The sequence below is a fragment of the Rhinopithecus bieti genome, unplaced genomic scaffold, assembly GCF_001698545.2.
Source record: "Rhinopithecus bieti isolate Rb0 unplaced genomic scaffold, ASM169854v2 scaffold_3068, whole genome shotgun sequence".
In the NCBI taxonomy this organism is placed as follows: domain Eukaryota; kingdom Metazoa; phylum Chordata; class Mammalia; order Primates; family Cercopithecidae; genus Rhinopithecus; species Rhinopithecus bieti.
The window spans coordinates 628,610-683,952 of record NW_016804113.1 but is presented as its reverse complement, the minus strand read 5'-3'; the positions used below and the strand labels follow the sequence as shown (position 1 = coordinate 683,952).

Below are 55,343 nucleotides of genomic sequence, written 5' to 3'. Positions count from 1 at the left end.
CAATCTAAATTAATTAATAGAAAAAAAGTAGAAACAATTAAGTCAGTCTTAAAATTCTATTGTGTTTATGTTTTTTTTTTGTTTTTTGTTTTTTGTTTTATTTATTTACTTATTTTGAGATGGAGTCTTGCTCTGTTGCCCAGGCTGGAGTGCAGTGGCGCGGTCTTGGCTCACTGCAACCTCTGCCTCCCAGGTTCAAGCAATTCTCCTGCCTCAGCCTCCTGAGTAGGTAGGATTACAGGTGCACACCACCACACCCAGCTAATTTTTGTATTTTTAGTAGAGATGGGGTTTCACCATGTTGGCCAGGCTGGTCTTGAACTCTTGACCTCAAGTGACCTACAGGCCTCGGCCTCCCAAAGTGCTGGGATTACAGGTGTGAGCCACCACACCCAGCCATTGTGTTTGCTTTTTAAAAATTGTAAAGTAATTGATAGACTTTTGTAAAATAATGCCAATAATTAAAAAAAAAAAAACTTTTCCAAAACGTGTATAATTAAAAAGTAACTGTTGTCCAGATAATAGTTACTTATGAAACGATTCACTTCTTCAAAATATGCTGCTCCTGCCCTTAAAGCTCATTTGGAATAAGAAAACAAGAATGAATTAAATACATATATCTACCATTTAAATGTTTTAATTAAAATTATATTAGGGCCGGGCACAGTGGCTCACACCTGTAATCCCAGCACTTTGGGAGAACAAGGCAGGCAGATTGTTTGAAGTCAGGAGTTCAAGACCAGCCTGCCCAATATATGACATCCCACATCAACGAAAAATACACAAATTAGCCAGGTGTGGTGGCATATGCTTGTAATCCCAGTTACTGGGAGGCTGAGGCAGGAGGATTGCTTGAACTCAGGAGGTGGAGGATGCAGTGAGCCGAGATCGTGCCACTGCACTCCAGGCTGGGTAACAAAGAGAGATTCTATCTAAAAAAAAATTATATTCAGAATCTGTGACATATTCTTGTTAAATATAGATTTGAAAATTATAACCATTTCTCATTCTGAATTTTTTAAATAATATAGAATTTCTACATACTAAGTTTGATTGATATTTTGATCTAGTGAAATAAATTATGCATAAAGAGGATCTAAATCAACCCATTGGCTTCTTATGACTTTAAAGCACATAACTTTTTGAATATCAGACATCTTTAATTTTCTCCTTGGCTTTTGACATACATTTTGCATATGCCCAGACACCTATGTCTTTGCCTTGATAACTATTTTCTGTAGAAATGCTTTGCTTTACTTCTTTCAGAATAAAGAATGAGTGTTTGTTACTCAAAATGTGGAACACCGTGTTCTGTAAAAATGTTCTACATGTTCATGGTGTTTGAGAACTAGTCATATAGATCTAAATTCAGATTTCTTTATTCTCATAGTTTATTTTCTTAAGAATTCAGATCTGAAATTTCTGATATTTTCATCAGTACTAGAGTTAACTTGATGACTGTTTTGTACATCATAATGACCATCTTTTCTATAATTTTAATCCTTTTGTGCTGATAAAACTTTTATTCCTGAATTATCTTTAACCATGTTTTTAACAAGTCAGTTGTCTCACTTGAAGTTCTTATTACAGTTGTACAAAATGCAATATTATTCCTTCATATGGAAAATAGCATACCTTTCTCATCAACGCTATTAACATAAGAATAAATTGTTAAACTTAAAATTTGGTGTTGTAATGCAAAGTACATATTTGTACCATCACCCAGTAGTATCTCCCCAAATACTACATATTCTAAAAATTCCTCATATTTACTTTTTATTAGTGTAATAAATGTGCTGACTCTGTGCTAGTCTAAGATATGAAGCGTTCACAAGTAGATTTTACTTGGGCTAAACACAACCAGTTTAATGTATGATTTTTTTTATCAACTTGTGAATATGTCCTCCTATATTACCTATGACAAAGAAGTAGAGACTGAATGCTTATGGTATTTTTGGATTGACTAGAATTACTGCGTTCAAAGACACTTAAAGAATCATTTGTTTCCAGTCTGGAGAGAGGTTTTCACTACAATGCTTGTATTTACATCTATCTTGTTCAATACTTCAGATCAACAATTTAGATGAATGATTTGTCATATCTATTAGATTACAGATTTAGCAAGAGAACATCAAATGGGCGAGGTTCAAAGTTTAAAAAAAAATAACCTGCTTATGCAGAATGAGACAGTTTGATTTTATCAGCAGAGTGTATAAAAAGCCTTAGAACTCTTATTTGGCTGAAATCTAAATGTTAGTCATTAGTGGGATATGATTGCTTGAAAATACAGATTTAGGTTATATTCTGAGAGTAAGAGAGGTCACAGTCTTATAATACTTTCCCCTAGTCAGAATAACCCTTGGTGTTAGGGTAACACCATAAAGATAATAAAATAAAATAATAAAAGAGTGTCAATGGATTTGGAGGCACTTGAAAATGTATATAAACTGTCTTCCTTCAGATTGGGAAATTTTACCTTTGAAAAATAAAGAGCGGTAAAACTAACTTTTGTTTCCAAATGTTTAAGAATGCCTGTTGGTGACTTGTTCCGCTTGGCCGCAAATTGTTGCAACACTATCATGGAGAGGAAGTGCCAGAGAGGCAGTTTTGTTTTCTATTATAAGAAAGAACTTTCTAATAATGGTAGATATTCAGATAAGGAAAGAGCTACCTTAAAAGTAATGATCTTGATGCAGCTATGAAAATATATTAATAGTTCACGATTTTCAGACTCAGAGGAGGTTCTGGCTAAGGAGGTAAATTGGTAGGACAAGAGACCTCTACTTCAACTTAAGAAAACAACTCCACATTTTGTATTTTATGTATCCAGATTTCATAAGATGAAAAGATAACAAATCTATGTTTTAAAATTTTACAATCACAGAATTGCATTGGCAATATTGCTGTAAAGAGCATTTAAGCATTTGAAAGAGTGTTTGAATTAGAGAGCCTTTAAAGTCTTATCAAACATCATTTTAATAACTATCATGAAATTAAAGCATTGTCAACAAATAAAGTGCTAGAGAGCTTTAAAACTCTCCTTAATCCTCACCATAGCCCTGAAAACATTATTATACTCATTTTAAATATGAGAGGAATGAGGATCAGAAAGGTTCAGCACTTTGGATGAGGGCCTATGGCATGTGGAAAGAGCTGGGCTTATAACCTTACTTATACTCGACTTGTACCATGACACAGTATTATAAAATTGTAGAGTTGGGAGTACTCTTAGGGATCATATTCTAAAATATTCTGGTTCTGTTATTTTAAGGCATATAAAACATCACCATCTAGTGATAGGCTAATCTGTTTTTCAATATCTTCAAACTCACTCCTCTGTTCTTGGGTTATCTAATTACTTTTGGAGTAGTTCAAGGTTAAATTCAGAAGTATCTTCCTGTGTGAGCTGAAATCTGCTTTTTCATGTAACCCAATTAAAAATATAGTGTTTTTTTGTGTTCCGTTGCTCTGGTCTCTTCTTTGAAGGTATTTATATTTAAATTGCAGAAATACAACATGGAGATAAAGCATACAAATCTATTAAGAACTTCCCAGTAGGATTATACCCTTAAAAACTATTTGTCCAAAATAAATTATAATTTAAATCAAAAGAGTTAACATAATCACCCATTGTCATTAGGTCTGTTCTGGCAAACATATTTGTAAGATAAGAGACTATCATAACAAACATAGTAGTAGCTCAACAAACAAACTGCAAACATCCATTCTAAAGGATGGTTCAATCTGCAACTGAATATTAGAGAATCATAAGATCTAAGTGGAATCTCAGCTGCTAGGTTGGTCAAATCAATCAGGAGGCAACAAGGATGTCCTTGACATGGGTGGAGAAAAGTATTTCTGTTGTCAGGGCCTGACAACAGAAAAACATGGGTTAAACCAAGAGAGATTTTACAGCAGGTACCCATTCATAAATATAGGGCACCAAGTCAGTATTTAATTTCCAGGACAAAGCAGTATCTACTTCTCAGCATACCAGTCAAAAACAGATATGGACAAATGGTAAGTCTGATCACTGGATTGCAATTCATCTCAATATGTGGATCAATAACTTAAACCCAGGTAGACAGTTAATTGTAGAGTGACCAAGTTTAAAAGCTGATTAGAAACACACACACACATACATACATATCATACTTGTAAGTACAAAATCACACTTATTTACCTTAATAAGGAACTTTTTCAATTTTTTCCCATTACTTTATGTTAGAACATTATTATCACTCAGGAGACCAATTTTGCTTTTAAAGATAGAAATATACACCTGGTCTAAAATGATAATTAAGCTAATTATATATCAAAATGTTTGTAACATTGATAAGTTATATTATCTTCTGTACAAAAAGGTATACTTACCATCTGAAATACAATCACTGAGCTGGACCTCATGTCCCAATGTGCCCATTATTTTCGGTATTCCCATTTGGACATTAATGGCCCCCAAAAAATGCTTCCCAAATTTGGCGTAGAATATCACTGAAGACAATAAGAGTTCAATAAAAGTAACATAACATTTTGGACAAACTTAATGTATTTACTTACTTGAGAGAATCCAATGAATTTTAGCAAATGCAACCATGTTTGCTAAAGCTGAGATAGAGCACACATATAGGATTTCATGAGATCAAAATAAGAGCCGCTGTTTCATCATTACGTGACGGTGCTATGAGCAAGACATAGAAGCTAAATGTAATTCTGTTCATTTCTTTCTCATTTTTTTCTAGTCTCTAATTTTATGAGCTCCTAGCAAACTATAAAGTCTTCTGGGAAAATGCTAGTTCATTTTAATGGAAATATGCAAATAAAAAGAAAGCACTGTTAGAAACTATATATATACACACACACACACATACAGTTATTATATATAATTATATATTTTATATACTATATTTATATATATATATATATCTGTATAATACACACACACACTCTGAGAAGTATCACAAAATTTGCCATTATCCAGCAATCAATTTTTGACTGCTGTGTTTGTCCTGTGTAAGATTTCAGGCTTGAATCCTAAAAGGAAATGTTTCTCAATTTTATCTATATTATTTTCTTTAAAATAATTATAACCTTATCTTTGTACTTTTACATCTTTAAAAAATAAAGAATTGTATACAGTCAAACCATTTTCATTATAGAGAAATATCCTGAATAACAATAAATGGAAAAAACTGGGAGTGTTAGAGAGCTCATATAAAGTTTATAATGGGAGTTACAAAAAGGATTGAAAAGTTGTCCTCATTTGCTAACACATTCTGCAATGACTGCTTAAAATCAAGTTAGTTTTTTTTTTTTGAAATCACATTTCTGTGTCACTCCTGATATATCATTTTAGCTACCCTCTTTGATTCTGCTTATTTTATTATGATGGAATCATATTTGCTTTCATTTTACAGAAGTATGACAGCCCTGGGAAAAATACTGAGAATTCTAACAAAGTACCAATAATGCAATAGGAAAAAGAAGGAAATGAGTATTTCAACTCCATTTTGTTCTGACTCTCATGTTTTGGACATAGTTTTCTGCAACTTGGCAGCAATGATGCTGTAGGGCAGAATCAACAACTCACTTTCTACCACATATTTAATTATTAGCCTTCCCTCTTAGTTTGCAGGGATAAAGCATAATGTTGGCATTGGCTTTCTTGTTTTGAACTTAAATCTTCCGGGGAAGAAAAAAAACATAATCTCTTTTCCCTCCTTCTGTGATTAATTTCTGGAATGTTATATGTGAGGGAAGCTGAGTGATGCTGTGCCCAGCAAGCTGTGGTGGACATCTGCTTCAAAGAAGTTAGTGACTTTGCAACCAGCTCTCTGTGGGTGTCACTTGTGTGCAGTGGTGCAGAGGGAAAATATGGAGAGGACGAAAAGAAAACCATTAATGCAGTTTGTGTTTCAGATTCATGCCAATTTAATATTGTGTATTAATGATGCATTTTGGCAATAAAACCATTTAATAATCATTAAACAGAAATTGCCATTCCCCATTAAGTGCAGACTGTGTTATAACACATTTGCTAATTTCTCATTAAATTCAACATAAATTAAATAACAGATTTTATGTGTATAACTAAAGAGAAAACCCCTTTAATTTATTTTCCAAAGAAAATAAACATCTTTTGGGAAAATTGTCCAAACCTTTGGGATATAATTAGAGAACAAAATGGAAAGCTTCTTTTTTTTAGTGTTTAAAATTAACATCCAAAGAAAATGAAGATTGTTCAAATATGGTGTCTTTTGAAAGAATGGTTGTTAAATGCAGGATTCAAATTTGCAACCTACAAATGTATTTAACTCTCAGTCATTAAAAACACTTCAAGAGAATGAAAGGTGGAGATTCTCAGTAGTGAAGCGAAAAGGGGAGATGGAGATAGTGGTTCTAGTTCCTCCTTACTGCCATTTCCCAGGCACAGTTTTGAGATGCTATCTGAATAGGTGGAATTCGGTAGTATTGGTCCTGCCAGGTAAAGTTTGGAGGTTCACCTCTTCTTATTTGTCTCTATGTATCTGGGAATGTCAAAAAGACTTCTAAACTGGGAATGTTACACGCATTTTCACCCCAGAAGAGGTTAAAACATATTAAGTGGTATTTGATATTTATTATTGTAACATGTGCTTGATTACAGGAAAACTTAACAGAGACCCCTAAGAAGGAATAGAAGTACAAAGGAAGACATCTGCATTTGCATGTATAGAAGTGTGGTTCTAGACAGAGTTCATGTGTACAGAAAAACTTAAAAATCTTTGCTTCTGTCTTGTGAGATTTTGAGTGGTTTTAACACTATTTCTTATATTTCTAGTTGGCTCTTGAACAATATTGATTTGAACTATGTGGATGCAGTTACATAAGATTTTTTTCAATAACAGTCACACCCAGTGTGCCTGCTTACCTGCCTCCCTCTCTTCCACCTCTGAGACAACAAGAGCAACCCTTCTTCCTCCTCCATCTCAGCCTACTCTAGGTGAAGATGAAGAGGATGAAGACCTTTACCATAATCCACTTACACTTAATGAATAATAAATATATTTTCTGTTCCGTATGATTTTCTTAATGACGTTTTATTTTCTCTTGCTTACTTTTTTGTAAGAATGTAGAATGACATAAATATAACATACAAAATATGTGTTAATTGACTTTATGTTATGCATAAGGCTTCCAGTCAATGGTAGGCTCTTAGTACTTAAGTTTTGGGGGAGTAAAAAGTTATACACAGACTTTCAACTACATTGGGATGTCAGAGCCCCTAACTTCCATGTTGTTCAAGAGCCACATGTACATATTTAACATTCTTCTTTATATTTGTCATTATTGTTGATTTTTCTATGTGAATGTTTTTCAATTGGAAAATATGTTCAAAATTATTATAGTTGAAATGATTATATGAAATACAGAGATAAAGACAAATGAAAAACAATGATTTAATTTAATAGTATGAATCATACTGAATATTTGTTAAATAAAAAATTTAGTTAGAATTGTGACCGGGCGCGGTGGCTCATGCCTGTAATCTCAGCACTTTGGGAGGCCCAGGTGGGCTGATCATTTGGGTTCAGGAGTTCTAGACCAGCCTGACCACATGGTGAAACCCCATCTCTACTAAAATACAAAACTTATCCAGGTATGGTGACAGGTGCCTGTAATTCCAGCTACTCAGGAGGCTGAGGCAGGAGAATTGCTTGAACCGAGGAGGCAAATGTTGCAATGAGCCAAGATCGCGACAGTGCACTCCAACCTGGGTGACAGAGTGAGACTCTATCTCAAGAAAAAAAAGTATCTGAAACAGGTCTCACTCAGCTTAGAAGTTTATTTTGCCAAGGTTAAGGGCATGACCGGAAGAAATAAACCTAATATCACAGAAACAGTCTGTGGTCTATGTCTTCCTCCAGAGATGACCTTGAGTGCTTCAAGATGTAAAAGGGAAAAAATGGGCTGAAGGAAAAATAAGGAGGGTCTGATAATTCACATGTTGTCAGGGAAAAGGAGCAGGTAGGGGAATATTCAATATTATATTCATCTTGCACTCAGTAAATTGGCACTTTTCATAAGATAAGGTGAGCGTAGAGTAGCTACCCATGGAGACATTTAACCTTTTATCTGTAGCTAACTGCTTAGGAACAAAAGGAAAGGCAGCTTCTTTCATGACTCAACTTTCAACTTTATTTATTTATTTATTGGCGTAGTAGTGAATTGGAAGCCTTGAGTTTTTGTTTTGCTTTCACAGAATGGATCGATAATATAGAGCCTTCCTTAAATTTAGTGGGAAATGATTGTAGTGGTTATCTAATAATTAAGCAGATGAAGAGTATTTTTTATGAATTGATCAACTGAAAGTTTGCTTAAATAAAAAATAATGTTTTATTTCTAAAGCGTGTCTACGCAAAGTTGAAACATAATATCAGGTAGAAACTATAACTCTCTAATAAATGCCATATACATAATTTTAAATATTCGTTGCTCAAAATATTCTTGTGATGCCAACCATGAAGTAAGGAAATGTTACAATACTTCGTAAATCATTCATGGCGTTGACCATATCTGCAGTTTTATGAACAGCGTAGTTTAGCACCAGGCCATTAAGAACTTCTGAGAACCACTTAATCCAAACCTTCACCTTTACCAAGAAAGGACAATACCAGAAGTCTTATGTAATCCTATCAACTTTTTCAAAATACTACAATGTGCTTTCAAATTTTCTTCAAAAATCCATTTATTCAAGTCCTACTATATTTACCTGCCTCTGCTTTCCCCAGAGATTTCTCACTGCTTACTTCAACATAGGTTTTTCTAAATTCCTGTTCAATTATTAAAATTAATGCCTGCCAAGGCATTAATAGTGACAATACTATTAGCCTTTCTTCTCCCATCCTCCTTGCAAACTTATTAAGGTACGTTGTTAAGTGAGATTTTCCATTCTCTAGTGGTTCAATTCCCACCAACTAGAGCTTCTTCTTTGTCCTTGACTTTTCTTACCTGGCAATCAGGCTCTGGAGCTGCTTCTCACGACCACTCCTTTCACATACCTCAGCACTACCTTCCAAAATGTTTGTTGGCTTCTAGGAATTTTTCTGTCCTTCTCCTTTATATCAGTACTTGCCTTGTTCCCAATACTTGGCTTTGCTTTGAGACATACGCAAAAGCTCTGACTAATGTCATAATATAAAAAGCTCAAATCCTATCCAAAAAGTAATCAGTAAACTAAACTCTCTCTTCCTATATTTGATCGGCTACCTTCATGGAAGTGAATTGTGGCTCCAGACAAACTTAGAGACTCTTGCCTTTCATTCTGTGAACCAGATGAGTAACCAGTCAAATTCTGACTCCTAAGAATTAAACCTTAGAATGAACTCTTTCTGGATCATTCTCTTTAGCCCACTTCTGAGAAAATCCAGAAACCTGGATAGGCTAGAAAGAGGAGATAACAGCACTAATAAGCTACTTCATAGCAAACCTTAGATGCTTCACCTCCTGACCAGACACAGTGGCCATGCTGCACAGATGCAGGTCTGAAAACTTTTAATTCTGAAATGTAATGTTTATGCTGTGCTCACATGTAAAACACTTTGTTCATATTAAATTGATTGGATATTAACCAAACTAAACCATAGCCAAGCTGATCAGAGAAAGAGAGAGAGAGAGAGGATACAAACTAACAGCAGAGGAATTAGAGAAGTGACATCACTATGAATTATATAGATATTAAGGAAATATTAAAACCAATAACAGTATATCAATAAATTCAACAATGTCAATAACAAAGGCGCATTATTTAACAACCTCAAACTACTAAAGGTCATGGAACAAGGATAACTGAAATAGCCTTATATTGACTAAATAAATTGAATTTACAGTTTAAATCTTCCCATAAAGAAAACTCTGACCCTATATGCCTTCACTAGTGAATTCTATTAAACATTAAGGAATAAATAATACTAATTCTACACAAACTCTTTCATATAATTGAAGAAAGGAAATAGTTCTCAACTCGTTCTATAGGTCAGCTTTCTCCTAATACCAACGGGACAAAGACATTACAAGAAATATAAACCCACACAAAAAACACAGACCTATATTCTTATAAACCTAGGCACAAACATAGGTGCAAAACGTAGGTGCAAAAACTTTATAAACATGGGTGCAAAATTGTTAATCAGCAAGTTAGATGAAATGACATTTTAAAAGTATAATATGTTATGAGCAAGTGAATTTATGGAGACTTGCATGGTTCTTATTTTTGAGACAGCATCTCGCTGTGTTGTCCAAGCTGGAGTGCAGTGGTGTGATCTCGACTCACAGAGACCTCATCCTCCCAGGTTCAAGTGATTCTCCTGCTTCAGCCTCCTGAGTAGTTGGGACTACAGGTGCATGACACCACATCTGGCCAATTTTTTATATTTTTAAGTAGAGATGGGGTTTCACCATGTTAGCCAGGATGGTCTCAATCTCCTGACATCATTATCCACCTGCCTTGGCCTCCCAAAGTGCTGGGATTATAGGTGTGAGCCACTGTGCCCAACCTGGTTCTTTTGAACATTTCAAAATCAGCTATGGAAAACCATCACATTTGCAAACTGAAAAAGAAAAAGTGTATGATTATCTCAATGGATATAAAAAAAGCATTTGGCAAAATCTAGTATTTGTTCCTGATAAAACTATCAGAAAATAGAAACTGAAAACGATTTCCTCAACTTTATAAATAGCATCTATGAAAACTTACAGCTAATGTTATATTTCATTGTAAAATACTGACTGATTTTTCCCATACAATCAAGAAAAAGACAAGAATGACTACCCTCACCACTTTTCCTTAATATTATACTGAAGGTTGTAGCCAGTGTAATATGACAAGAAAATAAAATCAAAGGCATACAAATGGGAAAAGAAGTTAAACTGTGTTTATTAGCAAATAACCTAGTCATCCATGTGAACAATCTGATGAAATCTAAAACAAATCTACTAAAACTAGTAATGGAGTTTAGAAAATATTCAGTGTAAAATATTGCTTTGAAACATATCAGTTGTATTACTATCTGCTGGCAGTAAAAATAGAAAAATTAAAATTAAAAAATGTAATTTACAATGGCATCACAAACTGTTAAATACTTAAATAAATCTTACCTAAAATATGCAACACTTGAACACTGAATAAAAACACAACATTGCCAAGAGAAATTTAAAAAACATAAGTAAATGGAGGGACATATTTTGATCATGGGTAAGAGTATTTAATATTGTTAAGGTAACATTTATCCCAAAATTGATCTGTAGAATCCACATAATTCCAATAAAAAATCCTATCAGTTTTCTTTTTGTAGAAGTTGCAAGCTTATTGTAAAAATGCATGTGAAAATGCAAAGAAACCAAGAATGGTCAAAATAACTTTGAAGGGAAACAAAGTAGGAACACTAACATTACTTGATTCCAAAATATAAAGCTAAAGTATTTAATATAATTGAGTGTGATATTTGCATAAAGATCGACAAACAGTTTAGTGGGTCAGAACATGAGTTCAGAAATGGACAACAAATTTTTTGGCAAAAGTAAAAAGTATTTGTGTGGAGGTAGGATCAGCATCTGGTGATTAAATAATTAAAATTCAATATCCTCCCTATTTCCTTATAAAATGAACTTATGTCTACCCAAATACAAAAATTTTAACACAAATCAGATCTTATGGTTAAGTGTAAAATATAGAACTATAAGATATCTAAAAGAGGCCAGGTCCAGTGGCTCATGCCTGTAATACCAGCACTTTGGGAGACCAAGGCCTGGGAAACACCTAAGATTGAGTTCAAGACTAGCCTGGCCAACATGGTGAAACCCTGTCTCTACTAAAATTACAAAAATTATCTGGGCGTGGTGGCAGGCACCTGTAATCCAAGCTACTCAAGTGGCTGAGGCAGGAGAATCACTTGAACCCCGGAGGTGGACGTTGCAGTGAGCTGAGATTGTGCCGCTGCACTCCAGCCTGGGCAACAGAGCAAGACTCCATCTCAAAAAAACATAATACTAATACATAAAATAATAAAATAAAATATCTAAAAGAAAACAAAAAGTCTTTGTGACTGTATTAGTCCATTCTCACACTGCTATAAGGAACTACTTGAGACTTAGTAATTTATGAAGAAAAGAGGTTTAATTAACTCACAGTCCTGCAGGCTTAACAAGAAACATGACTGGGAGGCCGACTCTGGAATCTTACAACCATGGTGGAAGGTGAAGAGGAAGCAAGCATCTTCTTCACATGGCAGCAGGAGAGAGAGGGCGAGGGAACAGGGGGAAATGCTACACACTTTCAACTAATGAGATCTTGTGGAAATTCTATCAGAAGTACAGCAAGGGGGCCGGGTGCGGTGGCTCAAGTCTGTAATCCCAGCACTTTGGGAAGCCGAGACGGGCGGATCACGAGGTCAGGAGATCGAGACCATCCTGGCTATATGGTGAAACCCTGTCTCTACTTAAAAATACAAAAAACTAGCCGGGCCACAAGGCAGGCGCCTGTAGTCCCAGCTACTCGGGAGGCTGAGGCAGGAGAATGGCGTAAACCCGGGAGGCGGAGCTTGCAGTGAGCTGAGATCTGGCCACTGCACTCCAGCCTGGGTGGCAGAGCAAGACTCTGTCTCAAAAAAAAAAAAAAAAAAAAAAGAGAAAGAAGTACAGCAAGGGGGAAGTCCACCCCCATAATTCAATCACCTCCCAACAGCTCCCTCCATGAACACTGGGAATTACAATTAGACATGAAATTTGGGTGGGGAAACAGAGCCAAACCATATCAGTGACTTTGGGTCCCATATGTTGCAAAAATAATGAAATAAAAAGTTGAAAATTTTGAATTTATCAACATTAAAATATTTAGTGCTTCAAAGGACACTGTTAGGACAATAAAAAGAAAAACTATAATGCCAAGACCAGCTCGGTTGGGGAGATCCTAACCCAGCAGCCCTAGAGGAATAAAAGATATACACACAGAAATACAGAGGTGTGAAGTGGGAAATCAGGGGTCTCACAGCCTTCAGAGCTGAGAGACCCGAACAGATATTTACCCATGTATTTATTAACAGCAAGCCAGTCATTAGCATTGTTTCTATAGATATAAGATTAACTAAAAGTATCCCTTATGGGAAACCAAAGGATGGGCCGAAGTAAAGGGATGGGCTGGGCTAGTTATCTGCAGCAGGAGCATGTCCTTAAGGCACAGATCGCTCATGCTATTATTTGTGGTTTAAGAACACCTTTAAGAGGTTTTCCACCCTGGGTGGGTCAGGTGTTCCTTACTGTCATTCCAGTAAGCCCACAACCTTCCAGAGTTGGCGTTATGGCCATCATGAACATGTCACAGTGCTGCAGAGATTTTGTTTATGACCAATTTTGTAGCCAGTTTATGGTCAAATTTTGGGGGGCCTGTTCCCAACACTACAAACTTGTAGGAAAAAAATTGTAAATGATTCTTATTAGAAGATATAGAGAAAATATAAAGAATCCCTAAACTCAATAAGAAAACAACCAAAAGTAAAATAAAAAAGAATTTGAACAGATACTTTACTAAAGAAGATATATGAATAAAATATAAGCATGCAAAAATAATCAATATCATTAATCAGTACGGGAATATAAATTGGAACCACAATAAGAGATTACTATATACTTATTGGATGACTAAAATTAAAGACTGACCATACAAATTGTTTGTAAGAATGCGGAGGATCTGAAATTCTAATTCATTGCTGATAAGATTAGAAAATGGTGAAAACATTTAAAAAAAAATAGTTTGGCAGCTTTTAAAAATACAGAAAAAAAAAAAGAAATCCCTACCATTTGATCTAGCTATTGACTTTTAGGTATTTATGCAAGTGAAAATACAGCCTATAGTCATACAAAGATTTACACATAAATGTTCATAATGCTTTATTGTAATAGCCAAAAACTGTAAACGATCCAATTCGCCATTAGCAGGTGAATTGATAAACAAATAGTAGTACATCCATACAATGGAATCATATTCAGCAATAACAAAATGAACTACTAACACAAACAACAACATAGATAAATCTAAACATAACTATACTAAATTAAAGAAGTCAGAGAATCATCTTTATATATTGCCTGATTCCATTTATCTAAAATTTGAGAAAATGTAAATCAATTAATAGAGACAGCAAGGAGATCAGAGTGATTCCATGTGGAGGGCTGTGATGAAGTTGGAGGGAGATATTATATAGATGGAGGGTGGGATTACATAGAAGGAGGGAGGGATTGCATAAAAGCAGGAAGAATATTTGGAGGGGGTGATGAATATGTTCACTACACTAATTCTAATGATGGTTCTTCAGGTGTATGGACCTGTCAAAACTTTTCAAGTTTTAACTTTAAGTATGTGTAATTGATATACATCAATTGTACCTCAGTTAACGAGGAAAATAAAAATATTAAACCTTTTAATTCTAAAAAATTGCATTCATGTGTTTGACTCACATATAAAACCAGTTTGATCTTATAAAAATAACTGGACATTATCCTGTAGTTTTTACTCTGAGGGAATACTTCCTTATGTTCTTGTCTAATTTAAAATAAATTTCTTTCAGTCTTACTGAGGTAGAGATAAATAAAACAGCAAATTAGCTCCTCTGTTTAAAAATGCCCATTAGTGTTCTCTTCTAAACAATTTACTTTTCATTAGTAATCAGATCTCATTTTGGCAATAGTAATTTTCATTCCTTTTCTCTAAGCCATAGTTTCCCTGTTCATTCAAGGGTACATTAATCGCTAGAAGATCTTGTCTAAATCCTAGAGGAAAATAGTTGACATATTCTAATTCAGCGATTCTCACTGGAGTCTGAGAATCTGGGCTAAGCAGAATTTATATGTATCACCTGGAGAAGTTTGTTAGTATTATCAGTACTTGATCCACACCTTTGTAAATTCTAAATTCTAAATCCTATCAGGAGTGGACAATCTTTATTTCTTAAAAGCTTTCCTGTGTTGATATGTAATGCATGGCCAGTCTTGGGAACCACTGGATGTTTCTGAACAGTAGGACTTCCTAAGAAGTGATAAGAAGTAGAAAAATTCTGATAAGTGGATTTGCATCAATTTATAAGATCAAGGAAATACGTATACATTTCTTCAAAGGAGAGACTCGACTGTGATTAACAATTTAGATCAGCTAACTACTCAAAAAAAGTAAAAAGACCTGTTTCCTTAACTACAGAAGGAAAAGGGGAATATGGACACTTGCCAAGGAGCCCAGGCAAGTGTAAAATGAAGTGGAGAAGAGTAAATGTTTCTTTTGTTTATATCCTGATAGAAGGATATAAAATATAATAATATGTTCAGACTATAATTATAGAAATTCTGACTGATATGATAGTTTTACCCCTTGCCATTCATTACTTCCTAAAAATAAATAACATTCTGAAATAGCTACAAAATATTTGCAAAACATAGTTATGTCTTGTTTTGGCATGAATTATTTCGATGATTTCTGCAATGCTCCACTTAATTTAGCTTGAAACTAAGAATGGTTTCAATCTTAGGCTAAAAATTGGGGAATTACTTTTGCAGCCAAAGCTCACAGTTTTGTCTTGCATTCCAATAGTATTTCCCTTCCCAACTACCCACCCAAAACTCATTAGTTCCCAAATCATATTTTAGCCATCATATCAAGGATCATTGTATCCAAAATCCCTTTTGGAGAATTCACTGGAGAATGATTAGAATTTAATGACAGAAAGGCTAGCATGTCCTTCCTCAGGCAATTTCCACACTGCAATCAAGCAAGAAAGCCAGGGATTTCCATTTTGTTAATGTGTTTGACTAGATACGCTGAATATCTTCCTATCATAAAGCACTTAAACTTATGGATAAAACATTGAAAAACAAATATTACAAATGGACAGCTAAACTCTCAATAAAGTAAATAAAATATTTATGTTTCAGATTGATGATGAGACGGAAAATTAGAGTGATAAATTTAGGAGGTGATGATGCAGCTTTAGTCTCAGGGAGGAAAGAAATTTTAGTAGCTTGGTTACAATGTTTACATTAGAATAGAAGATGAAGTAGAGAGTGCTGGTAGTGAACTGAAACTGAGATTTTCAGCAGGAAGTGCTAGATCTGCAAAAGTGCTATACCTTCACTGGAATGATAGAATAAGAAAACGCAATTTTCCTCTGGCACAGTAAGACAAATTACGCCAGTCATGGTGGCTCACGCTTGTAATCCCAGCATTTTGGAAGACTGAGGCAGGGGGATCACTTGAGGTCAGGAATTTGAGATCAGCCTGGGCAATATGTAGAGACCCTGTCTTTACAAAAAATACAATAAAGAGCTAGGCGTGGTGGTGCATGCCTGTGGTCTCATCTACCCAAAAGGCTAAGGTTTTTTATTGCTTTTTTATTGTGACTCGGTCTCTGGGTAAAGAGTAAAAAACATCCTCCTTAGAATTTGTAATCAGATATTGAGGTTCTATATCACATGCTCTGTGTCCATCTTCAATTTCTGCTACAGCTGTGGTAGAGACTTTCTATGCGTTTAGTGGAGTCCTCAACTCATGTAACTGTCCCACCCCCCAGCTTTTCTCTAAAGCCCATAACCCCTCTTGGACAATCCTCAATCAATGGAGGATGGAAATTAGGAAAAACATTTCTCATCTCCTTTCCAAAGGAAGATTCTGAGGGATATTTCACATTGTTTCTGAGAACAGCCCAGAAGTGTTGAGCTCCATCTCCCTCCAGCGATGATGACAGCTCAGTAGCATACACTTTATTGGTATCGTGTTCTTCACTGCCCCATTCTGACTTACTGAGAACCCCCTCCCAAATATGCCACCTATACATAAGTCATTGTATCAAGCAATGCTTTCAGGAAAATACAAATTAATACAATGCATTTCATGACATGTGAATCTGGGCTTCATTTTTTCAATTTTCTATAAGATGTGGGCATCCTCAAGCTAAAAGTATTGGTGTCAAATTATACTTAGATCAGTGGATCCCCTCATGCATCTGACAAAAACAAGTGCAAGACACTCTGATGGTAAGCACTCTAAAACCAAACCACCTGGTGTCATTCCAAATAAAACTCTTCCAAAATGAGTTCAAAATACAAAATGGCAAACCAGGAGAAGAAATAATCCATTCAAAGCAGTATCCAGCACTAAAGATTGTGGTATTTAACTTGCTTAGCAGCTTAAAGAACACTAATCATATTATCTCTCAGTTTTTAAGGGTCACACACTCAGTGCAGAGGGGTGCTTTCTTTCTGCTTCCACATTATTTGACATATCAGCTGTAAGACTTGACGACTGACTGATTTGAATTGTCTAAAGAATTCATTGGGGATAGAGAAGCTGCTTCTAATGTTACTTCACACGGCTGGAGAATTGGTGCTTACTGCTGGCAGTCAGTCTCAGTTTTTTCTCCATATGATCTTCTCCACATGGCTACTTGAGTGTCCTCAGAACATGGTAGCTAACTCCTCCCAAAATGAGCAAAATGGAAGACTAGAGAGGAGGCTGTAAACTTTTTAATGACCTAATTCCTATATCACACACTTTCACTTAAACAATATTCTATTTGTCACATATGTAAGTCCTGTTAATTGTGGGACAGAATTATATAGGAGTGTGAATACCAGGAGCCAGTGCTTACTAGGAAAATATTGAATGTTGGTTACTACAGAGACCATGGTGGATTTGTCTTATATGCCAAATGAACTGAACTGGAATTGCATTCCCCAGAATTCCCCTCCAAGCATAGTTCTTTTGTATTAGTCCATTTTCATGCTGATGATAAAGACTTACCTGAGACTGGGTGATTTACAAAAGAAAGAGGTTTAACATGGACCTATAGTTCCATAGTGGCTGGGGAAGCCTCACAATCATGGCAGAAGGAGCAAGTCACATCTTACATGGATGGCAGCAGGCAAGGAAAGAGAGAGCTTGTGCAGGGAAACTCCCCCTTATAATACCCTCAGATTTCGTGAGACCCACCTAACACCACGGGAAAGACCTGCCCCCATGATCCAGTTACTTTCCACCAGGTCCCTCCCACAACACTCGGGAATTCAAGATAAGATTTGGGTGGGGACACAGCCAAACCATATCATCTTTGTTAGTGAGGGCCATGAGAGATATTTTGTATGAGATTTGGAAGGATGAAATGAAACAGCATCTATATTCTTTTTATTTTCAGAAAGTCAGCACTGGGCACATGGCACTACTGTGGCACATGGCACTGTTGTAGCTCATGCAGGTGTCATTTATCTGTGGGATCACCTTGTTGGAGTAGGGCAGTAGCTAGGCCCTCAGAAATGCCACAGCTGCCAGACACCCACTTTCAATCACTCAATGTGACTTTCAGTGAGGTATAGTTTAGCTCATAGCAGCTCCTCCTGCAGATCGCCCCAACTTTGAAGTTGGACAAATGGAAGCAGGGTTGCAACTCTGTCCTGATAGATTCGGGTTTATTCTTGCAGGTACCAGTTTGTCTTGCTTCCCTCATTTTACGTCCATTTTATCTTTCAGACTGTGTGTGCTGATGACTTGAGGCTCAGCACTAGACACAGAAACAATAGCTTCACAAAGACTTTTTAACAGTTTCCGCAGATATATAAGGCAAATCCCTATTACAAATCCCTTATTATACACAAATCTGGTGGTACTGCTTCTCAGATCAAACTCTGACTGACACAGAGACTATAAAATAAGTAGCTTTAAATTGAATGAAGCAGGAAAGAGGAAATCAATTACTATAAGAGATAAGGTGACATAAGAAGCAGATATATTTGAAAAGAGACCAAATAGAAGTTATAAAATGAAAAATATATTAAATAAGAAAAACCTTCTAATACATGGATTTATTAGTTAGGTATACACTCTGAACAGGATATAGGTGGCTTTGACAAAATTCCACATAAACAGTAGTTCAAATAAGATAGATGTTTATTTCTCTCTCTCTCTTTTTTTTTGTTTTTGAGACGGAATCTCACTCTGTTGCCCAGGCTGGAGTGCAGTGTTGCATCTCGGCTCATGCAAGCTCCACCTCCCAGGTTCATGCCATTCTCCTGCCTCAGGCTCTGGAGTAGCTGGGACTACAGGTACCTGCCATCACGCCTGGCTAATTTTTTTGTATTTTTAGTAAAGACAGGGTTTCACCATGTTAGCCAGGATGGTCTCGACTTCCTGACCACATGATCCGCCTGCCTCTGCCTCCCAAAGTGCTGGGATTACAGACATGAACCACCGTGCCTGGCCTATATCTCTTTCATAAATTGTAAGCATTTCAGGACTTTGACGATGGATGACATTTTCAAATTGTCAACAAACCAGATCCTTTATTGTAACTTCCTCAATTAGCTTTTTAATCAGAGTCCAGCTTGGATGCTCCACATGCAGCCATCATGTCTGCACCCCCACAGTGAGGGTGTTATTAGGTTGGTGCAAAAGTAATAGCAGTTTTTCCCACTGAGAGTAATGGCAAAAAACGTGATTACTTTTGCACCAACCTAATAGTTTAGACTGCTGTCACAAACTACTATAGGCTGGTGGTTTAAACAACAAACAGTTGTTTCTCATGGTGCTGGAGGCTAGGAAGTTCAAGATAAAGGTGCTGGCAGATTATGTGTCTGTTGAGGTTCACTTCTTGGTTTATAGACTACCAAGGTCTTCTTATTTTCTTATGAGGGGAAGAGAGTTAGCTACTCTATAGCCTCTTCTTATAAGAGCACTAATCCCATCCATGAGACCACTAACATTATGACTTAATTGACTCCGAAAACTACCACCTCCAAACACTATCACATTGAGATTAGGAATTAGGGTTTCAACATATGAATTTGGGGGGCCAAAAACATACATTCCATTGTAGTGGGAAAGAAGAATGGGAAGGCCTACTCTTTTCCTTTTAAAACTGTGATCCAAATGTTGTACAACAATTTTCAGGTATATACCATTTATCTGACCCAAAGTAGCTGCAAAAAAGGCTGAAAAATGTTGTATTTAGGTAGATGGACACATATTCAGCTAAAACCAACATTACTACAAGAAATATATGGATATTCAGAAAGCAATAATAGATTTTGACACAATGACTAAAAAGTGGATAATTCTCAACAGGCAATTAACAGAGAGAAAGAACTGAGGATTTTACAGATACTAAAAGCAAATTTGAGAGATAAATAAGATACTAGATTAAAATGGGATAGACTGAATGAAAGACTAAGAGGGAAATGAGATGGTAATTACGATTTTTTTCAAAATCAGTAGCATGAACCTAGTATTTGAGAAGCACACTGGATCTGGAGCAAGATAAGATAAAGTTCACACACACACACACACACACACACACACACCCAGTGCTAAAACCAAAACCAAACACACAAGACATAAAGATCTTCAAAATCAACATAAATAACCTATGAGGAAAACTACTAGCTTCTTCATAAAATCTACATTTCAATGCATTGCTGTGTTTGTGGGAAAATAAGTAAATCTCTAAGCACTCCTTATATAAGCAACCTAATAAACGTGCAAAAAATGACCTGAATCCTGAGATAGAATCAAAGAACAGTGCGCTGCCTGCAAGACACAAATGGGAAAGTTGGAGCTAGCCTGAGACAAATGTTGATATTAGCATTGTGTTCCAGAGACTAAGCCTGAGGGAGCTGATCCTGGAAACCTGGCATTATGTCAGCAAGCCTGGTCCCAGGTCTTACTACACCAAACTCCTGGGAGAGATAATTTCAAATTCTACCCTGGAGAAAAATTTGACCCTAGGATACCTAAAGATTAAGATTAAAGAAATCAAGCCATGAGACAGCAGAAACAACAAATAGCAAACATCTAATTAAGACTCCCAAGGGCTTCAGATACAGAAATTATCAGAAATTGAATGTAAAATGATTATATATGAAATGTTTAAATAAATAATAGGTGAAATTACAAAATCAGTAAACACGAAAATGTCATGAATGAACAGACACAGAATTTTACTTCTGGCCATGCTGATTAAAAGAGACAGAAGCTTTCCTAACATTATAAATATCTGGAAAACTTGGAAAATGTATGAGTCAAATTCTTTCAGATATAGGAGATTAGGCAATTTAGGATTATGGTCCAAGGGAACTGGAAACAAAGTGAGCTCTACCAACCGCTGGGAATCACTTTGCAACCTGTGGTGTAGAGGGGGTCACTAGCATGATCTCACTGAGCTGAGTAAACAGAGATCAGAGTTAGGGAAGGCTGAATTACCTGGAATATAGAATGTGTAGGGCACATTACCAATGAGAAGGAAAGTAGGTGAAGGAGGAGCTCCAGGAATATGCACAGGGGTTTCCTTGAGAATGTTGCTAGGTACTAAGTTGTACATGCATGGGAAAAGTCAAAGGGCTGGGAACTTTAAGCTAAAGGACTCCCAGAGCCCAGGTAGGGCAGGGAAATGTTTACTTTTCAACCAACCAGAACAGATTGAACATCTAAGACATTCAGTGGAAACATGGGAAGGGTCAGGCCTTAGTATAAGTGCTAAAGCAGTCCCGAGGTAAAGAATTCTCTAAGTCCAGCCTAAAAAGCTTAAAGGCAAACCTCTAAAGAATCACACTGTGCCGGGCGCAGTGGCTCAAGCCTGTAATCCCAGCACTCTGGGAGGCCGAGACGGGTGGATCACGAGGTCAGGAGATCGAGGCCATCCTGGCTAACACGGTGAAACCCCGTCTCTACTAAAAAATACAAAAAACTAGCCAGGCAAGGTGGCGGGCGCCTGTAGTCCCAGCTACTCGGGAGGCTGAGGCAAGAGAATGGCGTGAACCCGGGAGGCAGAGCTTGCAGTGAGCTGAGATCCGGCCACTGCACTCCAGCCTGGGCGACAGAGCGAGACTCTGTCTCAAAAAAAAAAAAAAAAAAAAAAAAAAAAAAAAAAAGAATCACACTGATCCACAATTACATACTGAGCAAAATGAAACTGACGTTTGTAAAAGGATGACAACAAAATCCAAACACTCAACAGTATAGCTCTCATAGTTTGGGATCAAATTTAAAATTACTGTACATGAGAAGAAGCAGGAAAATGTGAGCCATGACCATGAGAAGAATCAGTGAAGAGAAACAGAAACTGAAGATGGATTTATACGAGTAGGGCTTCACAAAAGCTGTTTCAAATGTGCTCAAAAATTTTAAAGGAAACATGAATAAAAATAGATATGGACGGTATAAAATGAAGAAAATGCAAAATTTAGTATTAAGAAGTAAAATATATAAAATAAAAAATTCTTGATTTTTAATAGTAGCCAGACACTGAAGAAGAAAAGATCAACGAACTCAGATATATGATATAAAACTATCCAAACTGAAACACAAAGAAAAATAATAAAAAGCCACTGAACAGAGTCTCAGTGATGTGTGAAGCAATTTCAAGGGGCATAAACATTATGTGATTGATGATATAAAAGGAAGATGAAAAAATATTTGCAAAATAATTACCACAAATTTTCCCATTTTGAATTAGACTATAGACAACTAGGTTTTCAAAACTTAACACACCATTGTCTTTGTATAAAGAAAAGAAAATCACAGTGAGGCACATTATAATCAAATTGTTGAAAAATCAGTGATGAAAGAGAACATCTTTAAAACAGCTAAAGAAAAATTACACATTACTTACTCAAGAACCAAAATAAGAATATTAGCACATTTCTCATCTGAAATATTACAATCCAGAAAATGATGACACTATATGGTTTATATTTCTGTGGGTAAATACATTGTTTCTCCTCATTTAAAAATATTTAGAAATTGTTAAAAGCAAACAGATTATAACAAGTGGAAATAAAGGGAATGTCAATAATAACAATTATAACAATAAAAGGATGAGAAGGGCCAGGCACGGTGGCTCACACCTGTAATCCCAGCACTTTGGGAGGCTGAGGCAGGTGGATCACGAGGTCAGGAGATCGAGACCATCCTGGCTAACATGGTGAAACTCTGTCTCTACTAAAAATACAAAAGATTAGCCAGGTATGGCGGCGGGCGCCTGTAGTCCCAGCTACTCGGGAGACTGAGGCAGGAGAATGGCATGAACCTGGGAGGCGGAGCTGGAAAAAAACAGAAAAAGGATGAGAGGTAGGAAGTAGAAGTATACAATTGTAAGATTCTTACGTTGTAAGTAAATATATGATATTGGTATACTATTACTCAAAGATATAATACGGTAAGTTTGTAAACATGAGAAGAACTACAATTCACACTTGAACAACTCGACCCCAATGCAGTCGAAAATCCTTGTATAACTCTTGACTCCCAAGAAACTTAACTGCTATTAGCTTCTTTAGAAGTCTTATCAAAAACATAAACAATTGACACATATTTTGTATGTTACATGTATTATGTTGTGCATTATTAACATAAGTTAAGCTAAAGAAAAGAAAATGTTATTAGGAAAATCCTAAGGAAGAGCAAATACGTTTACAATTTATTAAGCAGAAGTGGTTCATCATAAAAGCCTTCATCTTTATGAGCTTCACCTTGAGTAGGCTGAGGAGGAGGAGGAAGGGAGGGGTTGTTCTTGCTGTTTTGGGGTGGCAGAGGTGGAACAGTTGGAGGAGGTAGAAGGAGAAGCTGGAGAGAGGCTGATGTACTCAGTGTAACTTTTATTGAAAAATATCCACAGACAATTGGACATGCACAATTCCAACTTGTGTTGTTACAATGGTCAACTGTGCTACAAAATCAAAAAGTGGGGCATAGTTACTAAGCCAATATTAGAAATAAAAAAAAAATACTTAAAACTACAATATCAATTCAAAACAAGGCAGGAAAATTGAAAAAATCCTAAGTAAACAGTAATATACAACATGTTAATAGATTGAAAAATTAAGTATTGTTAAGATAATTTTCTTTCATTGAGCGCAGAATAAGCAAACTCCCAATTAAAATCTCAGCAGGACTTTTGTAGAATTTGGCAAACTGGTTATAGAATTTCCATGTAATACAAACAATTTTAAATAGCAACAGTGATTTTAAAAATTAAGAGCAATGTTGAAGAACTTACGCTACTAGATTTCAAGACTTATCATACACTGCAATAATAGATGGAGTGGGGTATTGGCATAAGGACACATATTTAGGTTAAAAGAATAACATAATCTGGAAATGTTTATAAGCATACATAGTCAGTTGTTTTTTTTTAAATCAAATTTGCCAATGTAATTTAATGGGAAAAGAATGGTGCTGGAACAACAGAATGTCAATGTACAATCACTGACAGCAATTCTAACAGTAAAATTTAGGCATTTGGTGGTTGAGGGCATGATGGGACATCTACAAAATAAAGGACAAACTATTTCTTACTGCACTGCAGTAAGATGGAAGCACAACGTTTGGTAGTCCTTTTTGGATAGAGGCGGCAGCATAGTTCACATCTGAGGATGCTCTACTAGACCATGTATTGGGTAATACAAATGTTTGCATTCATTAGTGTACACTCACTGTGGTAGAAGTGCGGAAGCACTAAAAATCTTAGTTGACAGAATGATTTGTCCAGTTGATAGCAACCCATGTTTGTCAGGGTTCTCTAGAGGGACAGAACTAATGGGATAGACGTCTATGTGAAGGGGGATTTATTAGGAGAATTGACTCACAGGATCACAAGGTGAAGTCCCACCATTGGTTGTCTTCAAGCTGAGGAGTCAGGAAGCCAGTCTGAGTCTCAAAACCTCAAAAATAGGGAAGCTGATAGTGCAGCCTTCAGTCTGTGGCAGAAGGTCCAAGAGCCCCTGGCAAATCACTGGTGTGAGTCCAGGGGTCCAAATGCTGAAGAATTTGCAGTCTGATGCTCAAGGGCAGGAAGCATCCAGCATGGAAGAAAGATGGAGGCCAGAAGACTTAGCCAGTCTGGTCCTTCCACTTTTTTCTGTCTGTTTTTGTTCTGGCTATGCTGGCAGCTGATTGGATTGTGCCCACCCATATTGAGGGTGGATCTGGCTTTCTCAGACCACTGACTCAAATGTTAATCTCCTTTGGTAATACCCTCACAGACACACCGAGGAACAATGCTTTGCATCCTTCAATCCAATCAAGTTGACATTCAATATTAACCATCACACAACCCAAGTGTGAGTACGAAGGGCATGTAGACATGATAACCGACGTGATGTAAGGAAGACTATGCCTAAATTCAGTAGAATGGGTTCCCTATCTCCAAAACAAATTTATCTCCTGTTATTGCATGATGTCCATACATACAAGACAAGCACTGAATCCCCCTAATAGCACCATTCTGCATGGAGACCAATTAGCTTCTGGGTGGTGCATAGTGGAACAATGGCATGTTAAGTTAAAGATTTCAATGGGATGCCTAGCTCAGACATGAGACCATACAAAGATGGGCTGTCATTTTTTAGGGTGTGTATTCTAAATCAACAACCATAATATGATTTTTTTTCCCAGTAGATAAAATACATGAGCCTAAAATCAGGGGCTTAAAATATAAATAACTTACTTAACACCACCCCATTTCTCAATTACAGAGTTTGAGCTTTCCAGACCCGCAAGTTTGGACTGCATGATGCAGAAGTTCTGGTCGACAAAGATACAATACATTGACTCTGGGACACTGCAAAAATTTCAATGAACTTAAGTTATACCTTCTTTCAGTGTACTTCAGGGGACTTTTCCCAAATGACTTGAAGAGAAATCACTATCCTGATAGGATAATTGATCTGAACTTCAGAGAAAGGTAGACAGAATGTAAAGCAGGAGGAATATTTTTAACAGTAACTAATCCTAATCCACTTTGGTGTCTTTTGATATTGTCTTGTACAACTTTGAGAATCAATGTAATAACACAGCAGCCAGGACCCAAGAAGGCATAGCAACTGTGACTATACGACTGTCACAGATGAAGGTCTGAGTCTTCCGAAGTTAGGCCACCTGACCAGCAGAGGTGCTATTTAAGGGTGAAGAGGGTGAAAATGAATAACTAAGAATATCTTAGCTCAGGCCTCTGTAACAAATACAGTGGGTGGCTTAGAAACATAAATTTATTTCTCGCAGTTCTGGAGGATGGAAAGATCAAGGTGGAGGTGCTGGCAGTTAGTTCCTGGCGAGGGCCCTCTTCCTGGTCATCAGATAGCTGACTTCTTGCTGTGTCCTCCCATGGTGGGGAGAGGGTGAGAGCTTTGGTCTTTCACTTCTTATAAGGACAGAAATTCCACCACGGGGCCCCCCACCTCTATGATCTTACCTAAACTTAACTATGCCCCGAAGACTCTTCCTCTCAATGCCATCACATGGGAAGTTAGGGGTTCAACATATGAATTTTGAGGGATACAACATTCAGTTTGCAACAAGGATGGTAATGTCGAATATCAGTTACAGCCCGAAGATCTACTGCAGAGTTGGAAGCTGTGTGGTTTCTTCATTTAATAAGTCTCCCCTAGAGAAATAAAAAAATACACACATACCAGAATCATGGAGAAGCTGCTCCCAACGTATGTGTACACATGGATTTGAGCATCATGGATTAACTGAAGTGGACACTGTGCTTCACTACTCATTTCCTAAGCTGCTTATTATATAAACTGTTGGAGTGCTGCTGCCTAATAGAACTGCCTTCCTGGAAGTCCTTCATCTTTTTATCTTTTCCTGAAGCATCACACATCCAATACTGGTGGATGCAGGAGTAAAAAGTCCTGGTCCTGTTGCAATAAATCAGAGAAATGCTAAAAGTTATCCCAGTTCCAGAACTCCAAAAGAAGCTATTGTTGTGAATGAATCAAAATCCAATCTTTTTTTTTTTTTTTGAGGTGGAGTCTCATCTCATTGCCCAGGCTGGAGTGCAGTGGCATGATCTCAGCTCACTGTAACCTTTGCCTCCCAGGTTCAAGTGATTCTCGGGCCTGAGCCTCCTGAGTAGTTGGGACTACAGGTGTGTGGCACCACACCCAGCTAATTTTTGTAGTTTTAGTAGAAACAGGGTTTTGCAATGTTGGCCAGGTGGTCTCGATCAAAGTCCAACTTCTTTGTCTTTCAATTCTGCTTCCTTTCCTTTCCTTCCCGGTGTTAATTCTAAGAACACTACCCGATCAACCTACTGTGCTATGTTTTACCAAAGTCTGCTTCCCAGGGAGCATAACTTGCAACATGAAAAACTTGAGAACAAACATATAAAAGTGAAAAATCAACAAAGTAACAAACTCTTTGAAATGATGAATCAAAGTAATAAACTCCTAGGAAGACTAATCAATAAACACAGAAAGCACGTATTTAAAATATGCAGAATAAAAGAGGATGTCACTATAGACTGTAAAGATGTTAAAATATAATAAGAGGATATTATAAACAATATTATCCCAATAAAATTTTCAAGTTATAAAATAAGAACATATTTCTTGAAGAACACAATTTACCAAAACAGACATTAGAATAAATAGAACCATGAAGAACTTTGCTAAAAAATTTGAAAAGAGAAAAATAATTACAAATACATAGATAAATATAACTTACCAAAATTTATAAAGAATGGCTTTAAGTAATCATAAAAGAATTTAAAGAAAACACCAGGCTCGATGCTTTTATGGTGAAGTCTGCCAAAATTGAAAAAAAATTTTTAATTCTATGGACAACTTCAGAGGATAAAAAATAAATATAGGTCAGAAACTCAGATCTACATACAGAAAGGAAGAGCATTTTTAATGAAGGCTAAAATAAAGACTTATTTTTCTTATTCTTAAGTGAGCTAAGAAATAATGATTAGTTCAAAATATTAATAACAATAACATACTTTATTATGTACATGTATACGTATGTATGTGCACTATATATATATATATAAGTGAAATGAATGACAGTGATGATAAAAGAGATGAGAGAGAGGAATTGAGATATTTAAAAATTATTATTATAAGGTACTTGCACTAACCATAAAGTGGTAAAGTGTTATTTCAAAGTGGACTTGTTTAATGTATATTTCAAACTCTAGGGCAACCTCCAAAAAGCACTAATAAAAGAAGTATAACTAACGCTTTTAAGAAAGGAGAGAAATGGAATTATACAAAATGTTCAGTTAAAACCACAGAAGTCATTAAAAAAGTGGAAGACATTAGACTAAAAATAAAGCGAGAGAGAAAGACATGCCATGATCTCACTAATAAAAAAGCAGGAATAGCTATATTGATTTTAGACACAGCAGACTTCAGAGCAAATAGAGGTATCAGAGGTAAATTAGTACAGTCATTATGGAAAACAGTATGACTAGTTTGTTTAAAAAAAAAAACCTAAAAATGTAACTAGCATATGATTCAGCAATCCCACTTATGAATGTATATCCAAAAGAAATGAAGTCAGTATGTCAAAGGGTTATCTGCCCTTTCATGTTTATTGCAACATTATTTGCTAAGACATAGATTCAACCTAAATGTCCACCAATGGATGAATGGATAAAGAAAGCGTGGTACCTATGCACAATGGAATATTATTCAGTCTTATTAAAAGAAAAAATATATGAAACAACATCAATGAGACTGAAGGAAGTTATGCTAAAGGAAATAAGCCAGACACAGAAAGACAAATATGGCATGATTTCACTTATACTTGGAATCTAAAATAGCTGAAATCATGGAAGTAGAGATGAAAATGATAGATACCAAAGGTTGGGTGGGCGAGGGGGATAGAGAAAATGGGAAGTTTTTAGACAAAACGTACAATGTTTCAGATAGGAAGAGTAAGTGTTGATATTTATTGCACGGCGGTGTGACTACGGTCAATAATGTATTTTATATTTCAAAATAACTAAGAGAGTACATTTCAAATGTCTCACCATAAAAATGATGGATAAAGGCCGGGCGCGGTGGCTCAAGCCTGTAATCCCAGCACTGTGGGAGGCCGAGACGGGCGGATCATGAGGTCAGGAGATCGAGACCATCCTGGCTAACACGGTGAAACCCCGTCTCTACTAAAATACAAAAAACTAGCCGGGCGAGATGGCGGGCGCCTGTAGTCCCAGCTACTCGGGAGGCTGAGGCAGGAGAATGGCGTAAACTCGAGAGGCGGAGCTTGCAGTGAACCGAGATCCCGCCACTGCACTCCAGCCCAGGAGACACAGCAAGACTCCGTCTCAAAAAAAAAAAAAAAAAAAAAAAAAAAAAAAAAAGATGGATAAAGTAGGTGATGCATATATTAATTAGCTTGATTTAATTATTTCACATTGTACACACATATCAAAATATCACACTGCACCCTATAAATGTACAATTATAATTTGTCAGTTAAAAATAATATTAACTTAAAAGGAGGAGCATTGCATAATGGTAAAGGGGTTCATTCTTCCAGAAGTCATAACAACCTGTAATGTATATGTGCCTAAAAACAAAGTATCAAAGTATGGAAGGCAAAAACTGATGGAACTGCTAGGTGCAATTGATGAATCCACTGTTTTAATCAAAGATTTCATTCTTCAATCATAAATGGACACATCCAACAAACAGAAAATAAATTTAAGAACATAGTTGAACTCAATAGCATCATCAATCAACTGAATATGATTGACATCTATAGACTTACTTTATCCAACAACAGCAGAATATATTTCTTCTCAAGCTCACATGGTACCTTAATTAAGATAGAACACATGCTGGGCCATAAAACACACCTTAACAAAAATTTTAAAAAAGAATGATGCATTGTCTGCTCTCAAGCCACAATGTAATTAAACTAAAACCAATAACAGAAAGATAACTGGAAAATCTCAAAATAACACATTTCAAAATAACATATAAATAAAAAAATAAAAAAAAATAAAAAAAACGGGAATACACGAAAACAAAAACACTGTAACATTTGTGGGATATAGTAAAATTAGTTCCTAGAATTTATAGCATTGAATACATATTTTAGAAAAGTGCGGTGGCTTCCACCTGTAATGCCAGCACTTTGGGAGGCCAAGACGTGCGGATCTCTTGAGGTCAGGTGTTCCAGACCAGCCTGGCCAACATGGTGAAACCTTGCTTCGACTAAAAATACAAAAACTAGCTGGGCGTGGTGGCATGTGCCTATAATCCCAGCTACCCGGGAGGCTGAGGCAGCAGAATCACTTGAACCAAGGAGGCAGAGATTGTGGTGAGTCAAAATCACACCACTGCACTCCAGTCTGGGCGACAGAGCAAGACTCCATAAAAATAAATAAATAAATAAATAATAAGAAGAAGAAAGATCTCAAATCAATAATTTACGCTTCTACCATTGGAAATTAGTAACAGAAGATAAAATTTAATTCAAAATAAGCAGAAGAAAAGAAATAATAAAACTAAAGCAAAATCAATGAATTTGAAAGTAAGATATCAATAAATAAAATCAATGTAACCAGAAGCTGATTTTTGCAAGGTAAATAAAATAGATAAAATAGATAAACCTCTACCAGGTCAACTAAAAGAAAAGGACAAAGGACACACATTTTTCATGTCAGAGATGGAAGATGGAATATCACTACAACTCCACTGACAACAAAAAGATAGTAAAGGCATACTATGAACAACTGCATGCCTATAAATTTGACAACCTAGATTAAATGCATCAATTTCTTGAGTAACAAAATCTGCCAAAGCTCACACAAAAAGGAATACGAAATCCAAAGAACCCTACATCTATGAAAGAAATGGAGTCAATAATTAGCAACCTTCCACAACAGGTAACAGGCCCAAAGAAGTTCACTGGTGAATTCTAACAAAGATTGAAGGAAGAAATTATACCAATTCTCTACCATTTGTTTCAGAAAATAGAAGTAGAAGGAGTACTTCTCAACTCATTCTATATGAGGTCAACATCATCCTGATATCAAAACCAGACAGACTTTATAAGAAAAGAAAACTGCAGACTAATATCTCTTATGAGTATAGATGCAAAAAGACTTCAACAAAGTATTTGCAAATTTAATCCAAAATATATAAAAGATTTATGCATCAGAATCAAGTGGAATTTATCCCAGATATGCAATGCTGGTTCAACAACAAAAATCAATTAATGCAATTCATTGCATCACGTGACTAAAAAAGTCATGAAATTGTAACAATAGATACAGAAAAGGTATTTGACAAAATCCAACAGTGACATATGACAAAAACTCTCAGTAAACTGGGAATAGAAGAAATCTTCCTCAAACTGAAACGGAATAGCTATGAAAAGCCTACAGTTTAACATCATCTTTAATGATGAGGACCTGGAAGCTGTCCCACTAAAATAGAAAGAGGGCAAGAATATTTCGTGTCACTACTGCTTTTCACCATTGTCCTGAAAGTCCTAGTTAATGACATAAAACAGAAAAAGAAATAAAAAGTATACTGATTGGAAGGGAAAAAATAAAACTTTGTTCACATACGACATAATCATTTATGTAGAAAAGCCTAAAGAATTGACCCAAAAACCTCCTAGAGCTAATTAGCAATTATAGCAAAGTTGAGGGACAAAAGGTTAATATGCGAAAGTCAATCACTTTCCTATATACCAGCAATAAAATTTGAATTTGAAATTAAAACACAATGTCATTTATATTAGAACCTACAAAAATAAAAACTTAGGTGTAAATCCAACAAAATATGTACAAGACCTGTACAAGGAATACTACAAAACTATGATGAAACGAATACAAGAAATAGAGTGATAATCCACGTCCATGGACAGGAAAACTCAATATTGCCAACACATCAGTTCTTCCAAACTTGATCTGTATATTCAATGCAATCCTCATCAAAATCTCACTAGTCATTTTGTAGATATTGACAAACTGATTCTAAAATTTATGTGAAAAAGAAAAAGAACCAGAATAGCCAAGACGGTTTTAAATACTAGAACAAAATTGGAGGATTGGTAGTATTGACATCAAGACTTACTGTAAATCTACAGTAATCGAGGTAGCCTAATATTTGCAAAAGAATAGATAAACAGATCAGCGGAACAGAAGAGAGCACCCAGAAATAAAGCTACATGAATGTACTCAACTAATCTTAAACAAAGGATCAGAATCACACTGTGGAGAAGATAGTCCTTTCAACAAATGGTGCTGGAATAACTGGATATGTACATACAAAACATTAAATCTAGATGCTAACCTTATACCCATCACAAAAATTGATTCAAAAAGGTGGAAAATGTAAGTGTAAATGCGAATCTATAAAACTAAAAGGAAACATAGGAGACATTGTAGATGACCCCGGATTCGCCAATAACTTTTTATATATAATAGCAAGGGCACAATTCATGAAAGAAAGAATTGGCAAGCTGAACTTAGTGAAAATTAAAAATGTCTACTCTGTAAAAGATATCGTTAAGATAATGAAAAGGCAAATCACAGACTGAAAATATTTGCAAAAGACATATCTCATGAAGGACTGTTATTCAATATAGACAAAGAACTCTTAAAATAAAATGATAAGAAAACAATTTTTAAAATGGGCGAAAGACCTGACACCTCAGAAAATATGATACACAAATAGCAATAACCATGTGAAAATATGCTCCACATCCTATATCATGAGGGAAATGCAAATTAAAATAAAGAAATTCCAGGCCGCGCGCGGTGGCTCATGCCTGTAATCCCAGCACTTTGGGAGGCTGAGGCGGGAGGATCACGAGGTCAGAAGATCGAGACCATCCTGGTGAGCATGGTGAAACCCCATCTCTACTTAAAATACAAAAAAAAAATTAGCTGGGCGTGGTGGTGGGTGCATGTAGTCCCAGCTACTCCAGAGGCTGAGGCAGGAGAATGGCGTGAACCCGGGAGGCGGAGCTTGCAGTGAGCCAAGATTGCACCACTGCACTCCAGCCTGGGCGACAGAGCGAGACTCCGTCTCAAAAAAAAGAAAAAAAAAAAAAAATCCCACTACACACCTATTACAGTAATCAAAATCCAGACCATTGACAACACCAAATGCTGATGAAGATGTGGAGCAACAGGTACCTTCATTCATTTTGCAGGGGAATGCAAAATGGTATAGCCACTTTGAATGACAGTTTAGCAGTTTCTTACAAAACTAAACATTCTCTTATCCTACAATTCAGCAGTTATGCTCCTTAGTATTTACCCAAAGGAGCTATAAACATGTCCAAGCAATGATCTGCATATGGATGTTTAAAGCAGCTTCATTTATAATTGCCAAAACACGGAAGCAACCAAGTTGTGTTTCAGTAGGTAAATGAGTAAGTAAACTGTTGTATATCCAGACAATATAACGTTATTTATTGCTAAAAAGAAATGAGCTATCAATCCAAAAAAGACATGGAAGAAACGTTAATGCATACTACTCAATAAAAAAGCCAGTTTGAAAAGGGTATATACTATATCATTTCAACTATATGACACTCTGGAAATGGCAAAAGTATTGAGACAGTCAAACAGTACAGTGCTTTCTAGGGGGTGAGGGGAGGAATGGATAAATAGGTGAAATACAGAGCAAATTCAGGACAGTGAAAAATCATCTATCTGATATTATAAAGATGGATACATGTCATTATAAATTGGTACAAACCTATGGAATGTACAACACTAACAGTGAACAATAATGTAAATTTTGGACTCTGGGTGCTGATAATGTGTCTGTGAAGGTTCATCAATCGTAAGAAATGTACCACTCTGGTGGGGGATGTTGATAATGAGAAATGCTATTCGTGTGTGGAGACGACAGGAGGTACATTGGTGCCATGACCCTTCCTGTCACTTTTGCTGTGAATATAAAACTGTTCTAAAAAAATACTGTAAAAAAATCCATGGTGAAGAAATTTATAAATAAAGACAAGCTATTGTTGCTTGTTTGTTTTATAACCCTGTGTTTTGTGCAAGAGAAAAAGTTGTTCCCAATGAGCCCTAGGTTCTAGTCAGGGCCACAAAACTGTCACATCCTCCAATAAGGGTTGATGACAGTGTTGGAACAAATGAGGCAATGCAGGCCTTTATGTATACTCATGGTTTTTTATTTTTATTACCTTTTATTAGCTTTTTCCATTTGGTTCAACAAATGAAATTTATTGATATTTTACATAAATGTATATTGCAGAGCCCATTTCTTCTTTTGCATCAGGCTCAGACATGGCTTTTCATGGCACTGAGGAAGACATTTATTCTTCTTGACTCTGGGGTTTCCTAGTCCTTTCTATCTCCATGATAATGGCCTAAATGAACTGAACTTCCCTAGCACTGTCTCTGCACAATAACCTCATGGGTCTTTTTTCCCTAATCTGAGTTTTAAAGGCCTTCTGAATAGAGAAAGAAGATCCTAGGGAATTCTGAAGTAGGCAAAGATGTTTCTGTAGTACTTCAATTTCCAACTTTACATCATTTCACTTTCAAAGTATGCCCCATTTTCACTCACTGACATTCATAGTATTTTACCTTTTATCATCTCAAAACATTTGAGAAATTTGTGGAATAAATTAACTCATTCTGAGGTAAAAAAAAAAAAAAAAATTCAAAATCAGCTGAGTGGGCTCTACATACTCACAGAAATAGCATGTGTTTTACCAAAATTAAAATTTTGTTAGCTAAAATAAAACACTAGCTGCTAAATGTCAAGTATTAACTCATGGGTGAACAAGTGAAATCTTTCAATAGCCTTTTAAAATTTTTTAACAATTACTTCTTAAACTATACATAAAAACCAGTTTTAATATATATCACAACAAAAACACAGANATAAAAAAAAAAAAAATTCAAAATCAGCTGAGTGGGCTCTACATACTCACAGAAATAGCATGTGTTTTACCAAAATTAAAATTTTGTTAGCTAAAATAAAACACTAGCTGCTAAATGTCAAGTATTAACTCATGGGTGAACAAGTGAAATCTTTCAATAGCCTTTTAAAATTTTTTAACAATTACTTCTTAAACTATACATAAAACCAGTTTTAATATATATCACAACAAAACACAGAACGACTTTTCTAAAAGATCAAGAGTTTTATTTACAAAACAATGTCTCTGGATGTGGACATTAAAAGACTACTTCCAAGAAAATTAAATTTTGAAGTCTTAATTAAATCCAAAATAGGCAATGTGTGCCAACACTACAAAAGATATCAAAAGTCTCTTCATCTGCCGAATGTTGCCCAATTTGAGCACAGATTTTATTTCCCGTGTGAATGCCATGTCCTATTCCCTGAAACCTGAATGACTAACATTGGAAAATATAAGACACATAAAGTGATAGGTATTACGTGCAAACTTTCTTAATAACACAACAAATAATCTTTAGTGAACAAAATGGACAGTTTCCATGACTGAATCCCAAGAATTGGAATTACAATGACTGAATGACTGAATTTATAATTTAGATATATTGGTTTTTTACTTGGTGACTTATTTAGGTAGTTACAATAATTGGTATTTTCTAAGCAATTAACATGTGCCAGGCATGATAATAGGCTGCTAACATAGTTTATTTGTTTACTTTTCACAAGAGTCCTATTTAATCTCCTTTTGCACATTTTTCATATGAGAAAGCTAAGTTATATTCTAAGATTAAGGAACTTGCCCAAGTTTACACAGGGATGTGGTTCAGGACGTGCTGTCCAAAATACAGCACCTTGACACAATAAGTATTTTAAGCTGAAGGAATTGATCAAACCACAGACACAGGAAGATGTCTCTGAAGCAGGATATAGAAACAGTTAATAGAAGGACTTCACCTTGACCTTGTCTCCTGAAGCAGACCATAAAACCCAGTTGAGCTTCCCCTGAAAATAGGTCAGAAGACTCTCATTTCAGGGGATTTTTGAAATATACTCAGAAGAAAGGAATGTCACAGAGGAACACCAAGAAAAATCTGAAGGGGAGAAAATATAATATTTTTTCTGAGTCCTCACAGGTCTTTGCTAGGATACCTGTGTAAAACAAACAAACAAACAAAAAAAGACAAAAAAGACAAATGAGCAGGAACAAAAAGGTATACAAATTTTACTAACGTGTATATAGATATAGGAGTCATGCACAGAGTATGAGACTCAAAGGAAGTGCCAGATAGCTGAAGTTTTTGTACCATCCTGAGGTTACAGAAGGAATAGGGGCAGGGTAGGATATGGGAGGCAGAGAAGAGGAAAAGTATGGTGAGCAAAAGCAGCCTTGTTATTGCAGATGAAATCTCACAGCTAGCAACTCTCACAAAGAACACATGGTGGCCAGCAGTAACATTTTTCTGTCAAACCTTCTTTAAAGGTATAAGACTTTAAGTCTCTTTTTCTGCGAGTTAATCTTTCCTAGATCCAGATAAGAGGACCCTCAGAAAATGTCTGTTTGTGTTGCTGTATTTTTTTTTTACTAATGCAGATTTTCTCTATAATGCAAATCTCCCCTAAAAAGGGCAATTTTTTTCAGAGGTATTTCTGTGGGTTGCAACCCTTCCGAATAGCCATACAGAAATATGCCCAAAAAGTATATTTTGTGGTGAAATATTCTGGTTTCTGTCAGAACAAACAGGTCTTGCTAAATTTTCCCCCAGTTTATAGCTATTAGATCACATTTTCCTTTTTCCCAATCATGTTCCTCCACAATTGTCTACTTCTTCGTCAGGCTTAGCACAAAATACACATAGTTTTCCCTATTTCTTTGAGTCTTCACCTCTGAAGTTTCCATATTACATAAAATGTATATTAAATACATTTGTATGGTTTTCTCTTGTAATCTGTCTTTTGTTATAGGGGTCACAGTCATAAACCTAGTGATGGGCAAGGAAAAGAAAGAGCTTTTTCTCCCCTGAAGTTTCACAGATAGCACATGCAGAAAAGCCGGTGAGACACACACACTCAGCTGGAGAAAAGACCTGGCATATCACTTTTTTTTTTTTTTTTTTTGAGACAGGCTCTCACTCTGTCACCCAGATTGGAGTGCAGTGGCACAATCTCGTCTCTGGTAGAGATGGGGTTGCCTAGGCTGATCTCGAACTACTGAGTCCATTGGATCCACCCACCTTGGCCTCCCGAAGTTCTGAGATTACAGGCATGAGCTACTGTGCCCAGCCCATACCACATTCTTAACATACGCTAGTACATTCTTTACTCACCAACTTATAGTTCACTACTATTTTCCCTCTCCCTTTCTCATTTGTTAATTTATTAATTTTCCGTTACTTGGAAGGCAAAACTTTTATATAACATAATAGCAATCTGTATCCCTTTAAAAATATTGACTGTTTTTACATGCCTTGTAAACCTCAGTAAAATGAGTATCTTAGAGAATTATATAGATCCCTCATCAATTCCAAGGGATTCAATATCCTTTTCCTGTTGCAGATCAGAACTTTATCAGGCTACTTAGGTGTGAAGTAAAACTACCTGTTCCTGTTTTCCATGAAGCAGAGCAAACAATAGGCAACAAACAAACAAACAAACAAACAAAAACCCAAGCTTGTTGAAGCAACAATAGCTACGGAACAAATAATAATATGAAATTGCAATACAGAATTCTTTCAAAGTTTTTCCTTCTACTGTTCACAAAAATGTTCACCAAAACATCAGGGTCACTGACACAGGCCAAACTGTGCATAATGCAATATGTTAAATAACAAGCATTGTCCATTATAATGAAATGAAACAAGTGTCAAAGGCACAATATTCATAAAACACTTGGAATCCATAACCCACTAAAATTCAGGCTACCAGTCAAATATTACAACATCTTCAAACATCAGGTAACTTAAGGTGTATGATTTGAAACTCATAACACATAATTTCCAAAGAGCTCTGTATAGGTAAACAGTGGTGATGCAGTGAGCTATTTGTGTCGAGTATGTCTTTACTGTTTAATTGCTCCAACTCCCTAGAGGTTAGGAGTCTATCACCTGCAGTTCTTCAGCTGCTAAGATCAGAGAATATAACACAGATGGAGTGAGCTATGGTCTCATGGCTGCTGCTTCACAGAGATAAGGCTGCAGGTTGGAGAAGTGCTTAGCTCTGCCTTCCTCTGAAAGAGCCTGAACAGCTATCAGTAATTCCCAGTTACTTCTCTACTGTTATGTTAAACAACACTGCCTTGCATACACAGGTGCAATTTGATGAAAGAGAGTTGTTTAAATCACTTGAAATGCCTGTAGCTTTATTATTGCAGGTCTTTGTGTTGTCTCTCGTCTTTTCTTTTTATAAAAAAACTTCTTTTTCCTGCCCACTCCCTCCCCCAGGTCTACTGCCAAACTGCAATGATTTAAGAACCTGGTTAAAATATTGGATCACATTTCTTCACCAGTTGCCTTGAGCGTGTTTGGTGAGCTATTCTTTAGCCACCCTTGTCATTCTGCTGTCATTCACAGCATTATATTTCTAGGTATGAGAACATTGCAAAAATCAGCTACGCTCATTCAGGAACATGTATTATGTCTGGATATGATCTCACAATTAAAATAAGCCAATTTTCAGCAGCCAGGGTATGGTAGCTGCAATCCCTTGTGTCCCTGAAATTTATACAGTTCTTAATTTTATCAAAAGACAAAGATCATTTTACTTCCAACTCCTAACTATGCAAATACAAACTCTCCACACCCTCTTCCTGTCACTGGAGAGTGGTAGAAAGACTCAGACTGTGCTACTAAATCGGGCTTCATATAATTTACCATTTTGATCAGTTATCATAATTGGCATCAGCTTTTGCTTCCTGTGAAGCAACACATGGAATGTGCTTAGTACAGGGCCTCCTAGCCTATTTTCAGATATCAACTACTGCTGATTGCCAATGTATTTGCAGCCCTTTCCCTCCTGATATGTCCTTGAGCATCAAGTTCAGTGGCTGTTTTCCCCCACTCAGCCTAGATACTCTGGGATTCTTTGAAAATAAGCTGATATGACTTTCAACAGTGTCTCCACACTTTAAAAATGTATCACGAACACTGGTACAAGTGTTCTTTATTATATAGAAACAATGATAAGGGATTCATTGTCACAAGATTTTTAAGCAGTGAACTGATTAAATACTCATTCCTTGGGTTAATTGTACATATTTAAAACACATTTTTTTTTTTTTTTTTTTGAAATGGAGTCTCATTCTGCCACCAGGCTGGAGTGCAGTGGTGCAACCTCGGCTCACTACAACCTCTGCCTCCCAGGTTCAAGCGATTCTCCTGCCTCAGCCTCCCGAGTAGCTGGGACTACAGGTGTGTGTCACCATGCCCAGCTAATTTTTTTTTTTGTACTTTCAGTAGAGACGGGGTTTCACCATGTTGGCCAGAATAGTCTCGATCTCTTGACCTCATGATCTGCCTGCCTCCGCCTCCCAAAGCGCTGGGATTATAGGTGTGAGTCAATGCGCCTGGCCAATGCATATGTTTTTTAATAAGTGTTTCTCATACTTTTCCTTAATCTCCTTTATAGTACTAGCACCTTATTCTTTACTGTTAATACAACATTCTGATTCCCCCTCTAAGCCCAAGGTAAGCTGCTTCTTACTAAAACCAATCATTTTGAAAGAGTTAAACATGACCAAGCAAAGACTGAGCTGCATGGTCACACCCTGTTATGTAAATGAGGTAATTTAAAACAAACTTAGTGTTTTGTTCTTTTATATTTAAGCTTATGTTTTACCTAGATGTTTAAGCAACTCTGCCAAATGTACAGTTCACAGTGTATCATAAATACTATTACAAATTAATTAAAATTATTTTCTGACATTTATGTAGTATATATGGATATATATTTTAAATTTTAGTTTAATTAAAAGATGTTAAATAATTTGTAAATCTTAGAAGTAAGTTATTTTCCAGATGAATGAATTTCTAATTTTATGTAAAATTCAATTGGAAAATAGCACTACAGTGTTCTGTTAGCAGACCACATCTTCTGTTTGATACCTAAGAGATAGTCTATAATCTCAAGTCTCTATGGTTGTCTACAATTCATCTGAGCTCATCAGGCTTACTGGAGAGTCAGGTTTCCCTCTGTGATGCAGTATTTCATAGACTAAGCATCTTTCCCCTTTCCCCTGGATGTTCATGGTTTCACACCTTGGAATGGTAGAGGTCACCAGGCTCCTCTAGCCCACAGTGTGTTTCCACGTTGACATCCTCCCAGTGGATACCCCAGTAATAAACGCCAGCAGCACCGGTTATGGCAGCAGTTTCTTTTAGTCTCCTAGATGACCCAGAATTTCTTCTTTCCTTCAGTAACTGGTACTTCTGGGAACAATACCTCTGAGAAAACCTGTTTATCTCTTATGATCTTTTGGTAGCTGGGCAACTCATTATTACTTTCCTGACTCCATGTTAAGAATTCATGTTAGGCATGATTTTACAAGCATTCAGTGTCCTGTAGTACATTGTCATTAAATGAGTATCTGTAAGGGGAAACATGTGAGATATTTTCTGTAAAGTTGGAAGACACAGTTCACAAGACCATCCTCACTTTGAATACCAATTGTATGTTTAGGGTTTCCCAAGATCACTCTCAGATTTAACAAGTCACTAGAAAGACCCACAGAATTCACTGAAAGCTGTGATATATTCATGGTTATGGTTTATTATACAGAAAGAATGCAGAATAAAATCTGCCAAGGGAAGAGGTGCACAGGGCAGGTTCAATGGAGTGGGGGTGTGGGTGTTTCAAATGTGAGGCTTCTATTATTTTCAGGATGCATTACCCTCCTGACATCAATGTGTGACAATATGCATAGAATATTGGCAACTGAGGAAGCTCTTCAGGGCTTTAGTTTCCAGAGATTTTACTAGAACTCCATGTTTGACTGCCCACATGGCTGGCCTCTAGTGTATGGACTGTTAGAGGTTGAATGGTATCATGTCGCCCAAAGCTGTCATCATAATTCACATGAAAAGGAGCACGATTTCAAATTATTACATGTAATATGTATGGATCAGTGGAACTTTTGGTTTCCATTGCTCTGTGTGTGTGAGGGTGATGATAGAAACCATGAATTATTTTGCCTGATGACTGTGTTTTAATGCATATCTTTTGAATTTAGCAGGCCAGTAGATGTTTTGTTTTTTCTCAGATCAGCGGAGGTCTCTCTAGCACCTCCGATTTGAGTTTCAGAATCCTATAAAGATAATATTCTAGGGAAGTCCATCGACTCAGGTTTTATTGGTTTATAGAAACATAATTGTATTGTCTTTATTTGGATTTGAATATAAGTAAAATGTTTTCCGTGGTAACTCTTTCTTTCTAGGAATATGTGGTATCTTTCTAATTATTCAGGTCTTGTTTTACATTTTTAAGTAGAGATTTATTATTTTCTTCATAACAGTCTTGCAGATTAATGTTGTTTAACCCTTCTTTTATTTGTATTGTGGGAAAGATACTTGTATTAGTCTGTTTGCATGCTGCTAATAAAGGCAAACCTGAAACTGGGTAATTTATAACAGAAAGAGATTTAATTGACTCACAGTTCCACGTGGCTAAGGAAGCCTCACAATCATGGCAGAAAGCAAAGGGGAAGCAAGATATATCTTACATGGCAGCAAGCAAGAGAACGTGTGCAGGGAAACTGCCCTTCTATAAAATCATCACATCTCATGAGACTTATTTACTATCATGAGAACAGCACAGGAAAAACCTGCCCTCATGAATCAATTAACTCCCACTGGGTCCTTTCCACAATTATGGGAGTTACAGTTCAAGATGAGATTTTGGTGGGGATACAACCAAACCGTATCAAGACTTTTACATTATTTTAAAAAAATCTGGTTATTTCTGATATTATAGAGCTATAGTATAGAGCAGGGATATGGCATAAGGTATGATATATCTTGTCTTGAATCTTACTGTGTTCTCTGATAAATTTGAATATCATGTTAGTCAATGTACCTATATTTCTATTTATTATTAATAATAAAAGCTATCATTATTAACATTCCATTACTAAGATGACTGAATTCTTCAATTTTCTACTATATTTCTTAAAATAATAATATAAATAATAGTTGTTGAATTGGGCATCGTTTCTTTGTTCTCTGTTAATAAGGGGTTTTCTATTGATTCATGACATTCTTCAATAGGGTAAATATTTTGTGTCCTATTCTTAGTTTGTCACATAATTGTTTTTTAAAAGTAAAGATGCACACTGATTTCAAATTATTTTTTCATATCTTAAAATATCTTTGTAGACTTTTCTTTTAATTTAATAATACATATTTTATTTCCTACTTTCTCATAATATTTAAGAGTTTTAATTTTATGGAAAATTTTAGCTGCATTGTGTAGTATTTTTATACATTGTATACTCAGTTTTGTTCAATTCTAGTTTATAACATACTTTGATTTCTTGTTTATTTGAATAAATATTTGGAAATGTAAAACATTTGATCGTTATTCCATTTCTTCCTTCTTTCCTTTCTTTTTTTCTTTTCCTTTTAATTTTCTAATACCACTTTCCAAAACTGAACAATTTGTGCTAAATATTTTTATGTTTGGCTTTATTATGTTGTTGGATATTTAACAGTGCATCCAAAACATTGTTATACTGGCAAACACTATGGTTTGCTTAGCTAATAGGTGTTCTCCAATCTTGCATAAACAAAACTCTTTGTTTTGACTCCAAAGTTCCCAGTCTAAGAGGATTCATTATCATTGGTTTTGGTCATTGAAGCCAATCTTATTCTCCTTGATAAATCCTTGCTTTCATGACTGTCCTTGCTGCTAGAGCTGAGCATGTGACCTAGTTCTGTCCAATGAGTTGTAAATGGAGATATCCTGAGGAAGCAACTGGAAAAAGAATATCCTCTTAGATAATAAGGGGACAACGGATGGAGACAGCTCCTGCTTCTTCTCCCTCCTGCCCTTGAATAAAATCTAACTTGCGGTGGCTGAAGCTGTGACAATCCTTTGGTATCCCAGGGAAAAACAAGAAAATTATAATAGAAACAGCTTAAAGTCTATATATGTACCAACTTTTCTTGATGCTAGTTGCTGTCAGGTCTTTAAGTTGTGACCAAAGATATGCAACTTTTGATATTTTTCCTCTTTCTGGTTTATCCTGTTGCATACAGCTCTACCTAAAGCAATTTTTTTTTTTTTTTTAACCTTAAGGTGAATTGAAAATGGAATTCCAAATAAAAATGATGTAACAAGGTAAGAAGATGTTAGATCTCCAATTCTGTGGAGCATCTTTTCAGCCATGGTTCATGTATCTGAACTTTTACACAGTAAATAATTAAATTTCCATATTTTAGCCAATTTTATTGTGAATTTTCTGTCCCTTAAATCTAAAACTAATCTTAACTAACACTGGTGCTGACTCAGAATCCTGATTTTTTTGAAATGAGTAAGGAAAAGCATGACTGCTTAACTTTAGGTTCTTGTTAAGTGAAATATTCTCTTACCTCATGGTTGGTTTCTCTGTTGCTTGTAGGAAAAGTGTTCACTATAAAAAATAAAGACTTCACAGATATAGTCATAGATTTGATAACTATCCTTATTTGTTATATTAAGTTCCCTATGTGAGAAGAAAAGGAACTGCCAATAACCTACAAAATTGATACTTCTGGAGTACATTTTGAAGCATTGTATTTGAAAACGAACCTATTTACCTCTGTTGCTGATTTTCATAGAGCTTTTAAAGAAAATAATCTCCCTTATAAGATAGTATTTCCATTTCCATATTTCATAGCTATGTTAAAATATAGCTTTTTTTTTAGCATGATAGCATAATTTCTATTTAATTTGATACCTGACTTAATATATGTGTATTTATCTATGTGTTTAAATTCTAATATTCAAAATTTTTCCAAAAACACAATCTGCCCTTTGTGACATGATAAAGCCCAGATAAAAGCTCTTAATTTTGTCATTCAAACATCTACATTTTAATGGCTTAAATAAAAGCTGTCATCCAAATATAAAGCATTCTTTGGAGATACTACATATTATGAATATCGTGGCTAGTGGACTGAGTTTAGTAAATTAATAGGTAGAAAGTTAATTCTAAGTTAATTTCATAAAGAAAGTCCAGGGGACAATAAGTAGCTTGAAGAAGACAATTGTTCAGAAAAGTAGAAAGTTGTTGCTTTTTCCAGCTGGTTGATCTTTCAGGGTCATTTTATATTTTAAAATTACCAGTCTTTCTACCACTTGAATGTCTTGGAGTTGTGTATATGAACACAGTCAACTCTTCTATTGCCTTGAGCATTGCTGGAGGATATTCAAGCTATTTGCTGATCTCTAGCTATGTTTTAACCAAACTTTATTTTATAAAGAGTCCCTAGGTGCAACTATGAGGCATTTTTATGCCTCCTTTGATTGATTCTTCCAGCCATAGCCCTCGGTGATTTCGTAATACTTTAAATCCTTGCCTAAGTTGTTTCACTATTAGATAACCAGTGTGTAGAGCTGCCGGAATATTTGTATTCCTTTCTCTGTGGCCAAGAACTGACTTAATGTTCCCTGAAAGAATTTTATTGTTTGATGGCCCTCCTCATTCTGTTTTCTACGTTCTGTGGTTTTACAGAAAACTTATTATCTTTGAAGTTAGACCTCATCTTCTTATCCTTCTAATCCTATCACTTCCAGGGTTTTTTTTTTTTTTTTTTTTTAGAGATGGAATTAAAAGGCAGTCATACCTGATTTTGAAACTAAGCCCCACTAGTGTCTAACTAAGGCTAAAACCTGACATCTTAACCACAAGTTCCATAAACTGTACATTGTAGAAAATAAATAAAGTTGTGATGTAATAGTGCCAGTCACATGGTAATTGCTTAATAAACTTCAATTTCTCTCTTTCCCTTTTACTCATATTGCAGTTATAATTTGTCTTTTTGTATTGAAGAATTAATGGGCTTTTAAATAATAAATATAATTTTCAGTCAACATTTATCATATATGTATACTCAGATTTAATCAATAATTTGTTTTTATTCTTTTTGTTCTTGAGCTAACTGGTTGATAATTTGTAACTCAGAACTTTTCTGATTAATTGGACAACTATGCATTTTTTAAACCAGAAATAAATGGTTGAAATAGAGCAATACCAATTTGTTACTACATTTGGATGAAGATGCACATTTTTTAATTTATTGAATAAAAGTAATTTTTATGGTTAAACCATTCATTAGTACTTTAGAATATATTAATCTGGTGTTTTCAAACATATATTCAAGGTGATTGTATGTTAAATTGCAAATAATATTTTATATTCAGGTTTTGTAAAAAATATTGTTTTACTTCTCTTAAGCTTTAAGCATTGATTTACATAAGGTCTACATGATCAATTTTTTAACTAATCAGTAAGTGATGAATCTTTGTATTCAACATGACTTTTATGTTCCCAAAACTATCTTAATCTCACCTGGAATTTTGCACTTACACTTCAGGATTCTTAATTCCATAGCAATATTGTTCTAGTTTTACATGCAGGAAAATTTTGCTTTTAACTTGTGGTGTAAAATCAGAATACTTTCTTAGCAGTTAACTGTGTTTGTTTGTTATTTTAGCTACTGTAAATTGGATTTATCCTGGGATTTACTAAGCTCAGGACAAAGAAACTGTGTGTGTGTGTGTATGTGTGTGTGTGTGTGTGTGCGTGTGTGTGTGTGTTTATTTATTTATTTATTTTTTGAGATGGAGTCTCACTCTGTCACCCAGGATGGGTGCGATCTTGGCTCACTGTAACCTCTGCCTACTGCGTTCAAGTGATTCTTCTGCCTCAGCCTCCCGAGTAGCAAGATTATAGTTGCCCACCGCCATGCCCAGCTAATTTTCTATATTTTTATTAGAGACAGGGTTTCACCATGTTGGCCACGCTGGTCTCGAACTCCTGACCTCAGGTGATCCACCTGCTTTGGCCTCCCAAAGTGCTGAGATTATAGGTGTGAGCCACTGTGCCTGGCTGAACCTGTTTATTTTTCCGAGAAATTCCAATATGGTGCGCATCTCAATATTTTTAGGAAAAATAAAAGCTTTTATTCCTAAATAAACTTTTAGAAATAAAAAAAATGCAATTTAAAAAAAAATTCAAAACTTTCTTCCTTAATCATTTTACAAAGATACTAATGGGAGAATTAGTCCATTAAAACTAATAAATGATATTTTCTTTTTCCACTTAGAACGTAGAGTTGCAAGAGGATGTCTCTTCAATCCTAACCACAAGAACTTTAAAGTCATAGTTTCTTAAGCTCATTACAGTGGGAGCAAGCAAAGAAACCTACTAAATTATAACCCACACAGTGATTTGCTTAGAACAGAAGTAATCCACAAATGCTTTAATCTGTGGCCAGACAGCTGGATAATGAAGAAGCCACCAAAGCTATGACCAAGAAGAAAACAGTTATACTTTCAATGAGTTGTTAAAACCTAATAACAGACTGGTATGACAGAATCCCTAGGAGTCATAGCTGAAAAATATCTGCAACTATCTGCCAACTCTTTCCCACAAGCCTTATTGAGCTCTCATGAGAAAGATCGTGGGCAGCACAGGAGAGCTGAGACAGATTCCATGGGAGGTTCAGGTGTGTGGGGGCTGCTGAAGTCTGAGGGGAAGAAGTATGACTGAGAGAAATCTCTGGACACTTCAGGTACTCATCAAGTGGTAATGTGATGAGCCTGCTAAAATGTGAGGGCAGAGCAGTAATATTGCAAGAAAGTCCTTAAGCCACGGTGCCTTATACTTAATAGGGAAAAGCACCTCTCTGTGCCTAGAGAACAGGTGAGAATGACCTCTAAAGGTGCAAATGTACAGAGATTACTGAGGTCTGAGGACCATGAGAGAAAAAAAAAAAAAAAAAAAGGAGGGCATCCCTATATGCATTCTGGGACTGACAGTAAGCATGTGGCAGAAGCCATTTGTAGCTGGGTGTTGGGAAAGAAAGATGAGATAAAACTATCCCAAGTGCATGAGCATGAGGCGTGAGGACAGGAGAGTAAATGGTCATACACTCAGATCCCAAGTTGATTAAAAGAAAAGTTCTAAAACTACCCTCAAATATTTGAAACCTGTAGGGAACTAAATCTACCTGAAGCAACAACAGGGTTTAGACCTAGGTCAACTATAGACTAGGTTGACTCAGAAGGAGCATGCCCTTTTGTTGCCACTCAGAAGGAGCATGCAATATTTATTTCAGCATCCTTTTTTTTTTTTCACAAATTGTCCAGAATGTAAGCAAAATTTATGGGACAAATGAAGAGGAAAGAAAATGAGACCCATTATCAGGAGAGAAGCAGTCAAGAGATGTGAGAATTATCAAACAAGACTTAAAATAACTGTAATAAAAATGTTGAACGGTCTTAAGGAAAGGCCAGCTATTTTAAAGTAACTATGTGAAATATGTTAAATGACCTTGGGCAAAAAGCAGATGACAACGAGCAGGAACAGATGGGAACTGCCAGCACAGACAGATATGATAAAGAATAAGGTCAAAGGAAAATGCTAGAAATTAAAAATATGGCAACAGAAATGAATAATCCTTCTGATCAGCTAGCTTATTGGAAGACTGTGCAGAGCAGAGGAAAGAATCAGTGCATCAGTGACCAACATGCAGGTAAGTAGAAACCGTTCAAATTGAAATACCAAAAGTAAAAGAGAGTATTATTCAATTCTCTCATTGCTATAAAGAACTACTTGAGACTGGGTAATTTATAAAGAAAAGAGGTTTAATTGACTTAAGGTTCCACAAACTGTACAGGAAGCATGGCTGGGGAGGCCCCAGGAAACTTACAATCATTGCAGAAGGCAAAGGAGAAGCTGGCACATCCTTCATGGATGGAGCAGAAGGAAGAGTGAGCAGTGGGAGGTGATACACACTTTTAAACAACCAGATCTCATGAGAATTCACTCACTATCACGAGAACAGCACGGGAGAAATCCATCCCCATAATCCAATCACCTCCCACCAGGATCCTCATCCAACACTGGGGATCAAAATTCTACATGAGATTTGAGTGGGGACACAAATCCAAACCATATCAAAGAGTAAATAAAAGAGAATGGAGCTTGCAAGATTTGAGGGATGCTATAAAATATAAATATTGAATATAAAACTAAAACATAATATGAAACATAGTATTTGAAGCTCAAGAAGCTGAAGTAAAATTGCACATAAAAAACAATTTAAAGATAGAATAGCAAATGTTTTTTCAAAATTGGTATTACATCAATTCACAGGTTAAGCACAATGTGCATGCTGAAACTGTACATGGACATATCATAGTGAAACTGCTGAAAAATAAAGAGAAAGAGGAAATAGTAAAAACTGGTGGAGAAAAAAAGACATTACATTCTTTAAGGTGGAATAACATTAAGACAGTTACTGATTTCTTACCAGAAATGATTGAAACCAAAAACTGTTAGAATGAAATCTTTATACTGTTGGAAAAAATTATGCATAAAAATTTCTATATTCAAAGACAATAATCTTGTAAAATAAAGGTATGTTTAGATAAACAAAAGCTCAAAATTTTGTATTACAAGAAATGCATTACAAGAAAGACTAACATAAGTTCTTCAGGCTATAAAAGTGAGTATCTATAAATCTAATACACATAAACCTAGAACATCAGAAAGAGCAAATATGTAAGTAATTATAAAGAACATATTTACAAAAATTTCTAAATATCTGCATCTATGTTCATGACTTTATATCAATATTTATATCTATCTCTTTAAATATCTTTAAGATACTATTGACTGTTTAAAGCAATATAACAAAGAACTGTGATATCCTGTAACATTTGTATAATTAAATATATGATGAGAGTACAAAAATCAGGAAGGTAGTAATTCAAATTATATTTTTGTAATATTCTTATTGCTTACAAAGTAGTACATTATTTTAGAAGCTAGATTGTTATAAATTAAAGATACATAAGAGAAACCACAAAATAAATAGCACAAAGAAACATAACTAAAAATGAAAAGAAGAGATAAAATGGAATACTAAGATATCAATTCACTCTAGAGATGAAAAACAAATACCATTGTAGTAGACTTAAACTCAAACATAGTAATTATTACATTAAAAGTAAATGTCATTTGGTTCTTCTAGAAAGTTTACTCACACAGAGTAGAAGTTCAAGATATTTTATCCTGGTAACACCCGTGAATAACAAACACGAGTGTCATTAGGAATAGCAGGAAAGCCTTCCTATTGCCAACGTATTAATACTGGTAAAGGCCGGGCGCGGTGGCTCAAGCCTGTAATCCCAGCACTTTGGGAGGCCGAGGCGGGCGGATCACGAGGTCAGGAGATCGAGACCCTCCTGGCTAACACGGTGAAACCCCGTCTCTACTAAAATAGAAAAAACTAGCCGGGCGTGGTGGCGGGCGCCTGTAGTCCCAGCTACTCGGGAGGCTGAGGCGGGAGAATGGCGCAAACCCGGGAGGCGGAGCTTGCAGTGAGCTGAGATCCGGCCACTGCACTCCAGCCTGGGCGGCACAGCGAGACTCCGTCTCAAAAAAAAAAAAAAAAAAAAAAAAAACTAGAAAGAGGAGGAAAACAAATTGCATAAAAGAGCTTTAGATTGTAAAGTATCTTTTCATCACCTTTTAGTAAGGATGTATGCTAACAGCATGACTTATTGTTGATATTAACTTTGATTACCTGACCAAAGTAGTGTTGAACAGCTTTTTCAACTGTAAAGGCATTCTCCTCTCTTCCATACAGTAGTTTTTGAAAGCAAGTCACTATTTGCTACAACCCACACTCAAGAGAGAGTGTCTTAGTCTATGTGGACTAATATAACAAAATATCATGAACTGAGTGGCTTAAAAATAACAGAAATTTATTCCTTACAGTTCTCGAGTCTTGGAACTCTTAAGTTCAAGGTATTGGCAGATTCAATGTCAATTGTCAATATGTCAATACTTACATATTTGTATCTGTATTATGCTGAACATAAGTTCATACAGCTGTCTCTAACTCTAATCCATTACCACATGGTTCATTCTAGTTTTCCCTGTCCCTGCCTATCTGAAACTGCTCTTCCAATAGGAATAAACCTGCCTCACAGCATCCACCATATATTTACATATTCGTTCAACCTACTCTATATATACAGTTTTTTCAGAATTGTTAACCCAGGCCACTGTGAAAAACAACTAGAGTATAGTGTTTACGTACAGTTCCTTTAGTTTCTAGTCTTAACAGTTTCCAATCAAAGCACCATTTTCCAAAGTTACTTGTCGGCTAGTTTTCTGCCCACCCTTTTCAGTGAGGATTTTCCATAAATTTGTTATACAACTAGAATCTTTTTGTCACCATGTTCATTGCACACACTACATTTTTCTGGTTAATTCTTTTACTTTGCATAAATTAAGGTTTACTCTTTTTATTGTACATCTTTATTTGTTTTGAGACGGAGTCTCTCTCATCACCCAGGCTGGAGTACAATGGCACAGTCTTGGCTCACTGCAACCTCCACCTCCTGGGTTCAAGTGATTCTCCTGCCTCAGCCTTCAGACTAGCTGGGATTACAGGGACCCACCATCATGCCTGGCTAATTTTTGTATTTTTAGTAGAGATGGGGTTTCACCATGTTGGCCACGCTGGTCTCGAACTGCTGACCTCATGATCCACCTACCTCAGCATCCCAAAGTGCTGGGATTACAGGTGTGAGCCACTGCGCCTGGCCCTTTTGTGGTACAACTTTATGGGTTTCAATAAACGCATAGCTTTTTATATCCACCACTACACTATAATACCAATTCGTTTCACTGAACTGAAACATCTTAGTGCCTCTCCTAGTCAAACACTCTCCCTTCCACAATCATTTGAATACCCTGATCTGTCTTTCAATCCAACAGTTTTTCCTGCTCAAAAATGTCATATGAATGGACTTCAACATGTAGACTTTCAGACTGACTTCTTATGCATAGCAACATGCACTTAAAGTTCATCTAAGTAGCTCCGTGAGTTAATAGCTTGTTTCTTTTTATCACTGAATAATATTCCATTATATGGACATACCATTGTTTGTTTATCCATTTATCTAACTAAAGGATATTATTTCAACGTTGCTTGAAATTTTTGGTGATTATGAATAAAACTGCTAAAACATTCCTCTGCATGTATTTTCAGACATACATTTTCAAATCAATTGTGTAAATATTCAGGAACATGCTTGCTACATTGGATGATAAATCTAAGTTATATTTAGTAAGACACTGACAAACTACCTTGCAAAGTGCCATTTTGTGTCCCCACCAGCAATGAATGAGAATTCCTGCTGCTCTGAATCCTTGCCAGGTTTAAGAATTGTCAGTGAAGAGTCTATTTAGATCTTTTACCTTGTTATTTAAGTAAAAGTTTTTTATCAGATATATTATTTGCAAATATTTTCTCCCAGTTTATGACTTGCTTTTCATTCTTGCAACTGCATCCTTCACAGAGCAAAATATTTTAAAGTTTTATTTAAAGTTTAATTTATCATTATGTTCTTTCATGAGTTATACTGTTAATGCCATACTTTAAAACACATAGTCAATCCCTAGGTAATGTACACTGTTGTCCTATGTTTTCTTCTAGATGCAGAATTTCTTTTTTACTCTTTTTGTTGTAAATTTTTATGTGTTTTGATCCTATTTGTGTAAGTATATTTTAGAATCTCTACTGTGTTCCACTGATCACTATTTCTATCTTTTGTTAATAGCAAACAGTTTTAATTACTGAAGCTTAATAACATGTTTTAAAATCAGGTAATTGGAATCTTGGAACTTTTTCTTTTAAAAATTGTTCTGATTATTTTAGTAGTAGCTTTACCTTTCCACATAAATATTGAACCATCTTATGAGCAGAACATCTACAAAAAAACTTGTTGAGATTTTTATTTTTTTGAGATAGAGTCTAGCTCCATCACCCATGCTGGAGTGCAGTGGCACGATCTCGGCTCACTGCAACCTCTGCCTCCTGGGTTCATGCGATTCTCCTGCCTCAGCATCCTGAGTAGCTGGGATTACAGGCGCCTGCCACCATGCCCAGCTGATTTTCGTACTTTTAGTAGAGACGGGGTTTCACTGTGTTGGCCAGGTTGATCTAGAACTCCTGACTTCGTGATCCACCCGCCTCAGCGACTCCACTTGCTGGGATTTCTATTGAGATTCTGTTAAATTGACAGATGAAATTGGGAAAAATTAACATCTTAACATTATGGGATGTTCCAATTCTTTCTTCTTTTCATTGCTGAATATGAAAATTATTTTAAACTTAAAAAATACTAATTATAATAGCACAAAAATTGAAGCACATAGACATAAATATAGCAAAATATGTTAACATAAGTTTTAAAGAACAGAAATCAACAAAGTATGTTCTCTGACCATGTGGAAATTAAAATATAAATCAATAACAGAAAGATAATTTTGACAAACAGCAAATATGTGAAAATTACCCAGCATACTCTAAATGACCATGAGTCAAAAAAAAAAAAAAAAAAAAAAAAAAAAATCAATATTAGGAAATACTTAGAAATAAATAATAGCAACAATGTGAATTTTCAAAATGTGTGAGATGAAGCTCAAGTGTATACTACAAGGTAATTTAGTAACAACGTTTACAAATCAAAAATACATGCAATTTACAATGTATGCCTCAAACTTTTGAAGTTAGAAGAAAGAAGAAACTAAAGATAAGAGTGGAAGTCATTACACCGGCAACTTTGAAAAGGTCTGTACAGCCAACGGTTGTACAAATGCAATAAATAACTCAGTGCGAATAAGTTTGACAATATGAATGGAGTAGAACAATTTTTTGAAAGACATAATCGGCACAAGACATAGAAAATCTCAATAGTATTGTTTATATTTAAAAAATTAAAATTTTAATGAGGGAATCTTCTTGCAAAGATAACTCTAGGACTGTTTTGCTTCACTAGTGAATTATAGGCATTTAAGAAAATGATAATATACTAATTATATTAGAAAATAGAATAAAAGTAAGTATTTCAAACTTATTTTATTAGGCAAGGATATCTTTGATTCCAAAACCAGACAAGGATACTCAAACAGAGAAGTATTACAGACAAATACCTCTCATGAATAAGAGGTACATTTTTCTTTTAAAAACATTAGCAAATTGAATGCTACATGTAGAACATATTACAAGAAACTATGGCTTATCCCAATAATATAAGATTCATTTAAGATACAAAACATACAAAATTATTTAGTGTAACACATTAATAGAAAAAAGAAAAAATATTATGTGGTCCCTTCAGAATATTAAAATATGATTACATTTAATATCCACTGATGAAAAGTATCTTATCAAACTAGAAACAGAAGGACATATCTTTAATGAATGAAGTTATTAAAAATTTCTGTAGCTAATATCACACTGAATATGAAATAGTGCATTTCCCCTCACAGTTAAAAACATAGCAAATGATTTTCCTTTCACTTTTTTGTTTAAGATATGAGGAGACACTGGCTAGGATATATAATAAGTTAAGGAAAAGAAATAGATATAGAGATTACAAAGACAAAAATAAACTTTCTCCTATGACCTCCTTTGTGTGTAGAAAACTCTAAGGACTCTACCAAATAATACATATAGAACTAAGAGTAAACATACCAATGTTGCAGAACACAATGTTAATACCCAAAAGTTAATTCTATCTTTTAATACTATCAATTAAATATTGGAAAATAAAATTAAGGAAATCTATAAAAATATCTACTAGAGGCAGTAAGTGAATTTCACAAAAATTCAGGTCACTAAGTGCTATGGTCTGAATGTTTGCATTCCCTTTATATTCACATATTGAATCCTAATCAACAGTGCAATGATTTTAGGAGGTAGGGCCTTTGAGAAATAATTAGCGCATTATAGCAGAGCCCTCATGAATTGCATTAGTGCCCTTATGAAAGAACAGCCTGAGCGCCGCCTTTTCCCTTCGGGCATGTGAGAACATGGCTAGAAGGTGTCCTCTATGAGGCAGAAAATAGCGTTAAACAGACATTGACTCTGCTGGCACCTTGATCATGGGATTGCCCAGCCACAAGAACTGTGAGAAATAAATCTCTTTTGTTTATAAGGTATCCTGTTTATGATGTTTTGTTATAGCAGTACTATTGAATTAAGACACTAAGTTAATATCAAAAAATCACTTGAATTTCTATGCATTAGCAATGACCAATTAGAAAACAAAATTTTTAAAAGAACAATTTACACTAACATTTAAAAACATAAAATACTTTATGGTAAATTTAATGAAAAGTATGTAAGACTTCTTCTCCAAAAGTTCATTGATTAGACTCTAAGAGTATTTTAGGCATAAAAGAGAAGTGAACAAAGTACTTTTATTAAGGTAAAATGACACTGGTAAAGTGGAGAAAGGAGCAAATACAGTATTTTTGGAATTACCAAGTAGTTCCTTCACCTCCATATCATGGTTCTTCAGCTCCCAGATGCGAAGAGTCTTACTGCATGACACAGAGAACAAAATCAAACCACCACTGGGTGTAAAGCTCAGATCTGTCACAACATCTTGGTGGCTGGAAAGATTCAAAAGCAGGAGCCCCATCTGCCTATCATTGAGTCCCATAGCAAGGACCCCGCAAGAGACGTCTGGCACTTGGGGATGGTGGCATGCCCAGAGCTTCCTGCTGGGTGGGAAATAAGTAATGAAATAAAAATATATACCGTGTGTGGATTAAAGTACTTCATTTATGAATATCTTAATTATCCCCAAATTGATATATAGATTTAATGCAATCTCAGTATCCTAGCAAACATTTACAAATAAATTAACTCACTGTTTTAAAAATTTATATAGAAAAACAAAATAATTGTGAAAAAAGAACAGACTTAGAGAACTTACTCTAATTCACTTCAAGATTGATTATTAATAAAATATATAATAATCAGGATATTGTGATATTGGTGAAACAGACCATAAATGGTATGGCACAGAAGAAAAAGTTAAAAGCAATTCCCGATAAAAGCCTCAAATGATTTTGATCCAGTAGCCAAAGCAAGTCAATTGGGAAACAAAAATTATTTACAACAAATAGTGTTTAAACAACTCTATACATATATATATACACACACATATACACATATTCATATATATTTATATATATGAACCCTTGACTTCTATACCACATTTGAAAATTAATAGAATATGAATAATAGACCTAAGATAAGAGCTAAAAGTAAAAGCCTTCTGTGGACAAAAACAGGATATCTTCATGATATTATTTGTGGATACTCAAAAAGTATCACTGGACATTTTGGTATGTTAAATGAAATATTACATTATTTTGTAAAATAGAAGGAGGAAGAGAAACCCTGAGAGGCCCCTTTATAGCAATATATTCTAAAAGATGTAATTTCTCCAAAGACATGCCCAAAATATAATTGTAAGAAATGGTTTATAAATAAACATGAATCCATTTAATAACAGAAAATACAAATACTGGTTTAAAATGTATAATTACAATA

At 35.5% G+C, this 55,343-nt stretch overlaps 1 long non-coding RNA gene across 1 annotated transcript; it reads right to left on the bottom strand.

Moving 5' to 3' along the window:
• Positions 1-23,644: 23,644 nt before the first annotated feature.
• Positions 23,645-49,002, bottom strand: LOC108523460 (uncharacterized). The gene is made up of 2 exons (XR_001883816.1): positions 48,964-49,002; positions 23,645-26,444 (listed from the first exon to the last, which is right to left on the bottom strand). It is a non-coding gene; the product is annotated as an uncharacterized LOC108523460 (long non-coding RNA).
• Positions 49,003-55,343: the final 6,341 nt, after the last annotated feature.